Consider the following 58,610-nt stretch of genomic DNA (forward strand, 5'->3'; position numbering starts at 1 on the left):
TGCAGTTCCACCATGAATTGACAGTTAACAAAATAAAAGAAATTAAACAAAAAGTAACTAAAAGTTCTCTACATAGTAGGTATGTATTATTTCTATTATTTTTAAAGTAGCAAGTTACAACGTATGTAATAATTATAACACAATAGAAACGTCCCTTAAAAATAAACTAATTACGGTAGGCTATTCAATAGTTTCATACCAAAAACATTTTTGTAAGAAAATGGCATAATGTCATTCATTATTCATTGTAAAAATAAGGGTTTACGACACGTCATAAATATTTTTAACACGAGTCAATGTTGTTGAAATGATATTGAATCAGAAAACCCTGTTCCCACTGTATTGTCGATCTTAAATGCTTATCGTAGTGAATTCTTAATGTTTTAGCAGATTTACACGAAGTACCTACTACTTAATTAAGCCTTCATTAAATTTATAAATATCCACTCATATTTATCATTTTCAAAACGATAAAATTCTGATTGTGGCCACTGGCCAACAGAAATCAGTTTGGATACCAACGACAAAATATACATATATATAATATATAGAAAGGTATCGCCTACTGAGATGTTTAACCAAATTTTATCATATTAATTTTACCACCGAAAACTCAATTCATTTGCCCGCAATAATATACGTGGGTATAAAATTAACACGGCGATTAGATGGCGATGAAAATAAATAAGTTTTATCACTCACAATAAAATATAAGTAATAAATTAGTAGGTAAGTAAATTCGCAATACCAGTCAAAGGTAAAAGCGAGACTGTACTGAGAGTTTCATACTTTAGAAATTATTATACAAATATGTAGGTGCCTACTTTATTTTTTATTGAATTTAAGTTATTTAAGTACAAAAGGTTTTCAAACAATGTCAGGAAAGGCACAATTTTTTTGTAGCTTACTTGTTTTTTGTACGGTTACTTTTTTCATGTAAGTATGCAATTATTTGGAGTGTTTAGACAATGCATTTAGGCACGGATGTATCGACACAATAAAGAAAATTGAAAGAAATTTAGGGATGTCATAAATTTTATTTTTAACCCTTGCACGCCCGGCATAACATAACTTCGTTAATTTTTAATGTTGAGAAAAACTTTAAAAGATACATTCATACATAATTATCTCAATCTAACGAACCGCAACGCAATTTTAAATTAATCCACGAGCCGGAACGGTATATTTTGGAATTCCACGAACCACAACGGCGCTCCGGTGCGTTCCTGTCCATTCCGAGCGCTGGTTTATTTGAATTTTAAAAACTAACCAACACCAGGGACGCATGAAGACTGGCTAGCAATCAGGATTCTTGGAGGCACCGCGTGCTGTCCATAGGCTCCAGCTAAGGGTCGAATATGGCCGAAGAAGAAGAAGTGAAGTAAATAAGAGGAGGAAGTAAATAATATTGTAATAATATTATATGTTCGGTTTGTATAATATTTGTGACATAAAATCACAGAAAAATAATATTTATACATTTAGTGTCAGAGCTTTTACCAAAACTATTTAATAGGAGCGTTTTTGTCTTGATGCTATTTTGATCATGCACGTATTTTTAAAAGTTTAGGTTATGTTTTTATCACAGACAATTCTCATATTATCGTTAAGTTTTGACAGCAAGAGCAAAACGGCTAAACGTTTCGTTTTGCGATGTTACGATAATAATTGTTTTATTATAAATTAATTTTATCATTATTTTAATTTAATTAAGATGGTAAACGATAAAAAACGCCGTTCGCGTTCCCGATCTAGGGATCGCCGCGATCGAGACAAGGAAAGAGATTCGACCAGACACGGCGACGACAGAGATGCTCACAGAGATAAACAGAAAAGGAAAGAAAGGGAACGATCAAAAAGCCCTTCCCACAAGCGAGACTATCGTGATAAGGATTACGATAAAGATTCTAAACGATCAGATTCCAATAAAGACAAAGGTAAATCATCGAAAGATGAAGATATGTCTAAAAGGAAACCGAAGAGCTCGACGGATGTCCCACTGGAAGAAGAAAAAGAAGAAGAACCTAAGCCGGTTGCTAAAAGGGAACCGCTTTCTCTCGAAGAACTGCTCGCTAAGAAAAAGGCAGAAGAAATCGCCAGAAGCAAGCCAGTGTTTCTTAGCAAAGAACAAAGGGCAGCTTTGGCTTTACAGAAACGTCAAGAAGAAGTTGCCGCTATTCGAATGAATCTAAATAGACCTAGCGTTAGCACTATTGATCTGACAGGTGACCAGAGACAAAAAGAGGCTGAAAGTCGCAGGGAAGAAGAGGAGCGGAAAAAATCAGAGAAAGAATCGGACAGAGACAGGAGAGATCGTAAAGCTGAAGAGAGGAAAGAAGAAAGAAAGCAACAACAACAGCAACAACAGCAACAACAACAATCCACTTCAAATCCTAATTCAGACAGAAAAAATGACCCTAATGATAGAAGACGTGAAAGACCTCCGACTGAAGAATATTCGAAGAATAAAGACAAGGAAAGAGAAGAGGAAGCGATTAAGGCTAGATATTTGGGTCTGATTAAAAAGAAACGTAGAGTCCGCAGATTAAATGACCGTAAATTCGTTTTCGACTGGGATGCTTCTGAAGACACCTCTAACGATTACAATACTCTATACAAAGAACGTCATCAGGTGCAGTTCTTTGGAAGAGGCCATATTGCTGGCATCGATATCAAAGCTCAAAAGAGAGACCACAGCAAATTCTACGGTAACTTACTTGAGAAGAGGAGGACCGATTTGGAGAAAGAACAGGAAAAAATAAGGCTTAAGAAAGTTAAGAAGAAGGAAGATAAACAGAAATGGGACGACAGACATTGGTCGGAGAAAGAACGCGATGAGATGACTGAAAGAGATTGGCGAATATTCAGGGAAGACTATAATATCACGATTAAAGGTGGTAGGATTCCGGATCCCGTCAGGTCATGGAAAGAAGCCGGTTTTGCAGATGAAATTATGGAAATTATTAATAAAGTAGGATATAAAAGTCCTACACCTATTCAGCGTCAAGCTATACCGATCGGGTTGCAGAATCGAGATATTATCGGCGTTGCAGAAACCGGTTCAGGAAAAACGTTAGCTTTTCTAATACCGCTGTTGATGTGGATCCAATCTTTGCCAAAAGGTGAGAGGCAAGAGGACGCAGATCAAGGCCCCTACGCTATTATATTAGCCCCAACTAGGGAGTTGGCGCAGCAAATCGAAGAAGAAACTAATATATTCGGCATTCCTCTCGGTATAACATCTGTCGTCGTGGTGGGAGGTCTGTCTCGTGAAGATCAAGGGTTTAAATTGAGGCTCGGATGTGAAATTGTTATCGCTACTCCCGGTCGGCTGATTGACGTGTTGGAGAACAGATATTTGGTGCTCAATCGGTGCACGTATGTCGTCCTGGACGAAGCCGATCGTATGATAGACATGGGATTCGAGCCAGACGTACAGAGAATATTGGAGTTCATGCCGGTGACAAATTTAAAACCTGATACTGAAGAAGCGGAAGACGCAGCTGTCTTATTGGCTAATTATCACAGCAAGAAGAAGTATCGACAAACTGTCATGTTCACGGCTACTATGCCGACTGCCGTCGAAAGACTCGCTAGAAATTACTTAAGGAGGCCTGCCGTCGTGTATATAGGATCGATCGGTAAACCCGTCGATAGAACTGAACAAGTCATACATATGATCGGCGAAAATGAAAAACGCAGAAAGCTCACGGAGATTTTGCAGCGCGGTGTCGAGCCACCGATTATTATTTTCGTCAATCAAAAGAAAGGCGCCGACGTTCTGGCCAGGGGCTTGGAGAAGCTGGGATTCAACGCATGCACGCTTCACGGGGGTAAAGGCCAAGAACAGCGTGATTTCGCTCTCGCTAGTCTTAAAAATGGGTCCAAAGATATATTGGTTGCTACGGATGTTGCCGGTAGAGGTATCGACATTAAGGACGTCAGTATGGTTATTAACTATGACATGGCCAAGTCGATCGAGGATTACACTCATCGTATAGGACGAACCGGTCGTGCCGGCAAGACTGGTAAAGCGGTCACTTTCTTGACTAAGGAAGATTCCGTCGTCTTTTACGATCTAAAGCAGGTCATGATTTCGAGCTCGGTTTCCACTTGTCCTCCGGAGCTGATGAATCACCCGGATGCCCAGCATAAGCCGGGTACTGTTGTCACCAAGAAACGTCGAGAAGAAATGATATTCGCTTGAATTATTGTTCATTTTAGAAATGTAATATTGTATCGAAATCAAAGAGCGCAAGTGTAATATGCTACTAGCGACATCTAACAGCGAAATATGAAACCAATATAATACATTTTAAAGTGTTTTAATTACTCAATTAATATACTTACATTAAAATGATTTCACATCATATATATTTTTATTTTCTATGAAAATTAACTATGACTTATTCAAAAATCTTGCCGGTACATCTGAAAGAATTTATTTAAATAATCAATACCTATGTATCGCTAGATGTCTGCAGTAAATCTACATTAGCCCTGCACCTCTTCTTGAGACTACAGTACAAACTCAAATATAGTAATAAAATCAAGAGGCTCATAATATGCACTCTTGTTAAAGAAAATATAAAACTTCAAAGCCTATTTCACGAAAATATCTCACTTGATCACATCCGATTGGTGTATTATTTTGTCAGCTTGGCCCGACTTGAGTTAAGTAATAAGATTGTGCTATGTTGACAGCTACAAATAACACTTTTCTTATTCAGCAGATTTATTCATCAGTGACTGATGTGTAGATTGGTTGAATGCGACTTTTTAGTTTGAAAAAAACATCTACTGTTGCAATCGACAAGTTGCATGCTTCTTGGGCTGCGAGTCGAAGACGCCAGGACACATACAAATACCTACGAATTGGTCATTCCTATACCGGCTGACTGCATCCAAATATCTATTCGTTTCGAAGGTTACGTGCGACTGTCGCTAGGTAGATGTGCGCGGTCTTCATATGTGACACCGGATCGACGTTCTTGGAAGATTTGATTTATGACTGTGCGGCAGATGAGGCGAGTTTAGATGTGAGAGCCGGCTAAAAGGCAAAGTGTTATTTCATACTAAACACATAGAATGCATTATAGCATTTTTAGCACAATTTTGGAGTTAAATGTTTATTATGTTGGAATAGACCTCTAGGGTATGATATATTATATTATTCCTTGAGTGCTATTTGGATAGATATATTCTGTTGAACCTCCAATATAAAGCGTTGTCTTCAGTCTGTTTGTTATATGGGTCAGAATTCAAATTCTAAAAATGCGCAATATTGTCCAATGTCCTAGAAAATTGAATGTGAACTGTTTAATTGTATGTAATCATTTTGAAAAAATAAAACACAATGGTAATTTTGAGATTTCTTTTTAATTTTTTTTAAGTCTTGTCCAGTTGGTTTGTATAACATGTTATATACAAAAAAATTAATACATAAGAGTTTGGAAAGAAACATACTCGATGATTGTGAACAATAAATAAGAGATTTATAAATAGACTACGATCTACAGACCTACAAACTTATCTGAAGAATGGGATGGGGGAGTCACTGTCGAAAACTACCCAATCAAGACTCGTAACTGGACAAAATCTGACATTCGATTGAAATTTTCAAAATGTCCTATGGTAGTTTGTAGTTCCATTTTTGGCCATTCTACAGATAAATTTCTAGGTCTGTATCTGTAGAATGGCCAAAAATGGAACTACGAACTACCATAGGACGTCATTTTGAAAATGTCAGATTTTGTCAAGTTACGAGTCTTGATTGGGTAGTTTTCGACAGTGGCTCCCCCATCCCATTCTTCAGATAAGTTTATATGTCTGTATTATCTAATTTGGAACATTGTTTATGGACAGTGTTTCTATTATAAATTTTATTATTTTCAAAATACAACGAAAATATTTTATTGACTTGCCATACTCATATTATAGCAGCACATAATAGGGTAAGTTTGTTGGGTATACTGTAACATCTTTTTATATTTTACATTCTTCTTTTTTCACACATGACATGCTTTATATTATATATTATTAACAAAAGACAAAACTAGTTTAGTAATCATCTCAATCACCAGTACCACCTGTCATTTCATAAACTATGTTAAATTAATGTTGTTCCAGTAAAAGAATTAATCGAGAAAGATAGTTTTCTGCAATTTCAAACATAATAATTAACCCCTGTGGCAAAACATTCTCACAACAAGGTTCTATAATCAGATAGAACTTTGTTGCTCTAAATTTTATCGGAGCAACAAAGTTTCATCAGATAATTTTAATGTCTGTTTTTGATAGATATTATAAAATATTTAGCCTAAAATGCTTAGAAAATATAAACATAATACAGTTATAATAATATTTTTAAGTTGATTTTATTCGTATTAAAAACTTTAGAGCTCAATATCCCAGTTTAGTACAAATGTCAGATGATACTTTGTTGGTCTAAGGTCACGGATAGTTACCAAAATTTAGTGGCTCTGGCACCATGCAATTAAAATTCAATAATATATCATCGTCGAGCTGATAAAACCTCTGATGTGACAAAATTGATTTTATTTATTTGATTAAAAGGTTGTAAATGGCTCATTATCACCGACGTTTGTAATGGATATTAAGCAATGACATTAATATGGACGAAGCATCTAGAAAATAAAACGACACTCACTTTGTGTCGGGTCTGCCGGATGGCGAAATTCATATTTTAATATCGGTATCCTACGCTCAAATGAACATTCTGCTTGCAAGCGGTCTGGCGACACCGCTGGGTCTGCCCATACAAAATTTCTGACTGTCAGGTTTCGACTCCACCGTTATTATTGTGCTACAAAATGCCAATGTGCCTAGTTAAAAATTGTAAAAAAATCTACTAAACACTCCAAGAAAGATGGGATATCACTTTGCATGTGTTATTTATTATTTATAAAATGCCATTTTAAGATATTGATGAATGTTTATTCAATGCAATTGAATGACAGGAACCATTGGACAGTCAGTCGCCTGTGATTCGCTGGGCGCACTTGCGTCTAATCTCCGAGAAGTCGTAAGTAACCGAGAATCTGTTTCTAATGCAATGAGTCATGACACTAATACGCCATTACAATAAAGGTTATATTACTATAAATTCTCGAAGCTTGTATCGCATAATGGAAACGGAATGTCAATGGTCACGTGACATCTACCTATACATCTGTGAATGACTTTCATGCACAATTTCTCATGCGCGCCGGGTATGAAGTGAGTCGTCCATTTAATATGTCATTGATATTAAGGTATTAAGTAAAGAAATAGTAAATTACCATGTTTACTGCTAAACAAAGCACATGAACTTTTACTGAGTGACGGTTGTATTAACATAATTTTTTAATGAGGAATAGTTATTAGCCATACAAGACCCATTGAGTTCTAGCACCAGTGTTGTCAACCATACTATAATTATAGTACAATATTATAATTTTCAATCCGTGAAAAATGTCAAATACCATAATTATACGCAAATATGCCCAAAATACTATAAATTTGAAGGATTCGAGACGAAAAATGTTCCTGTACTATAGTTTTTTTCAAAAATACAGGAAATACTATAATTTTTACCCTTTTGTACTATAATCAACTTAGAAAAAGATGGCAACACTGTCTAGCACTGAAATATGTAGGTATTGGACACTAGTACAAATTGTTGTAAAATGTAAGTTTGATGTGTGACATGATGGAGTGAACTCAGCATGCGGTTGTCGCATCAAAAGCGGGTCATTGCCACAGTACCCCCCTCGTAGTCAAATGCCTTCATGGTCCATAAAAAATGTAGGTTGTAAGGTCTTTGTTTGCTTGTCTTCTAGATGCCGCTGCTGATGATGATGATGGAAATTGTTTGTTTACATTGTTGTCACGACAGTTGACAGTCAAAGTTATTTGTTAATGTCAACAATCAAAATTTGGTCGATAAATAAATTAGTTAATGATTGAAAATACAACACGAATTTTTGACCTTGTCAGCGAAAAGACTAAAAAAAGAGAAATATGTGCGAATAATTCTTGTATTTATTGAATTAAAGTCGTTGATTGCCAAAAATTATATAAATCGCTATGAAAGTCCCAAACAAAACATTAGCATTTTTGTGGAAAAGTGTGTATTTTAAAATCAACATAGGTATTATATTGATTTCTATTAATTTTCAGTGGTCAATAAAATAGGCACTAAATTAGATTTTCCTATCAGCTTAAAATACTGTGGTCAATGAAGACTAGTTCCTGAAAAAAAATAAAAAAACTACATTAATGGAACATTTTCAAATTAACAGCCAAATGCTTAGTTATATTCATGCAAATAAGTCAGGTTATATGTTAAGCAACTGATTTTTGAGCGCATAACAAGTGTCAAAATAAATACGATTTGTCATGGGCAAGAGATTTAGTGTTCTAATGGGGAGAAATGATTCACAACTCTGTAATGAACGTGATGTTCAGGACATTGCATAACATAGTCGGATAATGCCGTAAATTTGAACGATACAGAGTAGAGCTGCGGCTTTCAGATGTAGTTGAGAATGTCAAGGAGATCAAAATGTAAAATTGTAAAGTTTTCTTAGAGAATTGGATAGGGAGTTTGAACAACGGATCCTAAAAGAAAAGAGGGCATAATATGACAGTTTAGGATGTTTGCTGAAAGATTAATATCAGTTTTGAACCCGTGATTCATCAATCAAAATGTTCGATGGTGGGTGCCAAGAATTTAAAGTCAGCTAATTTAATCTATAAATGAAGATTTCGATACCCCAGTTCAATAGGGGAACAACTTATAAAACCTTGTTCCAAGATAATGGCGTTTGAAGTTTTTGCAGTAATTCTCATTTTAATTTTAAAGCCTTGATTTCGTTGAAATTGTATGTTTTTTTATATTTAATTTAGTGGAATTCATCAATACACCAATAAATTTGATTATATAACGGATTTACTAATTAATCCCAGAAAGGGTTATTCGATTTTATGACACATTGAAGACATTTTTGACTATTTTTTTTGCTGAATTATAAAGAGACTTTTCTACATCGAATGGCATTCTTAACTCAAAATCTTTAAATTTTGAGTTATTCCCCTATTGAACTGTGGTATCGATTTATATACCTCTACGTGGTTGAGGACATCGTTGATTATACAATAATTCACTCGGGAGTATTATTCCTTCTTCACATCGGACGGTTTAGCCTCTTCAGTACTGGACGCAGGCATCAAAGCGTTTTTCGCCGACTTGCCAACATTAGAAACGACGTCTACAAATTCAGAAAAGTTCTTGGGGAAGGATAGTTCAGGGAATTTCAGCTCTGCCTGTGGGTCTCCCGGTTTAACTGAAATGATTAAATAAATAATTTATACCACCCATAAAATTTTGTATTTAGATTAATCTTGCCATGGGGTGGATTTATTGGGGTATTCTGAACTGTTTATTGTACAGAATGAACGCAGTAAGTGAATAATGTGTCAATGCCACCTGTTATCGGCACAAAAAAAAACTCACAGTGATACTGTATTCAGTGAACTGCATAATTTAACATAACATAGGAAGCACGCAGGGCTATTGTGATTATTGTATCGATTACTGTATCACTTTGTCTGTCTTGTTTCTTGTCAAAACTGTTGAACCTCACGTCAATGAGGTATGTTTATACATAATGGGGTATTTTATTTATGCTTAAGCTTATAATGAGTATGATTGTATACAAAAATCTTACTTCCATAGATAAAATTGTATACGACGTTAGCGAATAATTTTCCTTGCCCGGCGGCCATGCCGAAGTACAAATTAGCTTCCTCAGGATAGCAGATCGCCCCCATCGCCCCGGTACCAATTAAACTGTACGTTAATTTCTGAAACAATAATTGCAAAATATAGATTATATAGAACACTAGTCATTTAGATTTGTTAAAAAAATATTTAATGGACTTGTCGGAATTGGACATCCTACCATCCAGTATGACTTGTCAGAAAACCATTGCTTCTTAACTATAATTTATATCGCAACAACTTATCCAACAAAATCGTCTAAATTCCAATTAATTTCATTGAGTATCCTCAGTCGATATTTCCTATTAATTTTCTAAACATTGTAAATTTGTCAGATGTCAGTGGACGTATTTTTTATAGTTCATAATTTTGTGCTAACCTTGAAAATTCCTCCGCGGAGTCCAAAAATAAAACCAGTTAATGTACCCATAGCCATGGCTCCAATTCTTTGCGCGTCATTGTCTTCTTCTCTTAAATATGTGACGATAACTAAAAATTATAATAAATTAATTATAACACATTGCTTGAGGCTTTCACGTAGGCTGTTATTTATCCAGTTTCTTGTCTACCAGTGTGTATTCTTCCTCTTGTCCTTCCTATTCTAACCTGCCGTGAGTGTTCCAAATCATGATTGTATCCGCGATAAATAGTATCTTTAATCCACCCACGGCAAGTCGTTTTCGCGACCTCTAATGGCATTTATTGATATACAGGCTACCCTCGCCTTTTGTAAGTATTAGGTTCCTGAAAAAGTGTTTATGAGTAGAGGGATGTAAAAGTGTACTTTAAAATATTTATGGTACAAGTCAGTTTACGGGAAGACAGGCGGTAACTGCGCTAATTTTCATAGCCGATTTTGGCGAAATTCATGAATTCAAGAATGAAAATTTAACCTAACCTAAAAAATAATCCAGTGTATCGGCTATTTTCAAAATTTGTTTGCCGCTGGCTTACCTTAAACCGGACAAGAACCATATATATTTATCAAAGGGTATAATAAAGTTAACTAGGCATATTAGCAATCAGCAGAGCTATTCTTAACTATTAACACGGTAACACTCTTCCGTTATTTTTATTGGTCCAAATTAACACAGAAGCAATTCCAAACACAAGGCGTTTATCTGTCATAATTGGTAATTCGTAATACGGCGAAAATTTAAGTTGGTACGCCTGTCGTGTGAAATACGTCCCTTATTTGCGACACTCAATCAAATTTGGATATGTTCGTACAGGCATCTATGGTGTTTCCACCCGCACCCCGAAAAGAAAAAATTAAAAAAAATAATTGACAACTTGATGGGAACTATAAATTGAGATGGCGGCTGTGATCTGTGACGTAGATTATTTTTCAAAATAGTCGAATCTCGCATCTCAATTTTCAACATGTAATTGACGTACTCTATCTCGCTCTAAATGTTAACACAGCCAAGCGAGGGGGTGTTAAAAGATATCACTTTTAACAGTTAAGTTCTTGTGCTAATTAACTACTTGAATACTTTAAGTGATATGTTAGAATAGCCTTGCAGGTCCTGCAGTGCTAAATTTTGTGTTAATAATAAACACAACTTGTAGAATAGGGGTATATTGTATATAGCAATGGTAACGATAGCCTTTACCTATTATTGGTGCTGTTAATGTAAGGTTTATCATTGTACTTATTTCTAGATTTACCATTTGCAGTTAATAAAGGTAAGTTAGTCATGTCGCCACTTGATATTTGACAGCTCGTGGGGAACTACAAATTGAGGCGGCGGCCGTGACCTGTGACGTGACGTAGATTATTTTTCAAAATAGTCATATCTCACATCTCAATTTTCAATATGTAATTGACGTACTCTATCTCGCTCTAAAAGTCAACACAACCAAGAAAGGGGATTTTAAAAGATAGCACTTTTGACAGTTAACTTCTTGTGATAGTTAACTGCCTGAATACATAAAGCGATATGTTAGAATAGCCTTGCAGGTGGTTCTTCATCTCTGCAAAACTTCATTAACATATCTCTTAAGAATGGCCTCTGTAACGAGCCCGAAACGTCAAGAAAAGAAGGAAGAAGTACACATTCATGGTGAAAACCTAGAAATCTATAAATACAATATCAAATAACTGTGAAAGTCTCAAACATTATAATATAGCAATATACATTATTAGGCAACCTCCCTTTTAAAATTATTTCCAGGTAAGGGATTGTTTTGACCTAATATGGCTGTAATATTTTGAAAGTATTATTCTCACATTTGTATTGTTTTGCCGATTCACTGACTGTGTTGCCGATTTGCGCTGACAGATCCTTGACCTGCCGTAACGCAGACACAACGTTCACCCTGACTATGCCCACAGGCTCCAACAAACTCTGTTCCAGGGAGCTTGTTACTTCTAATTGAACCTTTGTCACGGTGGATCTGGAACAAAAATATCAAAGTAATTACACTGAACACCAAACAAGATCAATTCTCGAGATTATCATGATTGTAACTAGTGCTTTACAAAGACCATGTTTCTTCAATTCGCCTTGGTCGTAGAGCCATGTACTTTAATTCGTCAATGCAATCTGTAAGCAAGCTTTACAATACATACTGTATAAATGTACCCTAAACACTTTCGAAAGAAACTTCTGCACAGTGTCTATGGGCCAATCAAGTGATACTCAATCTCGCTCAGCACCCATGTTAAAAAGCATCGCACCTGACAGTTGGATCCTGGGATAAGTAACTGTCAAAATATAGTACAGTATATTTTATCACTTTTTTATTGATTTTGGAGTTAAGTAATATGTTAGAATAGCCTTGTTAATTGCTTTAATCACCAACTCTTCAAATATTAGAGGACAAGCTAAAATGATGAGCTCTACGATCTGTACGAACATTCCAGCCAGAATTCTGTTAGGATTAATTCGGATGATCAGCGCATCTATTCTATACACAAGGCTGCTATCGGCGGCTATCAAAGTTACTTTATCATATTTATGTATTGGGGGCTCGCTTCGGGATGTGGAGGGCCATGATCTAGGTACAGACGGAGGACCATCTTTTCTCACACCGTGCGCATGAAAAAGATGGGGTATATTGTCTTTAACTGACCGGCTGACAAGTCTTGCCACTTGCAACTTGAAGTTGCCAAAATTGGCAGAACGGTTAGCTGCGCTAATAAATAACCTACAAAATAAACTAAGTGTTCTGTTAAAATTTCCTGGGTTGCAAAGTGTTCCATTGCAAAAAAAAAATTTGGGAAACCCTGCATTAGAGTATCGATGGATTTTCCAGTCTTATTTCCCGTTGCTCATCTGTTTCAGATGAACGGGCTTGAGCAGTGCTTACTCGATCGGTTTCCAGTCTTATTTCCCGTTGCTCGTTTGTTTCTGAAGCTCGTGTCACCCCTTTCTTTCGAGCTTGAGGTGTAGATCGACCAACAGCTTGTCGTTTAGGTGGCATAATTGATTTGACAGCGTAAATAATGCTTTGTGACGACTATTACAAATTCACTTGGAAAAAGAAAAGAAAATGCGTGTCATATTTATTATCTAATGTCGACCGGCACTTGGAATTTAACAATTAACACCACTTTCAAACTGAAATGTCACTGACACCGAAAACAAAAGAACTGCAGCTAAGCTATATGAAATACAGTTGAAACGATTTGCGCGCATCTATTGTAAAATGGTTGTATTAATTCAAAAACCTTAGGCATGCGCACAACTCACCAAAGTTTCATTGCAATAGGATAAATGGTATGGGAACGCATACGAATAAAAGAAGATAGAATGAAGAAGAAGACAAACAGACAAACAAACATTAATTTATATATATAGACTAGATATATTTCTTCTTCTTCTTTTGCCATATCCGCCCCTTAACTGGAGCATATGGACACCACGCGGCGCCTACAAGAATCCCTGTTGCTCACCAGTCTTCTTGCTTCGTTCCAGGTCAAACCAGCATCCCGTAGCTCCGCCGTATACACTCTGTAGATTGTATATAGCGGCCTTCCAGGACGCCGGAATCCGGTCGGCTTGAAGAACAGGCAAGCCAGGTTGAAGTTCTCTTCTGGCATCCGCAGCACGTGGCCGAGCCAGGTCCAACGTCGCCTCTTCACTTTCAGCGTGATGAGAGGCTGCTTGGTGCGTTCTCTTATCTCCTCGTTGCTCCTAAAGTCATACCACCGCACACCCAGTATTCGTCGCAAACATCTGTTTTCGAAGCTCAGTATACGGTTGCTCTGAGCCTTCGTAAGGTGCCATGATTCGCTACCGTAAAGCAGCACCGTCAGAATGCAAGCGTCGAATAGGCGGCATTTGGTTTTGACCGAGTACAATCGTGAGTCCCAGACATTCCGCATTGAGTTGAATGTTGCTCCAGCCATTCCCATTCGGATAGCGAGCTCTTTCTGCAAAATGCCATCTCCCGTGATGTGTACCCCCAGGTACTTGAAGCTGTCGACGCTGTCGATGTTTTGTCCGTCGCTAATCGGAAATCTGGATCAGGACAGGTGCTATTACACAAGACATTGGTTTTCTTCGCGTTGATTTTCAAACCAACGCGAGAGGAGTTGTTATGCAACCTGTCGATAGTCTCTTGAATGCCCTCGATTGAGTTGTCGAATAGGACAGCGTCATCGGCGTATTCTAGGTCGCATAGCTTCACCATGGGGGTAACATGTATGCCTCGGTCGGGTGGTATTGACTTCCGTAGTATGAAGTCAAAGAGAATGATGAAGAGAAACGGTGCAAGGACACAACCCTGTCTGACTCCGGTCGTGACCCCGAACCATTCCGTGACAGTGTCTCCAATTCTGACACAGCATTCGCTATTCTCGTGCAGGCTTTTGATTATGGCAATGATCTTGGGAGGGATCCCGTATGCTCCCAGTATCGTCCAGAGGGAGGGGCGGTGCGGACTGTCGAAAGCCTTCTCATAATCCACAAAGCAGCAGGCCATCGGACTGTTCAGCTCATGGCTCTGCTGGAGAAGACATCGAAGGTTGTGGATTTGGTCTGCACACGCTCGACCAGGTAGAAACTTAGTTAATACAAGTGAATACCATTTGATATAATTCTATGCGAGGTACTTAATCAGGCAGAGGCGTATCAGTGAAATGAAAAGTGCAAAAATGTGCAAAGTTATAAAACGTATACTCTACAGGCGATATTATGCCTGAGTGCCGAATTCGAAATTCGAATTCGGTGGCAAAGTATTCATTCGGCCAAATTGTATGAATAGGATTCCGGTAAGCCATGGGATAAATACCATGAATTGAGGCCTCTCTAAGGCAATTTCAAGTCTCGTGATATTTATAAAGTATCCCTATTGATAAAAATAACTTGATTCGTGATTCTGAGGGAAGAGAATGGGGTGGGAATCGATAAACTAAAAAGTGGGGTTATTGGCAATCAGTGTCTTAACTTACCGAGGAGCAGGGTAAATTGAAAGTTCAGACGGTCGGCATATGTGGGCATCTTTCTTTGGCTCGGCCGGGGGCGGTTGTGATGCATTTACAACTGGGGAAGCGGCAAACACCAGAGCCGATGTACCCACCACAATCTTGCGCACAAACTATAATAAGAAATGAACACACTTTTAAAGGATAGAATCCAGAACGACAAAGTTCAATTTTCAAAGAAGTATAATATCATTGGGTTATGACGATTTTGAATGACATTAGTGCAGAAATTTTAATATAAAAATTGAAGAAAACTACCATTTTTGACGTCTTTCCAAAACTTATGTAAATGTCACCCCCTACCTGGTATTGCCAAGAGAAGTCCAAATGTCATAAAATCATAATTTTTATTAATAAGCACTGCCAGATATAGTTTATTTATTTTTAAAATTACTTAGCCAAGTTTCATTATTCATGAAATTATTATTAATCTATCTCACATTATTTGTTTTTTTTTGTTGTCTATTATTATGTATTCACCGTATAGATAATATACGTCAATACGTAAACTAGCAACTTTGCTAACGGCTGTCAAAATAAAATACGTTTTGCAAACAAACTGCGATGCGCGTTTATTGTTCTAAAATGCAAGTCTTCACAGTTGCCTGCTGTCAGTCCTGTCATTAACACCGCCTTGAGCATATTATTGGAAAGACTACGATATAAATTAACATGGCAGCTCTTTTAAAGAAAAGAGCACTTGCCGACTACGGTCAAAACTTCCAGGTTAGTATCGGCTCTGTCATTGCAGATAGTCGATGTTATTTGACAGGTATTGTTACTTAAATTAATTTTAATTGTTTCAGGATTCTCATTCACCAGCCAAGAAGTTAAACCTCGTCAAGAAGCCATTGATTGGAAGCTCCGCCGCTGCCTTCATAGGCCTTCTCGAAAAATGCAAATCGAGCAACGATGCCTTACAGTTGTTACTTCGCGTGTCAGACTCGCTTCAATTTCAAGAAACAGACCTCGAGGAAGCCGTCAAAAAGCTCTCGGAGCACTTCCAGTCCGAAGAGGAGTCAGCAGTGCGCGTCAAAACGTTATCGTTGATCTGTGATATTGGAATCGAATGTGAAGGCGCCGACATCGCACATATGATTGAAGAAACGATCTCCCTATTAAAAAATGAAACGTCTCATAAAGTTATCGCGCAAGGTATTACCACGATATTAAAGCTTGGAAGTAAATTGCCCAACGATGAGCCCTTACATTTGAGATTGATTGCCGTTGCTAGGGAGTATTTGAAAGACACCAGCCACCAGGTTAAGTGCCGATGTCTGCAGTTGATCAGTGAATTATATCCGGTGTACGCTGATGATGATCCTAACAGATTGGCAGAGGTTGAAACCATGCTGAAGCTTCTAGGAGACTACGCTCATTCTCAGGTATTTATTTTAAATATTAGTAGAGCCCGTAAGTGACAGCCATTTGTCTCGCTTGGTCTTCCAGACAGCTTGGCGTCCTAATGACTTGGTGGTGGATTTTAACGCAGAACTGCTATTAAAAGTCTTCTTTCACACTAAACACATGGATTTTGGAGTTTAGTTTTATGTTGGAATAGACCTGTTGGTATCAGTTGTACAAATTGGATCGGGTTACACTCATACTTTGAACCTCCCTGTCTCGCTTTAAATATTTTCGTTTTCTTTTCTGTCTTTAAGTCATATTGAAGCATTCTTTTTTTATTTATGTTCAAAAAATCAAATGATTGAAACACATACCTTTTGAGTTATTAATAATAATTGATTGTTGAAAGTCTATTTAGTATTCTATTATACAAAAATATAGTCAGTCGCCTATGGGTTAATAACACTATAACTTTGTTGTCTTTCCAGGATGCCCGAGTTCGGTGCGAAGCGTTCCAGTCAATGCTGACTTTGCACCACCGCGGAATAAACCTGGACCCACGCCTCTACGACCAAGTTTGTCCGGCTCTATCCGACGATTACGAGACTGTCCGCCAGGTGGCATTGAAAATTGTTGCCGTTTTGGGAAACAAATATCCAGAAAAGTAAGAACACCCTTCTTAGTTCATGTCTGCTTCTTAGGTAGACCATATGTTTACTACACGCTCGTCAGTCTTCTTGTGTCTTTCCAGGACATGTCAGTATCCCATAATTCTGTTATATTGGTTCGATACTAGATATTTATAGGTACGGTTGTAATAATCGTACAGCTGTGAAACTAAATTGTGAAGGCATTGGAAAATTACCCCAAAAAAAAAGGATACCTGGTCTGATGATTGCCAAACTCTTCCAGGTGGTATGTTAACATTTAATGTTTGTTTTCAGTGTGGTAACACTGCCAGACGGTGAGTCAACGCTCCGGTTAGTGGATGACACGTTCGTCCGCATCTGTGGAGCTGTCAACGACTTGTCGATGAGCACACGAGCGTTAGCCTGTTCTCTGCTGGGGGAGATGCGAAAGGTCAGCCAGAAGTTCCTGCAGCAGACCCTAGACAAGAAGCTCATGAGTAATATGAGGGTAAGGATCTTGCTCATGTTTCAGACAATTTTTTTGTAAATCAAGCAACGTATTCACAAAACTATGATGAGTTACTTTAAAGTGTCATAGTGCCCCATACATTCGTTTAGTCTGCCTGTCTACTCATGCAAATTTTATTCTTTCATAAAAAGATAAATACAGCTAAAAGTTATTGAAACATTAACGCTACAAGGGCCAATTTGTAAATTGTTTTAATTTGTGTATGTCAGTATTTTTCATCTGGTATGTCCTAATGTGCCACCAAGTTTTACATATAAAGAGCATAATGACATGACATTAAACCCACATCTATGTCAACGATCGGCATAATATACAATAGCTAGACGAGTTTAGGGGTTAAGTGTACCTCATTATGAATAAGGTTGAAAAACGTTTTTTCATTATTATCAACCAGCTGTTGGACCCATCTGCCCGTCCGACCTGGTTGCTACTAAGGCCAATTATCTTGCTTTCAAAAAATTTGCGGCGTCTTACTACGGGCGTGAAGATCTCTTCACATAAATTTTGCTGCCTGTATGATTAGCTTCGTTCTTTAATTTAATAAACAAGTAGCTTCATTTTCTTTTTAATAATTTCCATGTGCTTTTTCTCTCCCTGGCACTTTGCATTAGAGTAAACTCAGTCAGAGCTCACTTTGAGCTTAGCAATCTAAGTCTTGGGCATCTTCTCCCAGGACACTCCCAGGCCAATTCTTAGATGCTTCACATCACCAATTGACGGGTCCCGTGATACTCTCAATTAAGACCGAGGGTGGTACAGGGCGGGTGTGGTGGAGAGACTTTAACTTCAATGTTCTCATTAAGTGTCTAAAGCTTTATTGCCAGATGTACTTATTATAAATTAACTTAGGTAGATTCATGCATATTTTTGTCAGATGTCTTTAAAAAAATAAATACATTGTTTAATTTTATTATTTCAATTATGCAGCGCAAGCACACCGCCCACGAAAGGGGCGCTATGCTACTAGCGTCAGGGGAATGGGCTGACGGTAGACGGTGGGGAGCCGATGCGCCATGTGAACGCCTTCAGCAGTCAACTGTAGCGCCACTTTCACTCATCGCTGGAGGGGCAGCAGGAGCGTTTGTACATGGACTTGAAGATGAATATCTCGGTAAGATGTTTATATGGTTACTTTTAAATGGATCTCTCTCAGGATGCTGCATGATGTGGCCAAAGTACGCCGTCTTTCTGGTTTTAATTTCCTTTTTGGAAGTAGTGTGAGTGATGGTGTGAGGAAAGGAAGAGTGATGTGTGAAGTATGAAGACTTATAGTTGCTGGCGGAGATAGCGAGTTTATTTGACAGATTGACAAGTGCAGTTTACATAGGTACGATGATAAACGATAACAGAGAGGTAGGTATTTTTGGCCCGAGGCACTATGATACAGAGTGACAGTTATCTACTAATCTAAAATGCGGAGTGAAATATTCGTTCAATCGTGATAGTGCAACTTGATGGATTGTGCTCTCTCCAAAGGGACTTCATTAACTTCGTGCAGGTACTATACAGTCATTTCTAATTGATGGATACACCCAATATTTCCGCATATTTCTTATTGTTCTTAAGTACCAGATTGAATGGTTGTGTGTATGCATGAAATATGTGCTCGGTGGGGACTGTGGTTCTTTTGGCTTTTGTTGGGATTAAATTGGTTTTTGCAAACTCCATGGTTCAAATAGTTATGTGAATCATCTGAACTTCTGGAAGGTCTGGGTATAGTCTGGAACCTTACAACCACATAATATTATTTCCAATCCGATCATATTTACTAATCAATTGGTGTAATAGGATCTTGGTTCTCGGTAACTTGTCGGCTTATCAAGTAGTGGGTTTTGGGTTTAATTCTCAGATCCAGCAAATTCACATGTTAATTTAGCAATTAGCTAAGATCCATTTCTCATTAAAAAAAATCTGTTTAGAAACGTGAGCCGGCCAAGATCAACATCGAATTGTAGACCCAATTAAAAAAATATATACATCTTCTCCAGAGGTGAGATCGGCGGCCGTGGAGTCGGTGTGCCAGCTGTCGTTGAACAATCCAACATTTGCAATCACATCGCTGGACTTCCTGGTGGACATGTTCAACGACGAGATCGAAGACGTCCGCCTGAAAGCCATCGACAGCCTCACCAAGATATCCAGCCACATCGTTCTCCGGGAGGACCAGTTGGAGACTATTCTCGGAGCTTTGGAGGTAAGCGTCTTAATGGTAGTCACCGGACATTTTTGTGGAAATTCCAAACAATCGGTCATTGTAATAACACTGTATCAAATAAGAACAGATCCTGAAGTCCACTACCGAATTAATTATCCAGGGAAATTTTAAATAAATACTACCTAACAGTGGCGAAAGGTAGAGGTAGGCTGTGTGTGTAGATCTTTAAAATATTTTTTATCTAATATCTATTATGGTTTGGCTTAGGTTGGGTTTCATTGAATTTCATAAACTAACCAAAACCATCTGCAATTTGTATTGTTATAGCCTATCCATGGAATAATCCAAACCGAATCGTTTATTACCCTCCAAACTTACGCTGTTTCCGTTTACAACCATTTACTAACTAGTCGAGTGTTCATGGAAGTGCTTGCGAAACTGTATACAGACATCGCTTTCCGTTTACAACCATTTACTAACTAGTCGAGTGTTCATGGAAGTGCTTGCGAAACTGTATACAGACATCGCTTCGTGTTCCGTTTTGCTTCACTCAAATCATAGTGTTCGGGTATGCTCGCATATTTGGATCAAGTAGACATTCTACCAAAATCAGAAGAATATCTTTCTTTATGGTCACTTTTTAACAAGTTTGATGTCTATGGACCAATGACATTAATATGGACGAAGCATCTAGAAAATAAAATGACACTCACTTTGTGTCGGGTCTGCCGGATGGCGAAATTCATATTTTAATATCGGTATCCTACGCTCAAATGAACATTCTGCTTGCAAGCGGTCTGGCGACACCGCTGGGTCTGCCCATACAAAATTTTTGACTGTCAGGTTTCGACTCCACCGTTATTATTGTGTTACAAAATGCCAATGTGCCTAGTTAAAAATTGTAAAAAAATCTACTAAACACTCCAAGAAAGATGGGATATCACTTTGCATGTGTTAGTATTATTTATTATTTATAAAATGCCATTTTAAGATATGCAATTGAATGACAGGAACCATTGGACAGTCAGTCGCCTGTGATTCGCTGGGCACACTTGCGTCTAATCTCCGAGAAGTCGTAAGTAACCGAGAATCTGTTTCTAACGCAATGAGTCATGACACTAATACGCCATTACAATAAAGCTTATATTACTATAAATTCTCGAAGCTTGTATCGCATAATGGAAACGGATACGTCAATGGCCACGTGACATCTACCTATACATCTGTGAATGACTTTCATGCACAATTTCTCGTGCGCGCCGGGTATGAAGTGAGTCGTCCATTTAATATGTCATTGCTATGGACGCTTAAATGTCAAACAAAAACGACACAGGTCATAATTTTTGCATTTTGCCGTGAGATACCTCTAGTAGTAATACAATGCCAATATTGAAAATGAAAGATGTTAAAATTGCTACGCCATTTACATACTCATTATTTCTTATATTTTTCGATTAATACTACATTATGGCCGGATAATCCAAATGCCGAATAAACGTTATTGAATAAATATAATCATTACAATATAAACAAATGAAAGTAAATGGTTATCGTGATAGTATACCTACCTACCATATAATTATTATGCATAAATCGATTCCAGCATAATCATGTGAATTGAGTTGTTAAAAATATTATATTATATTTATTTGATTTTCATGAATCTGCATCTGATGTGTATTTACTAATGAGACTCTTAAATTCGAAAGCGTCGCCGCTTTTACGAAATTTGCCGCATTGTAAATTAGCTTCATCTACGAAAGCAATGTTTAGTACCTACAAATAAAGCATTCATGATTGAATAAAATGAAGCACCAATTATAGGATCAATTGTAAAATAGATAATACCATTAGACAATAATCAAAATAATTCACTGAATCATAATGAAATACGGAAGAAAACAAGTACCTAGGTATGACAATTATCAACAAACGCGGGCTGTCAGTTGCAATCTGTCAAAAATCGACTCTGCCGAATTTAGCAATCGGTTCGCTAAACTTATGATAGAGGGGCATTAGGTGTTCGAGTTCGGCGAGATGCTTATGTACAAAATTTCCATGAACGGAATTATACGTTTTGCACGCCATCTGGCGTAAAATCGCATTCGAAAATATTGGATGAAAGGCCCCTATGTTCAATGAAAACAAGTATGACTGACAAAGCGTGTGCTATTATTGTCGGATCTCCTATAGCCTACCTCCACTATTATAGGTTGACTTAGGCAGGGTTCAATTCGGTGGTTTCCAAACTTTATGTCACTATGCCTCCCTTTTAAAAAAATCTATTCTATGCGCCTCCCCCTCATTTATTTCATTAATAATACAGACACCTTTTAAAATATCAAAAAATGCACCAATACAAAAATGAAAAAAAAATATATAAAAATATACAAGGTTATATATTCTTATATCATATTCATTTTTAAATTAATTTGTTTTTCATGCGAATGAATGTGCTTGTTTATTAGCACAAAGTGCTCTTTTTCCACTAAATGGGATCGGTATTTGATGCATATCGGTACAGAACCACATATTTAAAATATTTAATAGCCCTGAAACAAAGTAGCGCGCCTTTTTTTTACTATTAATATAATAATGTGAAAAGTGCATTAATTAGCAAACTATCCAAGAACTCAGTGAATAGATTTTTGTTTGCTTCAATATATCTGGCGCAGAAATCACTTAATAGTGAAAACATGGCAAACTTATTTTTTTGGTAATTTTTATTTCCAAAGCTTTAATTTTTTATGAATGCCTTCACTTTGTCCTTTTTATATTAGTGAATGCATTAGTGGTCCTTGCATTGATTTATTCACTCAATTTATTAAAAATTCCAACCAAATAGATAAGTTTAACAACAAAATTATCATGTTAATTCGTGTAATTTGCCTCAAATTTTAATATTATGATTTCATTTTTTCACGAGATAGCCAGTGCGCTTCACAATAGTATAGAAGTGAGGTATAATAAAATTAGTCTCCATATTATCTTCAGACAGGTTTGCAAACAATCTTTTATAGCGGCCGTTTTATAAACTATGCTTTTGCAGACTGCAAATCTGTGGCTACATTAATTGTGTTAAACTTTTCACGCTTCCCTTTGCAACACTCCGCGCCTCCCAGTTTGGAAATCGCTGGTTTAATTATTGAATTTTACAAATTAAGAAAAACAATCTACAATTTGTATTCTTAGTTCAATGAAAATAAATAAGTAAGACTGACAAAGTTCAGTGTGTACTATTTATGTCGGATCTTAACAGCCTACCTCCACACTTTGCCGCTGCTGCCAAATAATTAGACCAAAGATTTTAACCTTTCCGAGTTGCAACGTTATCACATTACATTTACTGATCTGATTTTGTTTGACAGGACTACTCAATGGATGTCCGTGAAGGTCTTCATCGAATGCTGGCATCCTGCACCCTGGCTTCCAAAGTATGCCTCGGAATGTGCGTCGACAAGATTTTGGACAACCTCAAGAAATACCCACAGGTTTGCACACTACACTTATTTTTAATTTCCGTTTAACAGTAGCAGACTTCAAGAGTAATTTTATTGTCAATAGCAATTATGTAAAATACAAATGAAAATCGGAGTGAGATATTCAGCCTTTGATGCCACGATACAGAGTGATTGATATGGAGTAATAGACTAAGATGATTGAATACTGCTGACACTGAATATCCCACCAATTTCAGTCATCCAAATGAAGTATTGGCTGCTGGCCTGGGAAATCTATAATATAATAATTTATATTATTTGATGTAAAATTCTTATTTGTAACTCGTAACTAGATTCGTGTGAAATGCATGTAATAGACAATCTTATTTTTCATCATTGGCGTTTCTCACTGAGTAAGCATGAATCAATATGCTGATGACTTGTGAAAAATGTATAGAAAAGTAATTCAATAATATTTCCGTGATCGATTCGTATGTCACGGATTCTGGTGACAATGCTTGTTCTCAAAGGATTTATGATCGTGATCACTTTTTGGGTGTTTAGTGATATGTTAGAATAGCCTCGCTGATGTGTTAATTCTTGTGTTTTCATTTAAATAATAAACACTTATATGATTTAAAAAAATCATTATCGGTTATCCAGGACAAGAAGTCGACATACTGCTGTCTCCAGAAAATCGGAGCATCCCACCCTGAGCTGACGCTGCCCCTCGTGCCACAGCTTCTCAGCATACACCCCTTCTTTGATATGCCGCAGCCGGACGTGGAAGACCCTGCATGTATCCTAATAAAATATATTTTATTTTTCTTCCCAAAAATGTTGAAAGCCTCCTTCTATAGAGATAAAGTCTTAATTGAAAAAAGGACCATTGGTACACATATGAAATTAGCTACAATTGACTTTGCATTACACGTTCATTTGCAGATAACTTCACATTACTGTTATGAAATTTATTTGATAATTTGCAGGACATATAAAAAGACAATCTATCGCGATGGATAGATAAGCAGCTTTGGCATTATTAGTTAAAATTTAGTTAAAAATCATGTAAAATTTGTGTAAAACCGTTCTCGAGTAAGTAATCACACTGAACATAAAAAATAGCCGCATAATAGATGTATGTTTCTATCTTATTAATCTGGTTTGTGCTATAGATATCATCAATGTCTCCGTCCAACAGGCAGACTGTGACGTTTTGGTAACCGTCGTAGTCCAATGCGCAAGAGTGGTTTCTCTTATCGGGGGGTTCTATACATTTTGTGTTTGATTCCCAGTGAGGTTACAATGATATCTCTATGTGATTTTCTCAAGGCTGGGGATTTCTGTTATATATTGATATATAGTGCCCTCATGGAAAAAAATTACCTAGTAGAAAACAATTGAAAATAAGTAGGTTACACGCGATAAACATTTGGTCTATTTTGACTATCATCAATCGTGTGAGGAAATATCACAATATTTTGGAATTTACCTTAACATTTTCTGGACAGATATTTGTGTGCTGATCCTCGTTTTGAATGCCGCCCAACACTGTAGCGCCATGCTGCAATTGTTTGAAGAGCACACCACTAAGCATTATTCATACCTGAGGGATACCATGCCGCATCTGGTACCACCATTACCAATCGGTGAGTAATAGCGCCTGTACACGTGCATATATTTACTAGCACCAATAGTGTGTATTTTAAACTATCACGATAACTGTTTACACTTACAAGTGCTGACTGTCTCGTCAATCTCATTCTTCAAGAGTAAGTGAGACGCGATGTTGTCATTTTATGGTACAATTTGACATGAAGACTTATTCATAATTTCAGGTGACACATTGACATCAGCAGCGGCAGGTCTGTACTCGGAGACTACCCACCTCATAAAAGGACAGCCGCACATTGCTTCGAATACCCGCAACCTCCTGGACACCATCATGGCCAATGTTGACAACGCTGGAACATCCATTCGGGTTCGCGCCACTCTACTGGCTGCCGCTCAGAAACAACTTAACAGGTAAAATTATAAATTTTAGGTGTTATAGTATATACATAATAAAAATGTTGAATACGATGACGCCTATTCGACACTTGCATTCTGACAGTGATGTTTTGTGGTATCGAATGATGGCACCTTACAAAGGATCAGAGCAACGGTATATTGAGCTTCGAGAACAGATGTTTGCAATGGATACTGTGTGTGCGGTGGATAAGAGAGTGAACTGTGCAGCCTCTCATCACGCCGAGAGTGAAGAGGCGACGTTGGACCTGGCTCGGCCACGTGCAGCGGACCCCTCGAAAGAATCTCAACCTGCTTGCCTAGCAAGCCAACCGGATTCCGGCGTCATGGAAGGCCACTAAATATTATCTAGAGAGTGTAATAATAATTCAGCAACACCAACCAATAGTAATCATTTATCGAATACACATTGAAAGAATAATATGAATGCTACGTGCTTTTCATGCAAATTCTTTTCTTCTGGGCTAACTTTCGGGTTGCCATTTCACTTGTGAAGGCAGATTAGATATACAAAAACACTTTACTTTTTATTCGTAATTATCATTATACGAGGGTGGGTCACTAAGTCCTTAGAAAAGCCGACAGGTGGCGCGACTAGTACTGTAAGCGGTTTGTTTTCATGCAGCGGCACTACCGATTCAGTATGCTGCGAAGTTTCAATCAGATTGGTCGGGTTGTTGTGTGTTTCTCGTACATTTAAAAAAAAAATTTGCTTGTGGAAAATGGAAAAATGGAAAATGGAGAAAATTGAGTTTAGAGCTGTTATTAAACATTTTAATATAAAAGGGTTAACAGCAAAGGAAATAAAAAATGAGTTGGATTTAGTTCACGGCATATCTGCTCCTTCACTTGCAACTATTTATAACTGGTTAAATGAATTTAAACGTGGTCGTACATCAACAAAGGATGAACCACGCTCAGGACGTCCTGTAGAGGTGACTACACCAGAAATGATCAATAAAATCCACGATATGGTGTTAAGTGACCGAAGATTAAAGTTGAGTGAGATAATTGAGGTTACAGGGATCTCAAAAGGTAGCGTCATTTCTATTTTACATGACAAATTGGGCATGAAAAATATTTCTGCAAGATGGGTGCCGCGTTTGCTCACAGTCGACAATAAACGCAATAGGGTGGTGGCCTCTAAAGCCCTGTTGTCGCTCATGCAACGCAATCCGGATGAATTTTTTCGTCGCTTTGTGACTGTAGATGAAACATGGATACACCACTATACTCCCGAGACGAAAGAACAGTCAAAGCAGTGGATTGCGAAGGCAAACCATGTCCAAAGAAGGCGAAAACCGTAAAATCAGCTGGTAAGGTTATGGCTACTGTATTTTGGGATGCACGTGAAATTATTTTCGTTGACTATTTGGAAAAAGAAAAAAAATAACAGGGAATTATTATACATCTTTATTGGACCAGCTAAAAAACAAAATTGAAGAAAAACGGCCTCATTTAAACAGGAAAAAAATCCTCTTTCATCAGGACAATGCCCGTGTTCACACATGTTTACGATCAATGGCTAAAATTGAAGAATTGAAGTTCGAATTGGTCGACCACCCACCGTATTCGCCAGATTTAGCCCCCAGTGACTTTTTCCTTTTCCCAAACTTAAAAAAATGGCTAAGTGGACAACGTTTTTTTTCAAATGAAGAAGTCATCGATCGGACAAATGCTTATTTTGAGGACCTTCCGAAAACTTATTTTTCTGACGGTTTAAAAAATATTGAGAAACGTCTAACCAAGTGTATTGAGCTCCAAGGAGATTATGTTGAGAAATAAAAAAAAAATACAAAAATAAAAACTGTTTTAATGCTTTTTTCTAAGGAATTATTGACCCACCCTCGTATTATGCGTTATTTGTAAGAAAACTTATTTAGCACGACACAAAGATAGTTTCAACGTAATATTTACAGACAAGTCATGATAAACCACTAGGTTGACCTGAGGACAATAATTGAAATCAATGGCGTCCAGCTCGATCGAGTCTATAACTACATCTATCTCGGAAAACAAAGTGTTTATAGGTGGTATGCATGACTAATTGTGTTCTTCTGTCCTCTAACTGTGTTCAGACGTCTAAATATCATTTTAAAGAGTGATCTCCAATTGTGCCCCAAGCCTTTAAAATGGGTGTTTAAACAATGCAAAACTTTGTCTCTTAGTAATAAAAATCCAGAAATTATGAGTCGTACAATGTGTTATGGAGAAGTGTATGTTAAGCATCACGTGCAGACAGAGAGAGGATCAAACGAGAGTATGATTAAGTTTGCCAAAACCCTTAACTGGAGATGGATCAGACACATGCCGCTGGACGAATGCGATAATCCAATGGTATCCAAGAGATATGTCTAAAAGACAACCGAAAGGCCACCCCAATGTATGCTGTACTGACATCATGGTTAAGGTTTGGTGGAATTAAATGGCAGGGAAGAACAGGTCTTCATCCAGCAGGGGATTGCGAAATTTACAAATATGTAATTTCCAGAACTCCATATCATTCTCACAATACATGTTAATTTTGCTCTGACTAACACATCTACCGTAATGAAAACAAGAACTACCATCAAGTATTTTAATACAAAGATTTATTATTGCTGCCTCTTTTTATTGTCAAACTCGTCAATGATATTTTTTTATCATCAGGCTAGCAGAGATCGAGCCGTCTGTGAGCGGTGCGGCGAACTTCACGGCGCTTTACATGGGATGCGAGTTACTCCTGACTTCCGTTTTATCGAACAAACTGTGGAACAATCCAACAGCACTAGCTTCTCCGCAGGGTCTGATTATCAAGAACTGTATTGCCACATTGCTCAATAATTGCCTTAAGTAAGTAAGCACTTCATGAGTTTTCTTAATTAACTATGTAACATTGGTTTCACATCATATGTACTAATATTAATTTTTTCAGGTTTCGAGTGGTTTGGATCCGAGCTATCGATCTGTCTATGATTCATGCAAATTATTTCTTATATTTACGTTTAAACTGAGGTACTTCAAATTCCGCTGATCAACTTTTTTTCAAGAATTTTTTTAGCCCCCTCCATGGGGGCCATGGGAATAAGTTTTGTGAACTCTTTTGTTTGTTCAAGCCACGCTATTTAAATATAAAATGACAGTATTTGACTGTAGGTTTTACAAATTTAAATAATTAAATGCAATAATGCAGTTACTTTTATTTGATGTACAATATGTGCATGGAAAAATCAATTCTTCTAATGAAAAATGTCTGTTTTTGATTTGTACATAGTAAGTTGGAAACTGGCAATATTTTGATATGTGGTAACTAAAAATAGCACTCACACCCTACACCGGTGTGCACCACTTCCTTTGTGGCTCTCAGCTCCAGTATCTCTGTAATTATCATGCATTTCTCTTTCATATTTCCAGACTACAGCACCTTTTCGTTGGGTGTGCCAATGAAGACATTTCAGCCGTGAAACAGTTGAGTCTCCGAGCTCTGGCCTTGCAGTTGGTGTATATTGTGCGAGGAAGTAATCAATCGGCGCTTGCACCGTGCCACGCTCTCATGCAAGAGATCGAAGACTTGGATAAATTCCTCTCAGAATACGGTATAGAAACTTTATATCCTGATGAAAGATTCAGGCATTTATTGAATTTTATACACCGCCGTCAAGTCTCAGTATTTAGTGTAATATTTGGATTTTTTTAGAAATTAAAAATGTGTCTCGATATAAAAGGATTACAAGGTATAAGGTAAATACGTTTTTATTTTCTAGACAGACTGTTTTTTTTTTTAAATTAAATAAAAATTTCATGAATTGATATATTGTGGGGTTGCTGCCAAAAGTTGGTATGTCGGTAATTTAGGTATTTAGAGTTGTATATAAATATGTATGTTAGAAAAAAAAATCAAGGTCGTTCGATATATGGAACATGCACTTAAGCGCCGGCTAGACGCTCATGCTTTACGACAAGCTTACCTATACAAACCGGTTTGTATCGGGAAGCCCGTGTGTATGGATGGGAAAACTGAAGCTCGCGCAAACCAAAAAGCACTGTAAAAGTCTATACCGCGCAGGCAAGTCGCTGCTGTCTAGCCGGCGCAATAAAGCAGAAAGAAATTAGTATTACATATGCCTTATTTTAGAGGGCATGTCAAACTTCAAATTGCAATTAAAGTGTAAAAATTATAAGTTGAAGTGCCATGGCCGCCGTCGTGGCGCTGCGAAAAAATTGTCAGTATTCTAGTTCTCAAAACGGCCACACTTCACGTTAAACTTGCCGCAGTCTACTCCATAACATGATTTCGAGACTTATAAGACCCCATGGATATATAATTTGTATGTTCAATATAATATAGAATGTTACATTCTCAAATCTTGTGAATTATTTGTTGGAATTAAAGAAATGGTTTAATATGAATTGATGATCAAAAATTTTTCCAGTATGACGGTAATACGATCAAACGTGTTCAACGAGCCCACACATTTCTAGTTCTGGGTGCTGAACATAGTGTTTATTTTATTTGCAGGTTTGAACCCAGATCAGTTCACGATCGGTGTGTTCCAACAGATCTCACTTCTGGTGGAACCAAAGCCAGGTCCTGTGGCCAGATGCCTGCTTCCGTTGCTACAAAGTGTCCCCCCTTCGCACATTCCAAGGCCTAACGTTAATGTGAGTTATACTGTTTTTAACACAGAGACTTAGAAAAAACCATCCAAAAAACTGAAGAAAATACTACAAACATATTAGAGACAAGTCATTTCACATTGCAGAGCTCCATTATCACCCGCATTTGAACACATTATTAGATTCACTCAGTCAATTACTTAAATTGTTAAAATATACGCTAAACTTGGTTTTACCTCCCACCATCCACCACATCTTCACACCTGTTATACTGGCGTAACAAACGTAAGGCCCTTGAAAGTTGTCCCAGGAGAAAATTCCCATGGCCTTGGTTGGCATGCACTATAGTGAGCTCGATTATGGTCAATCCTTGATAAAAAAAGGCCTTTTTGCTCTCTGTAAAATGCCGCAAACTTTTCCTTATAGATGTCAAGCCACAATGGCCGACCGGCCCAAATGAGGGTCGGACTGGCTTGAGAAGCTCTTTGCTGTTTATTAACATGGAGACACTTGCGGAGGATATAAATGGTGTTATTTTTGCTTATATGTATACAATTTATGAAAGGGTTAACTGTCAAACCATACTGTGATAATGCGCTCACTGTATGACATTTACGATCAGTATTAACGGGTGTTTTTTTTAGAGGTATAGAACTTTAAGCTGGCAGCACTTTTTTAATTGGCGGCCATTTTGTCAGCTGTTAAGTGATTTATGTTTAGTTTGGTTTGGCATTTCAACATGGATAGACTGACGCCTGAACAACGCTTCCAAATTGTGAAAATTTATTTTAAAACAAGATTGCCGTTGATCCCGATTTTCATAAGCGAATTTTGTTTAGCGATGAAGCTCACTTTTGGTTGAATGGATACGTCAATAAACAAAAGTGCCGTATTTGGAGTGATGATAATCCTCAAGTGTATGTTGAGACACCGTTACATCCAGAAAAATTGACTGTTTGGTGTGCTTTATGGGCTGGTGGAATAATTAGTCCGTACTTCTTTAAAAACGATGCTGGCCAGAACGTTACAGTCAATGGTGACCGCTATAGAGCCATGATTACTGACTTTTTCGTACATCAATTGAACAACCATGATGTGCAGGAGCTGTGGTTTCAACAAGACGGCGCAACATGTCACACAGCTCGTGCCACAATTGATTTATTGAAGGAAACGTTTGGTAACCGCATAGTTTCACGTTTCGGACCCGTGAATTGGCCTCCAAGATCGTGCGATTTAACGCCGCTTGACTATTTTCTGTGGGGATATGTAAAATCGCTAGTCTACGTCGATAAGCCCGAAACGATTGACCACTTGGAGGACAACATTCGCCGCGTTATTGCCGATATACGGCCACAAATGTTGGAAAAAGTCATCGAAAATTGGACCTCCAGATTAGACTACGTCCGAGCCAGCCGTGGCGGTCATATGCCAGAAGTCATATTTAAATTATAATGCCAGAAGAGCATCTTTCGAATAAAATAAATTTCATGTCAATATAAAAAGTCATCTTTGTTTTATTCCATTTCAAAGTTCTATACCTCTAAAAAAAACACCCTTTAGTATCAGCAAATTATCGTGAATAGAGTCACGCTTGAACAATGCTACCAAATCATCCAAATTTACTTTGAAAATCAGTGTAAACTTTACACGTAAGCGGCATCATCGAACCTTATTTCTTCATAAATGAGGCTGGAGAAATGATTTTTTTTTTTTTTTTTGAAAGTATGGATGACATTAATCCGAGATGTGGTTTCAACAGGATGGTGCTACGTGTCATAAGGCAAATGTATTCAACAACTTATAGAAATCAAAATTTGCCGATAAGACCTCCAAGGTCGAGCGATTTGACATCTCTTGATTATTTTCTGTGGGGCTACAAAAAGTCACTGGATTATGCTGATAAACCAGTAACAATTGACGCCTTGAAAGCCAATACAGGAAAACCTCGTTAATACGAATTCCATGGGACCAAAAATCGAAAAAAAATTCAGTATTACGAAATGTGTGGGGGAAAAATATTAAAAATTTAAAAAAATTTTTTTTTTTTGATTTTCATTAATTTCGTTTCTGATCATCGATGTGCCTAAAGCGTCAATTACATTGAGCGATTCAGCTACTGCGATTTGATGATTACACACAAAACTTTCCATTCGTTAAGAAGCCACAAGCCAGCGACTATTTTGACAGAACGTAGTTCGTTTTTTTACCGGGATGTTGCTACTGCGCAGACGGAGTAGGCCCACACGCCGGCGTGTAAAGTTGACCGGCTTTCAACTTTTCTCGGTAGTGTTTAAAACCTGCTTGTTAGCTTGTTCGATGATTACACTGGGCGACTTTACAGGCAGATTATAAATTTGCCAACAAACAGCTCGTAAAGAACCTCAATGTAATTGACGCTTAACGAATTGGGTCATAAAATATCAGGATTATTTTTTTACCATCATAAAACAAGTAATTTTTGATGTTTTAATTAATATATATAATATAATAATGTTTTAGTCTGTCACAATTTTCAATGACTAGCTCATGAAATAGTGTACTTTATTACGATTTATAGAATATTTTTATATTATCATTTCGAATTACGAAATTCGAATTAAAGGTATGGTTTTATATGAAAATAATGTTTAAGGGACTTTTTTTTCGGGAAAATTTCGAATTACGGCGAATTTCGAATTATCAGTGTTCTTACTAACGAGGTTTTACTGTACTGTTTGCGTTATTTATGATATGCAACCAGCAGTGCTCGAAAATGTAGCCCAAAATCGGGACTGGACGTCCAGAATGCGCTTCGTCATGAACAGCCGCAGTGGCCATATGCTCGAATTTTCAAATATTATTGCCATGTATTGATCTTCCGAATAAAAATACACAAAGTTCGTATCCAAACTATTTCAAAGAAATGGATTTTGTTACCAAGTATTTTTGAAAATTTCAGATTCGAATGTGCAGTGCCTGTATACTTGAGCCGACCGGTGACACTGACATGGCGATAAAATTCACAGCGGGCTTAGTCGCGGCAATACCTCTGGAGGCAGAAATCTTACACGCGCGTGATGCCGGAGCGTTACGTCTGCGAGTGAAATATCCTGATCAGCACGCGAGAGTAGCAGTGCCACGAGCTGGCGACTTGAGAAAACTGTATCACGGGGCCGATGACAGTAAGTAGCATTTTTTGATGAAATCATACACAGACGTGATTTAATGCACAAAAGTGAACATGTCATTGCGCATCAGATAAAAAAACAGTGATTTTATATCGGCACTAAGAATATAAAGAAATATTGGGTACGTTTACATTGTTTGAAAGCACAGAACAATTAATAAATAAGATAGAAATGCGAGAGTTAGTTTCGATAGACTGAAACATTCACTTTAATTTTTGTTTATGACATTTGCGTTATATGTTTATTCCATATTTCTCCACACTATAGAATTAGAACTAATAGAATTATACCTTTTTCTACACTGAAAGGTTATCAAGTTATTTTTGTTCCCTGATTGAAAGGATAATTCTTAACCTGGAATGTCATTTCATTATGATCACTTTATTCATTATCATCGTTATATCTTTGCGTGATGGCGACTTTTTGACCAGGGATCCATCACTATGATCGTGTCTGAGCGCATTGCATTAAGGTGACGCATCAGTGAAACGCCAAATAATTTTCAACTGTACGGGCGACGAAATTTTGGACTCGCTGCCATTCACTGAGAGAAAGTTGACCCAGGAACACGTCACTTTGCTGCGTGATGGCGACGGGTCAATTAATTCTAAAATCGTGTAAAAACGTTACTCATTTACTTTAAAAAGAAAACATGTCAATGAATATATTATTATTGTTACTAATAGAACAATAAACAGAACATAAAATGGACGTATGTTGGATTTATATGACAATTAATATTTCGTTTGACAGGCGTCATTTTCACCCGCCACCCGCAATCCGCGCATCGCCTAGCGACGATCTTTTTAGACCGTGCCTCAACTAATGCATGGCCTTAAGATTGTTTGGAATTTCTATTTTTGCCTGTGACTTACCTAACTTGAATAGCTATAATGAATGCTACACAATAATATTTAACAGGTTCCACTATGTTGAAAAATTATGCCAAGTGAATACTGACACAATTAATAAATCTTCACTTTTTTTTCAGATGTCTCGCCTGAAGAGGGCTCGAATCTCCGCCTGCTAACCAAAGTCCTGGTGTCGCATCAAGTATGGACAGAGGCGTGCCCCATCGAGATCTCTCTCTGCCTGGCCGTGCCCGATCAGGTAGGAATGGGGCGGAAGGAAGCGTCATTGATTGACCTCGGCAAACCCGTCAAGGTCAACATCGCCCCGTTGGCTATCAAGCGGGGAATTTAGATTTGTAACTACGTAATATTACCATAGCAACACTAATAAAAAGAATAATAAATAATATTTAAATTACCTCAATTATTTTTCATTATATTATTATCCACTGCAAGATTTATCTTTACAGACATTTGTAGGGTTTACGGATAACCGAAGACTCCCTCTCTTCGGCATTTTTATTCCAACCTGCTACAACTGTTCCAAATTATGATTATATCCAAAATAAATGGTATGTTTATTCCGGTTCCATGACAAAACAGAACAACAATAAATATAACTTTGACCTTTCAGGAAAAATATAAATTTAATATTGAAAATGTCCTATCTCTAATATGTTGATAGATTTTTAAAAGCACAGATTTTCAATACGCCATAATAATGATCTGTTATCATTCAACCTGAATCAAACAAACGAAATGGGACCGTTTGGTAAATGTCAACGTAAACGCTTTTCTGACGACTAATTAGTGTTGCCAGTACTTAAAATTATTTCAATAACATTAGTCTTTAAAACAGAAATACATTTATTGAAACGTCAACTAGTTATATAATTCTAACGTATCGTCGTCTACAATAAAGCCGCGTTGACACGGTCCAAATACGATCCAAGTACACTTGGATCGAGTGCCATCCAAGTGACAGCTTCATACTAAATATTCCTATCCAAGTTAACTTGGATGAGTAGGACGCGGTCCAAGTAGCTTGGATAGGAATAATTAGTATGAAGATGTCTCATACGAGTGCACTTGGATGGCACTCGGTCCAAGTGTACTTGGACCGTGTCAACGCGCTTAACACAAATTTAACAAACTGTCGTATTCATTTATTTTAAATGTACAAAATATAAATAATGCTTCATGAATGGGTAGCTATTTAGCTCATTTATTAAGATTTATAGGTATGACAAAAGTTTTTAACAATTACTTTTGCCTAAAACTTTTCATAATTGCCCACTTGTTTGTATTCATGTCGAGAGTATGATATTGTGACTTAGACGACAATCGAACATAAATTATTATTAAATTGAATTTAATATAAAACCTAATCATTCCGGGTTGATTTAACAGTTTGTAGTTTAGAATCTCCGTTACAAACTAAATAAAATCATGGTCTGACATTTAATAATTATAGGTAGGTAATGATATTAAATCGAACTCTTTGCCTTAGAAAATATGGCTGGATTTTGAGATAATAAGACTAAAAGTGGCTTCTTGTTCGCGTATGGTTAGTTATGAATAATAGGTATTGATTATTAATCTATAATAATATACATAATTCAAGTGAACTCCTATGGTGTAAATCCCTAAAATATTAATATGAACATCTCACGTTATATAAATGCCGAATAATGCTTATCAACACTGATAGATTGCCATTAGTCTATGGAACGTCCGAATCGGTTTGACGTTTCATGTCAAACCATTTCTGATGGTCCGAGAACGGTTTGATTTTCAATGATACACTGAACCAAACGTTAAATCTCAAACCATTTCCGGTCTACTTTCAACTCATACAATCTGTCATATATTGTCTATGGTTTAGTTTGGTTTGTTTGATTCAGATTCAATGATACGAATCTTAAATCAAATTATATAAGTGTTGGCGCCAAGCTTAGGATATCTCATCTTTATCAATATAATATGTTCAAGATGATTGGGTGACTAGGTATAACGAAATAATGACCTAACCTAACCTAAATTAATGTTTCATTTTTCCCCTGGGTGTTCTGTTTTGTCCGGTTACCGTTTATTCCACCCATTGAGTCTTGCGTGATCTGTGCAGTATTTATTCATATATTCTTACTGTTAAATATTTCACGCATATTTTTTGACATGTCAGCTGAATGTCTACCATTTAAAACAAGGATCATTTCTACACCGCACAACGCATAAAAATCTTACAATCATACTACGAAAATGGCAAATCTAACTCGTTTATTCTATAGCGCACAAATTACGCAGAGTAAATTTAATTATTATCGAACTTTACGCTTTGTTTATAGACAAGTCTTGAGATTTTAGTATTGCAGCACTTTTGGAACACTTTTAGTGTGGTTAGAACTGATGTCTATTTGTATACTTTAAGTTGGCGTATTGATACAATTTGGTGACCATTGTTTATAGGCGTTTTTATCTTTTGCAGTTGACATTTGGTAATATGCAATACTTGTGATTCATCTACATATTTTAAATAATTATTATAGTTTTGTATTTGGCAGCACTGTCATGTACAATAATAATTGACTTAAGTCTGTCTTTTCAGATCACATTTTGTGACCACGTTTTGTACGAGCCAAATGTGACGTTCATGTATGTAATAATTAATAAAGCAATACCATCCATTAATACCAAATTTAAATTTTAGGATTTATCTTGGCTATATCTGCAGGTTAAATAATTTATAAAAATGATTATTGAGTGAATCTAAAATTAAAATGTTTATGGTTTTTGAAAAATAGTGTGAAGTTTGCTATGAATAAATCTGCATTATGAAATTGCAGGTAAATGAAACGTTAGTCTAGTATAGTGTCTTTTTTCAGCTGTCCTTTCATACATATATTTAGGGTCCGCTGTTTTCTAGACAAGGATTTCTTCAAAGTCCTTGTTATCATATCTTGCAAAGTTACGCTCAACTATGTAAGTAGGCAAAAATTAGTCTCAATTTTATCTTTGACCAAACTTTGTTTAGGAATTGTAATAGATTTTTGGATTGACATACTTAGAGCGGTGTTTGCATTCATAGACCATACAGTACACCAGTGGCGAGGGTTGGAGATAGAGTGTTAAGATTCGTCATACATAGTGTACACTAAACTTGGTCCTTAAAACTTATTTGTATTCATTTAACTATAATTTGCAGATGGTACTGGTTAGTTTTCTAAATGCAATTAAACCCTAGCTAACTAATAATACAAATTGCAGATGGTTTTTGATTAGTTTTCAAAATTCAATTAAACCCTGCTTGGGCCAAACCATAATGATTTAGGTATGATATGGGCGATCCAACAAAAATAGTGCACACTTTTTTTAGTCACATCACATCATATACATACATTGTAGGCTTAGTCCAATAAACACAATTTATCTGACAAAGTTTTTTATTTTTTTTATGACCATGTCCGATCCTAATAGGATAATATGGGCCTCCACAGAGTAGAGGTTTGTATTAACAGATTTTGTTTTTTACGAGAAATGGATGTCAGCCACTTGCTCAACCTATTAGGTCCATACCCTGACAGACACAAATTGAAAAACAATATGTGTACTTGCCAGACCCAGGATTCGAACCTGAGACCCACGGCATGATAGTCCAACGCTTATGCCTCGTGGCCACCGTGGGTGTATGTCGGATCTTAACATCCTACCTCCTTCTACCCTACCTTCGCCACTGCAGTAAGTACACTTCATCCACATAGTATCTCTTGAGAATGGCCTCTGCAATGGGCCCGAAGCGTCGAGGAAGAAACACAGGGAGAAAACTCAAAAATCTATTACGACGACAGACAACTGTGGAGGTATCAAAACATTTGTTTTTGGGAATTTTATTGAGGAAATAATATCGGGAAAGCAATGGGGGGAGGTTCTCGATTGAAAAGAAATAAAATTTCATAACATCTATTGAATGCTTTAATGAGCTATCAACATGTATTTCCCACCAGTCGGATCTGGACCTATGAAAAAAACCAATAGCTAATCAATCTCTCAAAGCATAGGCCAGAAGTCTTGAGCTTGACGCAGATACATAAACCACTAATAATATAAACGTATTTTCATTTTGTTCAGCCCTGTACATAGTGCAACTGTGTAAAGGTGTACATTTTCTACTCATCTGATGATCAACAATCAAAAATTATACATTTCAAGGCGGTATTTCATATAATAAAACAGGCATTTTGCTATGGGTATTAACACGGCGGTGTTTCTCATAATTTCACATCTCTAGCGTACTATTTGTCTGCAATATAATATACAAAATTATTACAGATAATTGGTATTTACCAAGTGTGCATTGTTTTTGAACTGTTGTGAAACCTCTGACGTGAGTATTAAAATTTTACTGTCGACAAAAATAGACATTTTCTTTGTCTAGTCTCTGAGCAACTTGATTTGTCTCAAAGTAATGGGGGCTCATCATCTATGAGTGTTTGTAATAACTCCGATGTGAATACATTGATATGATACATCGATGGTTTGACAAAATTAACATGTCACACAGGTTACAACAGTTCAACATCGTAATGATGAACATCTCGAATCTCATGTCTTCCAATGTGGTGAATCTTATACATATTTTACAACAATTAACTGTGAAACAAATATCTTGCAATCCTATTCTAGCAGTTGTGTTAATTCTAACACAAAATTTAGCACCATATTGCCATAGTAATCAGAGCTAACACATGTTAAGTGCCATTTTTATTGGTCCAAATTAAGTAGTAACATGGCGAAAAGTTAAGGTGGTACGGCCTGTCGTGTGAAATACGTCTAATTCGGGTATGCTCTACAGGCGTATCCATGGTTTATTCACCCGAAGCCCGAAATTTTGTACTGAAACATCAAACAAGAATTGAACATATCGACATAACCTACAATTTTAATAGTCATGTCATTGCAGTATGTATTAAGAAAAAAAAAATTGACAACTGGAACTACAAATTGAGACGGCGGCTGTGATCCATGGCGTAGATTATTTTTCAAAATAGTCACATTTCAATTATCTATATGTAATCGACATTCTCTATCTCGCTCTACCAAGAGAAGGAGTGTTAAAAGAAGACACTTTTTACAGTTAACTTCGTGTGCTAATTAACTTCCTGAATACATAAAGTGATATGTTAGAATAACCTCACAGGTCCTGCAGTCAAGTGCTAAATTTTGTGTTAACAATAAATACAACTGGTAGAATAGCGGTGTGCGTGTATATAGCAATGGTGACGATAGCCTATTATTGCTGCTATTAACTGATTCAATGCGGAGCATTTAATTACTTTTTAATTACCACATGCTAATTATATCTAATGGCCCCCTAATCAGGACACAACAGCTGTGGCGTTCGCGCTGTAAGGATTAAGGTGTACGTATTCTTAGATTTACCATTTGCAGTTCATAAAGGTAAGTATTATTTGAATCCACAACAAAGTTTAATACGGCAAGATTAACCACACCAAGACAGTAGACCGAAATTATGATTCACAATTGGAATTTTACCAATTTATAATTTAACATTTGGTTAAGTTTAGATTTCATATTGTATAAAATGTCATGTCGAGTTTGCGTTGGATAATGAATATATAATAATTATTTACATGCAAATCACTTAAATAGACATAATATGATTGAAAATGAAACAGTGAGAAACAACGACATGCTATGGGATTAACAGATCCATTACAGATTATATAAAATATTACAATCATTGGTATTTTCATTTTTTTTTTTGTTAAAATTCGTGTGAAAATTGTGGAAAAACTGTCCTATACATCATTTCAAGTATATTAAATTATTATACTGCCTCCAACATGGTTGAAAAAATTCAGCCGCCAATTTGTTTTCTTGAACACTTTTCCATCGGCCATTATTTCATGATTCGATAACCAGTACGATTAATTATATTACGTGAATCGAGTATTGAACTAATACAAATTCAGTAGTAAAAAGGTTGAGTAATCTGATATCAAAGTTAAATATACGATTACAATATCCATTCTGTATGTAAGTGACGTCTTATTCTCAGTTTAAGAACGTTTTTAGTGATTCAAGTGAAGTCAAAACATTCTAATTAGATACGTATCCATGAAAACAATATTTTACACACAGAAGTTCACGGAAAGTAATCATATGTTAGGAAGTAAAAAATGCTTTTATTAAATTTTCATTCAGAGCAACAATTGTTACACAGTTGAATCCTTTCTCGTGCATAACTGAATATGTCACTTATACTCGTTTAATCCTCAGTATCATAATATTATAAAATAGGACATTTGAACTATGAACAATGCAAAAGGTAGACAAAGGCTGCTGGATTTAAGAAAGACCACAGACCACAGACCGAGGAACAGAATCAGCATTGAAAGGTGAAGGTAATGGCTTGATCCAATCTGGTGATGATAAACGAGGTTAGGTATCACGGTGGAAAGTAATATCCACCTTTTTCTTATGTATCATTACACAAAAAGTATTTCATACAAAGACATGGTTATCTCGATTTCCATTATCAACCAAATTAGAGCGAATATTGAATTAGAGACACGCATTAAAAATTGTCAAATCAAACGTTACCACCATATTAGCACGAACACTGATATTATATACAAAAAGACGTGTTAGTGTAGTGTATAGAAATAACAGTAGTTGTGTAATGAATCTTGAATAGCTCGTAGGGTGACAAAAATGTAAAAAGCACAACATGTGTCTGGAATTATTGCATTTGATCTAATTGCAGTTTATGTGATCTATTCGTGCGTTGTACACATTGATTTACTATAATATGGAATAAGCTTTTAGCTATCTTCGCATAGATTTCATGACTTGAGGCAGTGAATTGATTGGTCTATTGGTATTAGATGGTTGCCAATGAGGTGTCGCTATGATGCAAATGAGTCAAACTTGAAAATGGCTTGATAAGATTTTTGCAATTTGCCATTTTTCCACGGCGAAAGATGCACCTAAGCTCTTCACAACATGTCACCAGACGACTTGCAACAATAATGATTTTGCATTTGAGACTAGTCAAATCTAGAATCTCACCGTGTCAATCCGCCCTTTTATGTTATTATTATTAAAAAATTAAACATCTTTTAATTGTATTATTGACAGTTTCTGAGAAGTGAATGTAGTAACAGGTCAAGTACACGGTGACCAATTGGTCATGTATCCGCTTGGTAAGTCTCGGGTTCAAATCCAATCCTGGGCCTGGCAAAATTCACATATTGTTTTTCAATGTATGTTTGAATCCAGAAAATAGACCTAATAAGTTGAGCAAGTGGTTAACATCCATTTCTCGTAAAAAAATAATGTTACGAAACCTCTTCGTGAGGCGGCCAAGATCCGCACCGGATTGTGGAGCCAATTAATAATAATAATTAACAGGTCAAGTACACTAACAAAACTTATGTATACATTGCAATGCAAGAATATGGTAATCTATAAATGACACGATACTCGGAGACCCTTAATTTTCACTGGTACAACTAGAATTCAATAACAGATGTTTAAAAAAAATTCATCATGCTTAAAGTGTGATATAACTTTTTAATGAGAAAAGCCATATTATATAATAAGGAGAAATTCCCACAGAAAATATGTTCACATTGAATATCTATGTGCAATTTTACACAAAAAACTTCCAAAACCAGCCAAATGCCGTGTCCGGAAACTTATACGTATGCAGTTCGCCGTATCACACTTCAGCGTGAAATGTTGTATCGGAAATATATGGCCGTATATTAAAGACCGTCCAACCTCTTTGGTCGTATAGTACTGACATAAAATTCATGTCTAAAAAAAAATAATAAAAAAACGGTTCTTGTCAGTTTACACTTTACAGGAAGCCAGCAGCAAACAAATTTTGAAAATAACCGATATATTGGATTATTTGTTAGGTTAGGTTAGGTTTTCATTCTTCATGAATTTTGCCAAAATCAGCTATGAAAAATGAATTAATGTTCATATTGAATTTAATAAAATCGGACACCGTCTAGTATACGGCCATCTCTTTCCGATAAGAAAGCTCACTGCGAACTGTGCCACGGAAATATGTTTTACATACAATTTACACGTAACCGCCAAATGCATGTGAAATAGAATGATTAAAAATTTGACTTCAGGATAACGATTAAGTAAAATAATATAAAAAACGATATGTCTAATTCTATATCGATTATGTTTAATCACAATAAGGGATGGATTGTTCTAATTTGAATGTACAAGATGGCAACATGAAATTGCCATTTATTAAAATGCGGACATGTTAATATTTGGAAATAGAAGTCTTTTATTAATAATGTCTTGTTTCTCGAATGTAAATCCATTTCTAGTAATAATAATCTGTTAAGAAACCTCTCCGTGAGGCGGCCAAGATTCACATCGGGTTGTAGTCAATAAAAAAATACAATTTAAATAAACTATGTACACAATCTGGCATATTGGAAAAGTGTTTCAAATCTCGTAGAAAACAACTGGCCGGCTCAATTTGATTTGGTTTTTTTTTTTTAACAAATTACATAGTCTAGCATAAAAAACATGTGGTATTAAACATCTCGCACTCATTATATCATATATAATATATATTTTTCAATTCATATAAATGTCCAAAACACAGAATCTGTCGATATATAATTACAGTAATAATGTTCTTCATTGAAATTGGCAAAAAATGTTTTTATTTATATATGTAATTTTTTAAACACTGTCTCTAATCTGTCCAACACTTTGTTTTTTGATTCAACAGACTCGCCCGTCGAATCAAATTTCAAGAGGTATTTTTCTTTATATTATTCATGAGTCCGTTATTAATTTAATTAAAAAAAAAAAACAAGAATCGTGTCGGCCGTTTGTATTAGCATTTCGCACACTTCCATAATAATAATACAAGAGATATGCAACTGGCCGTCTCGCATGTTTGTTGCTTACGACGGAGTATGTTGCGTCAAATGCTGCGTACGTAATAAGATGGCGGACATTTATTTAAAAAACGAAGCCGCCCACAATTGGTTAATTATTAAAATGTCCATGTTTCTGAGTTTTACACTTCGCGGCTGCTACATTGTCTGTAATTTCTGTTGCTCAATTATAATATATATATACTAAAGATTTCCCGTGTCGCCACAGCAATAAATTGTTTATAATATATATAATGTAATATATATTTAGCAATATTTTTTTTTTATTTATTTATTATTAGTAAGTATTCATAACACTTTGAAGGTTTCGTTTCTGGCGGTTTTTAAACAACTTACGATCCGGTCTCTTTTTCACTGCACAAAAAATTGATTTTTTCACATGTCGTGTTGTTATTTCACAAAAATTGTCAAATAGTTATTATTTATTCACTAAGCACACCATTGTCCACGCGTGAAACCTTACGTTTCGGAGTGCACACGCGAGTTCACAAATCCGATCAGTGGGATTAACTAATTTTATCTAAATTATATTTTTCTCTTCCTTTTTTTTTAAGTTCGGCATTTTTTTTAAATATTTATTAAACATTTTTTTTTCATTATTATATTGTATAATTTAATACAACACATACTATATATATATATATACACGTATATTCACGCATACATAATAAAAAACAAAGGAAAATTAATATTTTGAAAACCACAATCCAACATAATTTCTGTGATGTTTTACAAATCATTGATATCAATTATTTAATACAATCAACAGGTTTATACATAGCAAGATGCATTTATACACTTGAACAAAATTTCGATAAACGTACATACTGTAAATGGTATCGTAAAAAAATATACAATTAATATTAACAAAGCAATTAAATGTATTGGCGAAATATACTGAAAAAATATATATGAGGTAAATGTTTTAACAGTAAAAAATAGGTGATTCAAGACCAGATGCATAGTTATACATACTCTGGACTCAAGCGACACTTAACGACTCCACAGACTAATGCGAATGGTTCACACACCCGAGCGTGAGAATTTCGCAAAATGAAAACAATGACAACGACGTATGAGTTAATAAAAATAGTTAAAAGTTGACATATTTATAAAGTAATGACGTGCAGTGTTGGGCCAAATACCATTCGCAGCTGTCAAAAATCGATGTTTCAGCTAAGACAAGATTTAAATCATCCAAATTCAATAATCATTATTGATATAATTTGGCTCTTGAGTAAGGTATTTAAAGTAAAAAAATGTCAACTTATAACCAATAAATTCATCAACGAAACTAACAAACACATCAGTGTGATGTTACATGCGAAATTTGCTGGGTGTAGTTTTCGTCGGTGAGAATGTGGTCTGTGGAGTCCTTTAATGCCAGCGCCGCGGTATTTAGCGGCTGAATTGAGAAACACAAGTGACAGCTGTCAAATTAAGTGTATCGTACATAAGAGTATTTTAGTTAATTCATTTGTGATAAAGCAAATTCTACCAGAGATATTATATCTATTTCATAAAATCCAATCATAAAAAGCGATATTGTCATATTAAGTACCGTGCCATTCTAGAGTCTAGAGTAACTATAGAAAATTAGGATGACTGAATGGCGACATCTATGCATCTGCCCTATCGCATTTTAAAATATTTAAATTGTAAATTATATGTATGGAGTTTTAATATAAAAATTTATCATCCCACCCATATAATATGAAACTTTACTATATCTGTGAATAAAATGAATATTAGTATGACTAGCAGAACAATCGGCAATCGCCACATGTTTCAGGTAGTAATTATTACCAATCATTAACATATTATAAATGACCAAAAAATGTATAAAAGAAAAAACACAAACCGATATATATCGATTCAAATACATTCCGCCAACTTGAGAAAATGAAATTTTAAAAATTGAAAACACTGTCTTTGAAAAATGCACTCTTTTGACTTATTCAATATATTTAACCGAATAACCAGCAAAAAATTGTGTTCCAACACTCTGATAGTTATTTTTTACAGCAGAGGATTCTGGTTATTATTAATGGTTTCAATATTTATAACACAATAACTATGCATCAATTATTTATGACGACGTTTCCACGCGTGTTTTTTGTCTCGTCTTATAGTAAAGTGCGTTACCAATACATAATATGCTGTTGATCTCATGTTCAGTGTTAGATTTGTTGCCGATCGAAACGTCCTATCGAATCGCTTGTAAATACCACACAAAACTATTTTGAATTCGGAATCGTTTAATTGGGCCGACCCCTTCCACGACCGCCGCCTGCGCGACCGCCTGGACCCTCGCCGCGGTCCTGGAAAACAACAAATGTATTTTAGGTGTACATAAACCCATAATGGTGTGAAAAGTGATCGCCGCGGGCAATTGTATCTTAATTCCAAGATTTGTATAACATTCTTACGTTTGCTTTATTAATTAAAGGATAAAAGGGTGGTGTAACCTAATATGTACCCCATTCACACGTGCATGGATTTACTGCTGACAGTACATATTATCGTGGCCATCACAAGAAAATACACGCGTAAACACGTATTATCGAGAAACTTACAAGATTGTATGCATGTATGAAAAAAGTTCAGAAGCTTCTGAATTTTGACGCAATAATGGTACTTGCATGGCGGTGCGCATGCGAAGTAGAATGGTAGTAGCGAACCTGCCGGAAGAGATACGAGCTACAGCACACAGTATATTTTAACGTTTACACAACCTTGTCCGAACTTGTCTGAATCTGTCAAATATCACCATATGATGACAACATAGCGTCTCGCTTACGCTTGAAGAATGAGATTGGAGTCAACACTTTTAATGTAAACAGATATTATTGCGTTCGTTTAAAATACACACTATTGGTGTAAGTAAATCCATGCACGTGTACAGGCGCTTTAAGGCCGTGGCACTGAATTACGAATTATGTTGATAGTGCTAGTGACTATCTTCGAATGCAACTCGGTAGCTTGTTCCCAAACAAATAAATACTTTCGATTCCTTATTTTGTTCAAATTACTGCATCCATTTATTTAAATATGCAACAATCATCATATTCTACAGTTTACCCAGTTTACCATACTACATTCAAAGTATCATCAAAACTAGTACTACGATCGAAGTTTCGTTTCGTAACAAGGTATCTTAAGAAAATAAAGTATTAACTTTGAAGTTATTTGCGGGTCATTTTTAGTGTTGTTGATAATGACCATTTTTGTTCCTAAGCAGAACATATGGGTTATCACAGGGTGGAGGTTATATTAAGACTGCTTTGCGTGGAATGCTTGATAGCCATGCACTGAACCCATTGAGTCCCTCCACTGGATCAAAAAAATGTACTTTTTAGCCCAGCTGCAGCAACCAAGGCATGGGGACATTTTCTTCATCAATCTGCAACTAAGTAAATAAATATCAAACCATGTCGTAAAATATGGTTAGCTGGTGGCATTGGTACAAATTTTAATTAGGATTATCGGACCGATAATTTCATAGCATTTAAGGTGGTCACTATATTCTAGCAGTGTGATTTAAATATTTATACATAAATAGATCAATTTGCATGCATTATTTAAGGAGATTGCATAATTTTATGTTAAGCAAATTTAATATTAATTAATTTGTTTTCTACTAGGTAAACAGTAAGTAGCCGTTAACCATGGCCCCCACAAAGGGGGTGCTGACAGGGCTCTAGCCTGGGGGCCCTGGCTCAGGAAGGGCCCGGCGTGGCGAATCGACCAGATAAGTGATTTAAACACAACACAAATTCTCTGGAACAGTAAAAAAAAGTCGCTACTTATCTTCAATATTATTATTATTTAAAATTATGTGGTTGTATGATACGATTTTTAATTGTGTATCGATACTCGACAACTCCATAATTCAAATAGAACACTTAATATATCCACATTAATTTTACCGCGTAGGTACACCATTTGGAAAACGCTACTGTAGAGCGTCACACTGCCTGTCGTAGATCCTAGCCTGGGGGTCCGCTTCATGATGTGGGGGCCATGCCGTTAACTATAAGGCTTCGGCCACATAGGCAGGTGCTTCTGTAGTCCTGAGCTAGATGCCATGCTTGTCTACTAAAAACACTACTGCCACATTGCACGCTACGTGCTTAGGTACAAATTCATTTGACATTTGGGTGCACTCAAGTCAACGATATGTCACTCACGGTGTTTGACGTTTGTCATACTTGCTTTTCCCTCTACCACCCGCCACGTCTCCACACCCGTTATGCAGGCGTATACCGTGGCGTAACGAACGATAGGCGCTGTTCAAATTTGTGCCGAAAGTGTCCCAGGAGCAACTTCCCAAGACCTTGGTTGGCGTGCACTGGAGTGTGCGTGATCCCTACTTCCATATAATGTATTACGGTCAATTCTCGATGAGAAAAGACCTTCTCGCTCGCCGTATAATGCCGCAAACTTTTTAAAAGCTGAGAAATTTTCCCTCGTAGATACCAAGTCACAATGGCCGACCGGTCCAACTGAGGGTCGGACCGACTTGAGAAGCTCTTCCCTTTCAACCGACATATGGGGACACTCCCAGAGGATGTGATCGGCATCCTGCAATTCGCCACATAGGCAAGTCGGAGATTCTATTCGGCTAAGCTGACAGAGCTTGGAGGCAAAACCACCGTGTCCAGTTAAGAACTGAGAAGTCCAATGGTCTGGAGTCAATCTGGTTATCTCCATGCGCCATTTTATATTAGGAAAAAACAAATGCGTTTGTCTGGCCTTGGAAGAAGTGGTCCATCGCCCCTGCCACGCACGCAACGCCGTGTCATACACCAGGTCGCATACAATAAGTTTTCGAGCGCACCGGCTCATGGATCCAAGTCCTAAAGGCGGCGATATAAAGATACCGCCAACCTCCGCCCCCAGACCCCCGAGCAAGGCGGTCGTGACACCACGGATTTGAATGTGCAGGTCTAACGGAAGCACTCCAGCAAGGACAGGCCACGCGTCGGTAGAAGCTGTCTTATAAGCCCTAGTGAGGGCAAGTAATGCTGAGCGTTAACCGCTTTGAAGAGTTTTCCGGATGGACAATAACTTACATCTATGATACCACGTGCTGGCGGCATATTCGGCGATACTCATAAAGATTGCATCGTAAGCTATTTTAAGAGGTCTGAACTGAAGAAACATCTGCCATTTTGCAAAATCACTAGGTGACAATAAAAATAACCAACACGTTTGTTCGGCGAGAGACTCACTAGATGACTAATAATCACGTAGCGAGGCACGAAGCGTGGCCATTGCGATAGAATAGTGTGCGTTCGTTTGCTAGGATATGTCACCTAGCACATAGCCACCGAACAAGGCACCTGCCTATGTGGCCTTAGCCTAATAGTATTCGCCAATACTGAATATCGCAAATAGGTCGTAAATAAAAAGATACAATTCTTACCTTCTGCATGGGATGGTGAGAGCGATAGCCGCCTGAGCCTTGTTGGTCTCTGTGGTCGCGGTAGCCCCCTCCGCCTCCGCCTCCTCCACCATGCTGGTCACGGTCCCGGTCACCGGCACGATTACCTTTGTAGCCGTAACCATCGCCGTTGTTACCGTAACCATGTTGGTCCTTGTGGAACCCACCACCGCCGCTGCCACCTTGGTGGTGGTCTCTTCCGAAACCGCCGCCGTGGTCCTTGTTGAAGCCCCCGTGGTCGCGGTAGTCACGGTTTTGGCCGCCGTGGCCTTGATCGCGGCCATAGGGATTCTTACCCCCTCCTCCGTACTCGTGCTTGTTGTCGTAACCTTGGGCGTGATGGTGCTGGCGGTCCCCGGGGTCATAGCCATCCCCCTGATGGCCCTGGTGGGGGCGGTGATCGCGGGGCCCGCCCTTGGGATGTCCTTGCTGGGGCGGGGGTTGGTGGTGATGCGGCGGCGGGGGATCGGGCACCTTCCGCGAGTCCTCCTCTTCTTGCCTCTTCTCGTAGTGAATGAAGTCATCGAAGATGGAAGTGGAGTGTCGGTAGCCGTGCATCATGCGCAGTACCTGCAGGCCCTTGGCATGCGGCACCTCCTGCGTGTCACGGGAGTTGGTGACAGGCTTGTTCTCATTGTTCTCCAGGCGGATGTGGCGCAGCTGCACATTGGGCACGTCTTTCACGTACACCCAGCGGACCTTGAACTGCCCCTTCCACTTGTCCTGCGACCACACACCCGAATCAGAGTCATAGTCCACGGCGCTCACCATCTGCGCCATGCCACAAAAGTGACCGCTACCATTGACGGAGAAGAAGAGATAGACAACGCCGCGGCCGTCTTTCTCGCGCTCACGGAAGGCTGAGTCCAGTCGCTTGTTACCGTGCTCCGTGCTGCACCAGATCTCGTACTTGATGCTGCGGTGGATATCGTCCTCCGAGTACGACTTGATAACGAAGAAACGTGCATCGGGCGCGCCGAGGTCAAAGTCGGCCGGGTTGTAATTGTTCTTGATTTTGAGTTCATCTAAAACAGGGTGTGGCACAACAGGTGACAGTGGAACAGCGGGCGGGGGCACAGCGACCGCAGGAGGCATCTGCAGTGGCACCTGCTGCTGCGGCTGCGGCCGGGGTGGAGGCGCCCTCTGAGAGGGAGCGGGGCCAGTCCAAGGAGGCCTGGCGGCGGGTGGCCCCCGGTTCTGGTGCTGGGGGGGTGCGGCCATGGCCTGTTGCTGGATCTGAACCTGCTGCTGCTGCTGGTGCTGATGCTGCATTTGCATGTGTTGCTGCTGCTGTTGTTGTTGGAGCTGTGGTTGCGGCTTCGGCTGAGGGGGCGGGGCAGCTGTGGCAGGAGGCGGGGGCGGTTGAGCACCCGGCCCGTTAGCCTTGCCCGTGTCCCAGGTGCCGATGTCCATATTGTGCTTTCCGGGCACTATGGGCGGAGGAGGCATTCCGGGCCCCTTCTTCTTGAGGCCAGAGCTGTGAGCGGCGGGCTGCGGTTTGGCGGGCTGTCCGGCCACGGTAGCCCAGGTCTTTTTAGGCAGGCCGGCTGAGTCTTTGGGCTCATGGCCCTTGGGGTCTTTATCGAGGGCGAGGGTGGCGTCGTTGACGCTGAGGCCCCGCACGCCGGCCTCCACGGTCTTTACGTAGAGGCCGTCGTGGTGGTAGTAGTCATCGTAGGGCTTGCCCCACGCTGAGAAGTCGCCGTTGTTGTGGAAGTAGTTGAAGGTGGCGGCCGATGCCTGCTGACCGAACGCCGCCGTCGAAAAGGCGGTCGTCGACGGCCCGAACACACCTGACAGTCACACCAAACAGAATCAGTCATCAAGTTACAATTGAGTCATTCAAAGTGAATTCCACTTTTCAACATGGAAAACTTAAGGGGGGACATGCTCGTCGAAGGTCAAAATTGAGTTTTTATTGTATATTCAAACCATGATCCTGGACACTCCTTAAACGTTGTAGATGATCTATTTATATAATTTTAAAGCCTTATTATCCTTTATAGTTATTTTAAACATTTGATGACCGCATGAAGTATTTTTGATACATAAAATAGTATTCTTTTAAACCTCTCGCTCTAATGTTTTAGAATATAGTCATATTTCGGTACATAACTGTGCAGTGGTGTTAAGATTTTTTACGTTTATTAATTTTTAAACGCATTTATAAAACCATTAGTATAATTTATTACGAGATAATTTTTGTAAAATATTCACGATAAAAAAATATTTTGATAATCTCTGTGATCCCAAATTTGACAAGAATTAGGCATTTTATTATTCAAAAAATCGGCAAGATTAACACATTTAAAGATAAATCTAAAGATATTTATTATAAGCTATGTCTTTGACCATTCAAGTGCGATAAAAATCCTATGAATAATGATTGCTTTATAATAATTATTGACCTAAGAATAAGGTAGTGTTTTTTTGAAATACGCCATTTCTTTTGTCATTCCCTAGTAGTTAAGCTACAACATACGGCCGTAGCCATAAAATGACAAACTATAATTAAAGTAGGAAGTATAATTATGTTAACGCGCGTGTTTGAACATGTACTTAACCGAATTTTTTTTTATTTTTTTTTAAACGGTACATGTTCAAACACGCGCGTCAATATCATTTTACTCCCTACTTCAATTATAGTTTGTCAATTTATTGCTACGGCCGTATGATGTAGCCTAACCACTGGGGAATGACAAAAGAAATGGCGTATTTCAAAAAAACACCACCTTATTCTTAGGTCAATAATTATTATAAAGCAATCATTATTCATAAGATGTTTATCACACTTGAATGGTCAAAGACATAGCTTATAATAAATATCTTTACAATCATCTTGAAATGTGTTAATCTTGCCGATTTTTTGAATAATAAAATGCCTAATTCTTGTCAAATTTGGGATCACAGAGATTATCAATATAATTTTTTATCGTGAATATTTTACAAAAATTATCTCGTAATAAATTATGCTAATGGTTTTATAAATGCGTTTAAAAATTAATAAATGTAAAAAATCTTAACACCACTGCACAGTTCTGTACCGAAATATGACTATATTCTAAAACATTAGAGCGAGAGGTTTAAAAGAATACTATTTTATGTAACAAAAATACTTCATGCAGTCATCAAATGTTTAAAATAATTATAAAGGATAATAAGGCTTCAAAATTATATAAATAGATCATCTACAACGTTTAAGGAGTGTCCAGGATCATGGTTTGAATATACAATAAAAACTCAATTTTGACCTTCGACGAGCATGTCCCCCCTTAAACTAAATTTAAACAGTAGCTTCAATTAATAGTATCCATTTCCTACGTTTACTCAAGTTGTACCTGGTAATTTCATGACTATCAATCAAGCATGCAAATAGGAAGCCAAAAAATGTAATATTTAATTGCATTTAGGTCACAGAGTGCGACTAAACTTTGACTGGTAATATATTGCCAGTAAAAGGAAGCTGTTTCATAATAAATAGTATGTGAAAAAAACCGAGACAAAATATAATCAGCAGAGAATTTTTACCTTCCATGCCATAAGTTTCGTGCTGCGCATACCCTCCTAGGAAAGTGATTGGATCCGTCCCATTGGTGGACCATGTCCCGTCTCCCACTCCAAATGCCTGATAAGGAAAAGCTGCCGTTCCTGCAGTTCCATAGTAACCTGCAATCAAGTCAACTCCGAGTTTAATTAACTGACCGATGTAAATATCTAGGTGGTCATCTATTGTCATTACGATTTAAAATGTCGAAAAGTAACATCGTAGCAATATATGATTTTAATTAATGTTTTCAGTATCTCATTGACACTCTTTACATCTGAAAATAATTTTACCAACAAAGTTGACGTATCAGAAATTAATTCACTAGCCCACGGTTACCGCACTAGTAAGACGAGGAGCTTATGATTCAGAGGGTTAAGGCTATACCTCAGCTGAGGCATGGTCTAAAAAGATCGTGACTAGGTGATGCGCAGAATGCGGGTCGCGGGTGCAAATGACGGAAGCCGAACGAAATATAATTTGTCATAAAAGTTCAACATGCGTCCTTTTTATGTTATGTTTATCATTGTATTTCGTAATAATAATAGTATATTCATTGACATGTTTTCTTTTTTAAGTACATACGTAAAGTTTTTTAGTCGTTTACACGATTTAAGGATATTTTCATTCGACGCCATGACAAAACGAATCGACGTGCAGAAGCCTCGACTATCGCTCTCCGAATGACAACGCGGCCATAATTTCGTTCTACATACAGCTGAAAATTATTTGCCGTTTCACTTATGTATGCTCTTAAGGAACACACCCCAAAGTCAGCAACAGAGCCGACTCAAATATGACAATATTCCTGCGGCTGAGATCTTTATAAGAGCTAATGTCAGTCCCATTTTGGGGTTCAAGTTGCACAATTTACCTCACGTTGGCCTGGATAACATTAACGAAGACGACATTAAACTGAAGCGTCTCACCTTTTTTGGAGCTGTCCTTGACATTCTTTTAACTCAAAAATAGGGCTTCTGGGGGTGCACATTGTGAATGTTGCGAGGATGGAAGGGAATGTTGGCACTTGAGAGAACAGGGTAGAGTACGGGGGTGTCGTACCTGCGGCAGTGTAGGGGTCGGCTGCGCTGGAGATAGGTGGCGCGTAGGACTGCGCCTGTTGCTGCTGCTGGTGGCGCCATGACTCGCCCAGCTCTTCACCCCCCCCTCCTCCACTCTCTAGCTGCTCTTTCGATACATTTGACACTGTAACACAGACCACAACTATTATAATGGGAGACTTTTAGAGAGTTCATCCTTTGATATTTCATTTAAAAACAGATCTACTAGAAAAAATCCTAGAGAAAGGGTAGGCCAAGTGAGACCATGAGATTAAGATCAGGAATGAGGTGACAAGAAGTACTAGATCTCTTCGGGGCAGAGGCGGTTTGGTTTTGAGGGGGTCTATGTTTATGTTGGCCCACGATAGGAAGGTGTACTGCAAATTGATCGCAAACCTTCGATAGAAGACTGCATCAAAAGAAAAAGAAGTGGTGCTCAAACCTCACACTTTTCACTGTCAAGGTGAGTGCTCTTTTCCTTTGAGCTACCAGACCACTCATGATTCATGCAAATTAAATTTAATATTCAATTTAATAAAGCAAAATGAGACAATGATTTTCTAACACGATTTATGAGATGGTGCCAAATTTATTTGTGATATGGAACAAATTAATCAAGTAAATCGAGGATTTACTGTATAACTATTACATAAAAAGGACGCCAACAAATTAGTCTGCTAGCCTGCCATGAGCAGCTCGAGGCGCGCTCACAGCGGTCCATCGTTTGTCAGTGTTTGCCGCGAATCAAAAGAAGTCATCCGTGGACGTAGAATTTGACACCCGTTTCTCGTCGTGACCATTGAAAATACTTCGATACTGTTTACATATTTACACATTTGGAAACTTATAATTACTCCCCTTGTAGTACGTACTCAGATATAAATACAGGTAACCCCCCGTTCATAGCGACCCCGGCGAGTGCGGATTCGTTATATCGCGATCTTTTTTTAAAACTGGAAATTGTGGAATGGGAAAATTATCCACCAAATTTAAATTTTAATGTGGACGAGGCGGGACTCAATATTATGAAAGCGATCAGAAACATAGACGAAGCGTTGAATGAAGTCACCCAATCGTGTATGAAGGGTGTATGGAAAAGGTGAAATTATTGAAGTTCACTGCAATTATGAAAATGATATTCAAAATATCATCGAAGAGATTAGTCTTATAGACATATCCGGAGGCATCGAAGGTGTTGATGTAGATGATATTCAGACTTTGTTAAAATCAGATGGCGAACCCTTAACTAATACTAATGAGCTGCAGGAAATGGACTGCCATACGTCCCTAGAAAATGACATCTCCGAACCTGCACCGCGATTTCCTAACTATCGACTCGTGTGGCACCAGACGACATGACGTAATTGTGACGTCAGCCAATACACGCTCGAGGCATGCCGCCCAGCGCACAGTGCTCACCGTAGATATTATTACGATGAAACACCTATATGTGTACGGTGACAATGAATAGCGCCGCTGTCTGAGTAGCGTGATTTTCTCGAGTGCTATTATCACTCCGGTAGTATGTCACAATGATGTCATATGACGTCATGTCGACCGGGCAACTGGCACTCGCAAGTTCTAACATAGGGCCCCTGTTCCCATGCGAAAGTTAAGTGTTAAAACTATTGAAAAGGCCCTTTCTCTTAACAATGAATGCACGGAGTTGTTAGAAGAGAACGATGAAGATTACGAGCAAGTGATTGCTGTAAAACATGGCTGAAATGCGTTACTTGCCAGTAATCGCAAATTTTGCACAATATTTAAACGTAGAGAAGCCAAACATGGGAATCCCCCAGTTGATCGCGAAATTTCGCTTATTGCGACCATGTCCAGGACGCAATCCCCCGCGATGAATGGAGGGGGGTTACCTGTATGGAATTGGTTTGATGTATTTTTTATAAATATACGTAGGTATATTACCATGCTCTTTCAATCCATCGATGATCGCCTGACAGACTTCCGGGACAATAATGCTGATGGCCTGTTTAGATATGCGAAAAAGATACAGCAAACTTGTGGCCCAGTAGCCAAATATCATAAGGAAACAGCTAACCTATCTTGCACTGACACTGCTACTCTCAATCTTAGGTCTAATCAAATTATTTACATACTCAAAATCTGTAAGACTGACTGAATTTGCTCATTATATCAGAGAATAGGTATTTTTAAATGAGCGGTCTCAACACAGAAAGTTGCAATTCAAACAAACATACACAATTAGAATTTTCCCCCGAAACAAGCATGGCATTCATAAACAACAAAAGAAGTTGTGGTACTGTTCGGTTATCAGGAATACAGCGTAAAACACATTTTGAAAATAGCCGATAAACTGGATTATTTGTTAGGTTAACCTAACCAAACCTAACCCAACCTAACCTAAACTAACCCAAACTAACAAATAATCCAGTATATCGGGTATTTTCAAAATGTGTTTTCCGCTGTATTCCTGAAAACCGAACAGTACCGAAGTTGTTTATTGTAATGAAAGCTGGTATGTACCTAGTGACTTCACAAACCTTGGATTTTTTACATGCAATTTCAACCATATGCGTGTATACAATTTCAATATTGTCAGCGAAAACACTAATTAGGTAGGTACTTAGACACTAATCGTTGGACAAATCTAGTCATCCAGTGGTACCCAAGAGGTACAAAACGTCCACAAGGTCTAGAGGGCGCTGGACCGATGAAATGATAAAGTTTTGCGGAAGTATGTGGCAACGCAATGCACAGGACCGAGAGAAGTGGAATCAGCTTGGAGAGCACTTCATCCAGCAGTGAATAGATACACGCTGATAAAATGCGCTATAGAGTTTAGATGATAATTTAATGAAGCTACTATACTTATGTGGGAATGGTTTGCGGCTGTTCAGTGTTAGCTATTGAAAATAGTATTTTTGTAATCAATGACAGCCAATAGAAATGTTATTAAATTTTGCAGATAAGGTGTCATGTTTGCAGGATCTATATTCATTTGGTTATTGTGTTTGTTCCAATGTATTGTATTGTTTTCGATAATAAGAAATAAAAACACTGCGGAATGCTCTAGTTTACTTATAAAGCGTGCAAGTAATAAAAAAAGATCGACGATTGTCCAAAGCTCAGACATTTCATAACAAATCGAGTAGGTACAGAATTAGATCGCGCAGAAATATGACTGCAAACATAATACGCGTGTATTCCATGACCAAAATCGTAATATTACACCGGCGGAGTAATCTTTCAATAGTGTAGATTAAACGCAATACGTCTTTAGGAGATACTACTTCGGAGAAGCCGGCAAATATGCTAGCGGCAGCAATTGTAGCTGGGGAAAATGATACTCGTAGACACTGCTACGTCACTAGACGAAGTTTACATACCTTGATTCCCTTGGCCTTTCATCCGCTGCACGGGTACGGAACATGAAAAAGAAAAGAAAATCCACTTAAGCAGGCTATTCACTTAAAACGTCTGATAATAATCACACCGTTCGCAGCGAATCGGGCGCTGAATTACCTGATCTGACACGCCTGCTGACATTGGCTATTAATCTCAGTCTTTCACGCACTGATCTGCGCTTTTAAACACAACACTGTAAGAAATGTTCACTATTTTCACTACACTTTGTCCAAAATGCAACCTAAATACTACAAAAAGTTCTTATTGTTCGAAAGTGTCCACAGAAGATCACAAAGTCCTCAGTAGCGGCAGAATATTAATACTTCACAGGCAATGGCGGAGTTCAACCTTCTCTCTCTACTGCGCAAGTGTTGCACGCACACTAAATTATTATTTCTATAAGTAAAAGAGATCTGGGTTACACGATCACCAAATTAAAAATGAACAAGAAAATAATATCGCAGGTTTCATTAAATTTATGATTAAAATATATAGGTACCTATTATAACATTTTTTCCGACCATGTCCGATCCTAATAGGATCATATGGCCTCCACTGGGTAGAGGTTTGTATTAACAGATTTTTTGTTTTTACGAGAATTGGATGTCAGCCACTTCCTCAACCTAGGTCCATATCCTGACTCACACGCAAATTGAAAAACAATATGTGTACTTACCAGACCCAGGATTCGAACCTGAGACCCACGGCGTTATAGTGCCGCGCGTCCACCGTAGGTGTATATAGATGAGTTTTATATTGAATCGTAAAATGTGTAACATATTACATTCAACATGCATAACTTGAAAACACTTAAGATGTATGCCCACTAGAAAAAATCATATTGGAAAAAAATACGAAACTCGACAGGTTTGAACCCGTAAAACCATTGGTGTCGCTCCATTCTGTGCATTAACCAATTATGCTACGAGCCTCCTATATAATTACGACAATTTTTCGATAAGCATTAAATTTCAAGTATGACCTATTAGGTTTAAATTGTCGTAATTATATAGGAGGCTCGTAACATAATTAATTGGTTAATGCACAGATTGGCGCAACACCAATGGTTATACGGGTTCAAATCCCGTTGAGTTTCGTATTTTTTTCAAATATGATTTTTTTCTAGTGGGTATAATTTATATCTGAGATGTTTTCAAGTTATGTATGTTCAATACCAATATGGAATGTCAGGTCATTCTCAAAACCATATCAATTATTATTCATTGAATAAAAGAAATGATTTATTAAATATTACATTCAATTGCATAATAATATTGTGTAGGACGATGGGACATGGATGGGACTATACCACAGTGGCTCAGAATGAGAATCTTAAGATGCTTTCTTCTCAGTTCTAGGTACTATAATGGAGGTTTGGATACTTTGGTTAAAAATAACGCTCAGAAAACTTAAAGCTTTCAAAATGTTATAAATGCTCTGTAGACAAAATTACAAATCGTCGCTATATACTTGTTTTCCGAATATCCATTTTTGTCAAAATCGACATTTTAATGCAGTTATATTTCTTTTGTCTAACTACACCGAAATCATTTATAAAAATTGTATATTTTCATGTAGAAACAGAGATATTTTTTTAAAAACTCCGAATACGCCATGTTTCGCAACGATTGCTTTGTGCTTATTTTCCGAATGTCAAATAGAATAGCTTGGTCTCACTCTCGCATATCGCTTTCATATAGCGCTGTCTACTTCTAATGTCGCTCACTTCATATGTGACTGATGTCTGTTTTTCGTCTTTCAAAGCGCGCGATTTTGACTACTATTGTGTTATTTTAAGTTTCTATCGTTTAAATAGTGAATTTATCAAATTTAAAGTTATCAATCTTGGCTGGTACATCACCAGTTCGCTCTGAACTTACAGCAGAGTTATGGAAGTAAGTATTTTAACCTAAATTACTGTATTTTGTACTGACAAACAGAGATAATATCCCAACGGTCATACGAATTGTACAGTGTGACTCGGTAACTACGGTCTTAAAAAATAATTATTATTAATGTCTATAATCAAAACTTTTTCTGTTTTTAATTTACTTTTTATCTATTCATGCTAAAATGTACGCGAATATTTAATCTCATTTATTAATAAGATGTATGTTTATACCTATTTTTTTGTGGATTTCCATTGAATTACAGTACATTTGATTGTATTTTCATTAAGTATAATTATTATAATACTATTGGCTATCCAATAGATATTTTAGTTAACGTACGATCTATTAAGGTTAATTCTG

The 58,610-nt window shown here is 37.4% G+C and overlaps 4 protein-coding genes across 4 annotated transcripts; 2 read left to right on the forward strand and 2 right to left on the reverse strand.

The window, feature by feature from the left end:
- Positions 1 to 1,605: 1,605 nt before the first annotated feature.
- LOC147068917 (putative ATP-dependent RNA helicase DDX23) lies at positions 1,606 to 5,369 on the forward strand. Its single transcript, XM_085951257.1, has one exon. The coding sequence runs from the start codon at positions 1,715 to 1,717 to the stop codon at positions 4,205 to 4,207; it is 2,493 nt and encodes an 830-aa protein (XP_085807383.1). The 5' UTR covers positions 1,606 to 1,714; the 3' UTR covers positions 4,208 to 5,369.
- Mic26-27 (MICOS complex subunit 26/27) lies at positions 5,361 to 15,509 on the reverse strand. The gene is made up of 8 exons (XM_085951260.1): positions 15,477 to 15,509; positions 15,186 to 15,331; positions 12,018 to 12,184; positions 10,164 to 10,273; positions 9,732 to 9,867; positions 9,127 to 9,347; positions 6,880 to 8,253; positions 5,361 to 5,533 (listed from the first exon to the last, which is right to left on the reverse strand). Exons 1-6 carry the CDS (start codon positions 15,477 to 15,479, stop codon positions 9,178 to 9,180), a joined length of 732 nt encoding a protein of 243 aa, XP_085807386.1. The 5' UTR covers positions 15,480 to 15,509; the 3' UTR covers positions 5,361 to 5,533; positions 6,880 to 8,253; positions 9,127 to 9,177.
- Positions 15,510 to 15,738: 229 nt separating this feature from the next.
- Positions 15,739 to 34,378, forward strand: IntS4 (integrator complex subunit 4). Its single transcript, XM_085951531.1, has 15 exons — positions 15,739 to 15,944; positions 16,025 to 16,603; positions 17,054 to 17,229; positions 17,510 to 17,702; positions 18,651 to 18,834; positions 19,712 to 19,917; positions 23,247 to 23,369; positions 23,982 to 24,117; positions 24,830 to 24,967; positions 25,157 to 25,343; positions 27,996 to 28,178; positions 28,740 to 28,921; positions 29,845 to 29,987; positions 32,881 to 33,103; positions 34,101 to 34,378. The coding sequence occupies exons 1-15, from the start codon at positions 15,891 to 15,893 to the stop codon at positions 34,310 to 34,312; spliced, it is 2,919 nt and encodes a 972-aa protein (XP_085807657.1). The 5' UTR covers positions 15,739 to 15,890; the 3' UTR covers positions 34,313 to 34,378.
- A 10,024-nt stretch (positions 34,379 to 44,402) lies between these two features.
- On the reverse strand, positions 44,403 to 56,728 carry Ythdf (YTH domain-containing family protein). The gene is made up of 6 exons (XM_085951532.1): positions 56,476 to 56,728; positions 56,340 to 56,364; positions 52,976 to 53,119; positions 51,898 to 52,035; positions 48,352 to 50,162; positions 44,403 to 45,244 (listed from the first exon to the last, which is right to left on the reverse strand). The coding sequence occupies exons 1-6, from the start codon at positions 56,497 to 56,499 to the stop codon at positions 45,182 to 45,184; spliced, it is 2,205 nt and encodes a 734-aa protein (XP_085807658.1). The 5' UTR covers positions 56,500 to 56,728; the 3' UTR covers positions 44,403 to 45,181.
- Between the last annotated feature and the right edge of the window lie 1,882 nt (positions 56,729 to 58,610).

The sequence above is a fragment of the Rhyacophila brunnea genome, unplaced genomic scaffold (genome assembly GCF_057557595.1).
Source record: "Rhyacophila brunnea isolate RB1 unplaced genomic scaffold, BYU_Rbru_1.0 scaffold_24, whole genome shotgun sequence".
Taxonomy (NCBI): Eukaryota; Metazoa; Arthropoda; class Insecta; order Trichoptera; family Rhyacophilidae; genus Rhyacophila; species Rhyacophila brunnea.

Excerpts from the sequence above, each read along its gene's own strand:
- LOC147068917 (XM_085951257.1), top strand. The coding sequence starts at position 1,715 with ATGGTAAACGATAAAAAACGCCGTTCGCGTTCCCGATCTAGGGATCGC.
- Mic26-27 (XM_085951260.1), bottom strand. Across the intron at positions 12,185-15,185 it reads TCAATTTACCCTGCTCCTCG|ATCCACCGTGACAAAGGTTC; the intron begins GTAAGTTAAGAC and ends TTTTTGTTCCAG. Across the intron at positions 10,274-12,017 it reads ATCGGCAAAACAATACAAAT|TTATCGTCACATATTTAAGA; the intron begins GTGAGAATAATA and ends TATAATTTTTAG.
- IntS4 (XM_085951531.1), top strand. The coding sequence starts at position 15,891 with ATGGCAGCTCTTTTAAAGAAAAGAGCACTTGCCGACTACGGTCAAAAC. Across the intron at positions 17,703-18,650 it reads AGCTCATGAGTAATATGAGG|CGCAAGCACACCGCCCACGA; the intron begins GTAAGGATCTTG and ends TCAATTATGCAG. Across the intron at positions 28,922-29,844 it reads TAAATTCCTCTCAGAATACG|GTTTGAACCCAGATCAGTTC; the intron begins GTATAGAAACTT and ends TTTTATTTGCAG.
- Ythdf (XM_085951532.1), bottom strand. The coding sequence starts at position 56,499 with ATGTCAGCAGGCGTGTCAGATCAG. Across the intron at positions 52,036-52,975 it reads CGACCCCTACACTGCCGCAG|GTTACTATGGAACTGCAGGA; the intron begins GTACGACACCCC and ends ACTTGATTGCAG. Across the intron at positions 50,163-51,897 it reads CGAAACTTATGGCATGGAAG|GTGTGTTCGGGCCGTCGACG; the intron begins GTAAAAATTCTC and ends TGTGACTGTCAG.